The sequence below is a fragment of the Trichosurus vulpecula genome, chromosome 3 (genome assembly GCF_011100635.1).
Source record: "Trichosurus vulpecula isolate mTriVul1 chromosome 3, mTriVul1.pri, whole genome shotgun sequence".
Taxonomy (NCBI): domain Eukaryota; kingdom Metazoa; phylum Chordata; class Mammalia; order Diprotodontia; family Phalangeridae; genus Trichosurus; species Trichosurus vulpecula.
Genome location: NC_050575.1, coordinates 426,940,463 through 427,012,551, shown reverse-complemented (window position 1 = coordinate 427,012,551; position 72,089 = coordinate 426,940,463). Strand labels below are relative to the sequence as shown.

At 39.8% G+C, this 72,089-nt stretch overlaps 2 pseudogenes; one reads left to right on the top strand and one right to left on the bottom strand.

The window, feature by feature from the left end:
• Positions 1-28,224: 28,224 nt before the first annotated feature.
• LOC118842810 lies at positions 28,225-28,877 on the bottom strand (annotated as a pseudogene).
• A 6,907-nt stretch (positions 28,878-35,784) lies between these two features.
• Positions 35,785-58,912, top strand: LOC118842809 (annotated as a pseudogene).
• Positions 58,913-72,089: the final 13,177 nt, after the last annotated feature.

Below are 72,089 nucleotides of genomic sequence, written 5' to 3'. Positions count from 1 at the left end.
GTGCATAGAAGATATACACGAAATAAATATGAGGAAAATATTTTTGGAGGTTGGAGCATCAGCAGCTTGGGACATCAGGAAAGGTTTCATCTAGAAACTCTAATGAGCAACATTATAAAGGAAACAAAGGATTCCATGAAATGCAAATGAGGTAGAAATATATTTCAAGTGTGGAACATGGTTAGTGCAAAAGCATGGAAGTGTGAGAAGGGAAGAAGAGAACCAGGAGGGTGAGCCATGTATAATAAGATGATTAGGTTGTGAGAGGAATTAAAAGCTAAACACTGGAGTTCATAGTTGATCTTAGAGGCAATAGGGAGCCATTGGAGTTGTTGAGAATGGAAGGAGCATAGTCAGGCCTTTTGTCATCTTTGTGAGATATGGAGAAGAGAGGGGAGAAATGTAAGGTATATATGCATGTATGTGTGTGTATTTATGTATATGTATATCCACATATATGCACATACACATATATATATATATACACGCTTTTAAATATATGTTCATATATATATTTATACACACATAATTTGATATTCAGTGGTATCAATGCAAAAGTTGTAATAAGTGAATACAATGAAAATATATCAGAAAATATAGATGAGAAACAAAGAATGGGAAGGAAAAAAGACTTTTAGAGTATATATGCTCCTCAAATATAAATATTATTAATGCTTTCTTTGAGAGAATAACCAGAAGTTACTGGACAAGGACATCTATGAATAACATAAAAAGGTTAATCAGTTTTTGTGACAGGCAATGATTCGTGACTTAATGTGGGAATAATTCTTGAATCAGCAGTCTGAAGATGGATATTTATATCATATATTTGTTAAAGCAAAGATAAAAATTTAAAACAATCTTAAAAGAAATAATAAAAGTTATGAAAATATATAATTTCAACTGAAAAAACCCTACAACTAGACGTTTTAAGGCAGCTTATTATCAAAGGAAAATTATGTATGTATTTCTATATGTATATATATATGTGTGTGTGTACATATGTATGTATATATGTGTATATATGTATGCATACATATATATATATATATATACACACAGACACACATACCTATATATAGGCAAGGCAACAAGCATTTATTAAGTACTTGTAATGGAGATACAAACACAAGCAAACAAGAAAGACAAAGAGACAATATTCTAGTAGAGGAAAACAATACACAAAAGGGAACAAAAATGGAGTTGTACCCAACATGGGACATGACATCAAAGTTTGGAAATCAGAACTAGAGCCAGAAAGGGAATGAAGGGTGGGTGGTCTGGGCAGCTCCCTAAAATGGGGGCACTGGAAGGAACTGACCAATGGAAAGAGGGATGTTCTAGGGTTAGAAGGCCTCAGGGATAATGGAAATTCCAGGGTAAGGAGGCCCCAGGTGTTGAGAGAAGTTCCTGGGTGAGATTGCAGTTGAGGCATCTGGGCAAAGAGCCCAGGAAGTCAAACGCAGAGCCAGGATAGAAAAGAAAGGCTATAGTAACCAATTACAGTGTATCTATAAGAAAGTTTAGCCAGTATAAATACACTTCCGAAACAAGGAGGTGAAAAGAGACTAAAGATTACCTTTGTCAACAAACACTTGACATACTAGCTCAGAGGGGTGATATGAAATCCAAGGGCAAAACTAATTTCAAAGACATATGAACACATTTGTAAAATTATACAAAGAAGCATGGTGGAAGATTATGAACAATGTCATCTCATAAAACAGATAGAAGCAATCCAGAGTGAAACTAAAGAAACCTTGGAGAAATATTGAAATTAATAAAGTTATTCCAAGAATATTTAAAGATGAAAATGAAGGATAATAAACAAAAGAAAGACAGAAAAGATCTATGACTATTTTTTAAAAGCAAGCTCTATTCATGTCAAAAGAAACAGAGATAATACAGTTGGATTTTAACATTACAACTGTAGGTAGTTTTTTTAGCAAAAGCAGTAACAACACTAAAACCTGAGATGAGAAAATAAACTAAATTAGGTCAATTGTACATAAAGGATATTTTAGCTGGTGGCAACACAGTTGTGAAGCTATTGAGGGGTAGATTCATAAGGTTTCTGATGGAGAGGAATATGCTAAAGAAAAAAAAATCAGATGTATATGATGTACATGTATATGTATATATCCAGATGATTCTATAGTATATGTATACACACATATTATCATATAGCACATATACAGCAGTATACATGTATGTACACATATATACATATACATACAAAGGATATAATCTCAATCTCATATATCTTCTTTCCTTATTTATATCAAATAAAATAAAATATGTAAAGCATTGTATAAACTTTGAAACATTATATAAGTTATATTAATATTATTGACATATAAATTTTAGTAAGACTAATATGCAAAGAGGGAATTCTTACTGATGACATTATTAGGAAATAGGAATATTTTCATAAATTACATTATATGATAAACACGGCATATAATAGCATGTCATTTAATTCTTGTTGCTTTGTCTTGATTTGATTTGATTCACAGCCATACAACACAGGTAGCAAGCACATTGATAATTGTAAATGGCCTTCTCTTCCTGGGTGATGTTTGAGATTACTAAATGAACTTCTTAGTTTTCCAAAGATGTTCCAGTCTTCTCTCCTCCTTTGATTAATTCTGATACCAACTCATTATCCAAGTACTACAGCATGTCACCTGTATCTATGTCTATATCTATCATCTATATGGATAGATGGATATAGATAGATGTATATGAATATATACACACGCATACACACATATACATACATACATACATACATACATACATACATACATACTCTTGAATGATGTTGAAGGGTGTGTGGGAAAGACCATTTCCCAAGACAGCACTTCATTTTAGTGAATCAAAAGCTTTTTTAAATAGTCAACAATACGCACAGTTGGAACTTGTACATATTTCAGTGTGTCGTGTAATGGTGAAGAGCTTTCATATAGAATAAGAATGATACTGCATGAATGAAGAGAGAAGAAAAACCTAGAAGTGCTGTAGTTGAAGAGACACTGACAGCCATTCTAATAATGAAAATTAATTAAAAGTGGAATGAGTTGCCTTATCATGTAGCAGGTTATCCCTCACCAAAGTCTTCAAACAGAGCATGGATGGCCATTGTTGGGATGTTGCAGAGGACATTCCTTATCAAGAATGATTTGAGCTAGGTGACATCTAAGAGCTTTCCTATCTCTGAGGATCTGGGAGTTGGCAATATTCCAGTGTGTCATGTTTGCTTCCTTCAATGAAGATGGGCAAGTCTTCTTTGAATTAGCATATTTAGAGAGTGGGCAGACCACATTTGAAGTATCCTGCTGAGTTCTTACTACCACTGTAAAAAAAAGTAATAATCTGGGAAACAGAAGATGGAGATCAGGATGGAAATGGGCCTTGAGTCAATGTCATATGAAAATCAAAAGACGCTTAAGAAACTAGGGAGGTTCAGTCTGCAGAAAAGCAGGCTAGGGGGCAGGGTAGAAAGGAACCTGATGGCTGTCTTGAAAAAAGGGGAATAGAATTTTGTGTTGAAAGACTCGCATGTGGAAGATGGATTAAATGTGTCCTGTTTGGCCTTAGAGGGCAGATCCAAGAAGTATGAGTAGAAATTGGGAAGTCCTGAAATAAGGAAATGCCTTTAAAAAAAAAAGTATGAAGAACCATCCCAGAATGAGATGGGTGCCATTGTAATGATTATCACTAGCATTCGTAGGAGCACTTTGAAGATTTACAAACTGCTTTACATTGTGACCTTATTTGATGCTTACAACAATATTGGAGGTAGGTGCCATTATCTCCATTTTACAGATTAGGAAGCCAAGGCCGAAAGCGTCAGTCCCTCACCCAGAGAGGAGAGATGCTTAAGCCTTCCTGATTCTAGGGCCAGTACTTTATCCCCTACACCACCAAGAAAGGAGATGGATTCCCACTAATCAGAGGTCTTTTAGCAAAGGCTATACAATCACATCAGATAACTGAGAGTGAGCATTGCTGTCAAGTATGACTCAGACTGGATGGCTTGCTGAGGTGCCTTCCAGTTCTCAAGTTCTGTGATTCTGAAGGTTGCGTTGCCATTTTTCTCGTACCTCTCTGTAGCCATCAGGAAAATCACATTTCCAAGCCTTTACGCCCTCAGAGAAAACATGTGAAGCAATTCGTGTGCTTTGGCAGAGCCCAGCCCGTCTCTGTCTTTCCTGTTTCTCTCTTTTCCATTTTCTATCAATAGGGACCTGGTTAAAAATTGGAGATTTGCTTTTCATATGCTCAATGCTTCTTCAGAAAGTCAGTGCCTTCCTCCCACCACCAGCAAGACCTTATCTTTTTTCCACTGATTTTTATTGTATTTTATCTTTGTTTGTTTGTATCACATTTATTTACAAATGTCTCTTTTGCCATACAAGCTATTCCTCAGAAAATGATTTTTAAAAGAAAATAAAGAGAAAAAAATCAGTCTGCTTCTGATACATGAAACATTACAATGTACCACTTCTCCAATAAAGGGCCAAGGTATCAATATATGTCTTTCTGTCTTGTTTTGTTGTTCTTTCCTTTTATATTTTTGTGGTCACCTGCATATTGTTTTCTTGGTTCCACTTATTTCAGTTTGCCCCAGTTCACGTGTCTTCCCATCTTTTTCTAAATTCTTCGTATTTGTAATTTCTTACCGGGTAGCAATCTTTCATTATATTCATGCACTAAAATTTACTTAGCCATTCCCCAAATTGATGGCAACCTATTTTTTCCAGCTTGTTTTGCTACTAATTAAAGTGTTGCTATGTATATTTTGGCTAACAACCTTTTTGTAACCTTTTTTGTCTATGTTTGGCCCCCATGGGAAGTATGCTTTAAAATCTGAATTTGTATCCAAGAGTATGGAAAGCTGTCACTGCCAAGTATCATAATATCTGCCAAGAACTTCTACTTTTTATACATACAAATATATATTTCTCTTTTTTACGCAAATTTTAGAGAAAAAAATAAAATGAATTAGAGACACCAATTTATGGTGGCAAATTTTACCTCCTAAGTTTACCTGAGAATGCTTGAAGCTAGTGACTAGATTAGGGTTCTATGTGATTATATCTTATTCAAAAGAAAGAGAATAGGTAAAAAAAGGAAGATGATGTGGAATAGTATTATCTATTTAGAAAATATGGTCATGTGAGGAAAAGAGAGAACCAACAGGGAGAAGTTTTGTGGGTAACATTGGACCAATAATGGCCTCTTGCAGAAGGCGGGTCTTCAGCTGAGCCTTGAAGGAAACTGAGGAAACTAATAGATGGAGATGACGAGAAGGAAGGGCCTGTGACTGGGACATAGCATGTCCCATGTGAGAAACACCAAGCAGACCAAGCTGTTAAAACTTATGGACTTCTCAGAATAATTCTTAAATGCAGAACATAAAGCTACACAGGAGTAGTATAAAGAAAACATATATTGAAACACAATGTATACATAATACATTTCATATATACATACATACACACATACATACATGCATATAGCATGTGTGTGTGTGTGGGGGGGGTATCCCAGAGGTTTTTCTTGGACCCTAGGTTAAGAGTCTCTGAAGAAAAAGGAGAGAGAAGAGAGCTCAAGGCTGAGCCATGGAGAGATTTTGAGAACTTCTAGGAGATAAGGGAGTTAGGGAAATTGGTTGGAGCACTTGGGGCTCTTAGGCCTTGAGGAAAGAGATTCAAAAGAAACATCGTGGCTGAAATTATGGGCTTTTGAGGCTGCCACAAAGTGGAGATGCTAGAGTTATACTATTTGGTCTCTATCGGCCTCACTTATAGACAATGGAAGGAAAATGGCAAAGAATTAAACTTAGGCTTGATGTAAATTGAAACAAACAAACAACACCCTAACAATTAGAGAAAGCCCGCAGTTGAATGGGCTGTCTTGGAAGGTGGTAGGTTCCCTCATTGTAGACTGTAGACTTGTAGGCAGTGGCAAAAGGACCTCTAGTCTGATGTGTTGAGGGGGGCTCTTCTTTGCAGGGGGGGCATATTGTCTGGTATGGATGACTGCTAAGGACCTTTCCAACTCTGAACTTCTGTGGTTCTAGGACCATTGATTTGGCTTTCCTTGGTGTAACCTCTTTGGGCTGAGTTACTCCTAGTATAGGTTCCTTCTATACTGAGATTTGATGTTATGGCATTTATTTTCCCAGCTGTTGGCACAGCTTTGCGCCTGGAGCTTAACTTTCACTGTAAGACCCTTTTATGACTTCCTGCCATTTCAGGGGTTGTTGAGACAAGGCTGCCAAAGCAAACACAAGCGGAATCAGAGTGGGTCCCACTGGAGTTATTTCCAAACTGGAAGAAAACACCTGGCCTATGAACAAATTCCTGTTCAAAGGACACCATACACTTCAGAGCAGGTTTATAATTTTATGCTAAAGTTAACTTGATAGAGCAGATTAAAAGATTCTATACACTGTTTAGATTTGAGGATTCAGAGATTTAGAACTGGAAGGGTCCTTAGAAGTATGTACATTGAAATCCTCCATTTTACATATGAGGAAACTGAGGCTCAAGGGTGTTAGGTAACTCACACTAAATGGCATAGCTGGGATTTGAACCCACGTGTTCTGACTCCAAAACTATTCCACTATAAAATACTGCCTCTAACCCAAAAGCTGTTTACCAAGTGAGAACATCATTCATGATGAATATAATTATGTAAATATTCATTAAGCCTATATTAATCAATAAATACTCATTTATTAAAAGCCTGCTATATGACAGGGGATAAAAAGACAATAAAGGAAGCAGTTTCTGACCTAGAGAGATTTGTGTTCTATTGAGGGGAACAATAGCCACATCCTACAATTCTTCAATAATTCAAGCTGTCAAGATTTCATTGGCATGCATCCTTTCTCTTTCCATGGACATGGACCTCAATTTCTTTTTGCCCCAGTAGATGGTCTTAGAGAGTTGTCCATGGTAGAAACAGCCCTCACCCCATGGGCAAGCTGCTGACAAGCCTTTATGAAGGTGGTTAGGCTGGTCCTTGGAAAATAGGCACAGAGGTCATTTCAGGATCCATTTCTGAAAACTTTTTTAACCTGGCCCCAGAGTGAAGGACAAGGAAAAATGGGTGGAAATTCCAGGGGGAGCAGATTCAGATTTGATGTTAGAACCAAAAACAAACAACTTCCTCAATGCTGAACTTCATTTACTAGAGGAGTGATGTGCTAAGTCAGTTCTAACTGAACCAGGCCGTGGCAAAGTAAGATTTAGTTTTAAGTGTTGTTAGAGAGTTTTAGGGGGAACAAATGAGATCATTAAAGCTAATACTTTGAAAAACCTTGAAGAGTTATCTGAATGTCATCTACCATCATGATTATCAGCCCAAAATGGAACCCATTCATTCTCCTCCACTTCCCTAAACCACTTTTCCTTCAAACATCCCTATTTCTGATGAGGCACCAGTTTTCTTCTCATTTCTGTAAACTCAGAGGCTTCCTAAACTCTTTATCCTCCCTCATTACCCATAACTAATCAGCTGCCAAGTCTTATTAATTCTAGCTCTACAATAGTCTTCACATCCATGCCTTTCTCTGCACTCATGTCCTTTATTGCAGGTCAGTCCATTATCATCTCTTACCTTCATCATCACCTTAGATCTTCTTGCCCTTCTAACTGGTCTCCCTTCTCCTTGGCTCTTTCTTCTCCAATTCATCCTCCACATAGTGGCTGAAGTAATATCCCTAAAGCACAGGGATGACCAGACCACTTTTCTGCTCAAGAAATTCTTGTGCTCACTATTACCTCTAAAATAAAACAACACCCTCATCCTGACAGTTGTATGATATTGCAACATGGCTCCCACCTACATTGCCAGTCTTATTACAAAAATACTGCCCTTTGGGCATCCTCTGTTTCAGTCAAAAAGCCCTACTTGCTGCTCCCTACATATGATATTCCATTTCCTGCCATTGGACCTTTGCATACTGGAAGCCTTCCTGATCTCCACTGGTGGTTGCTCTCACCTTTTGGAAATTACTTTTTACATGCTTTGAATACATATAAGTATATATTTATATATATTTATATATATACACATATACATACACATATATGTGTGTGTATCTGTGTATTATGTATATGTGTATGTATATATGCATACATATATCGTGTGTGTGTATGAGAGAGAGAGAGGGAGAGGAAGAAGAAAGAAGATGAAGAAGAAGATGAAGAAGAAGACAAAGCCAGCCTTTCCCTTTCTTGGGAGTTTATTTATAGCTGGGCCATGGCTCCTATCTGCTTTCAACCTAACAGATGGGGGCTTGGTGAGCCTCCTATAAACCATGAGTGACTGAAGGATATAGTTGTACTATAGGGACAAAGAGTCTTTTAATTTGCTTAGAAACTGGAACTGAAGGTGAATGCAAGAGGTTTGAGTTGACAATCTACCACTCTTTTCCCTCTCAGCTTTTGAGTGAGGAGTATTGCTATGAGCTGGGATAGAAGGTGTGGAAGAGAAAAATAGACTGTCTTCCAATGGGCTGCCAGTATCTGAGTACATGATATGTATTTATTTTGTTCCTGTCTGTCTATCCATCTATCACTGATCTATCTATTATCGATCTATCTATCCATTTATTTTCCTTTTTTCTTGATCATAGATGAATTAATAACCAAACATGGAATAGATACAGTTACCATGTTATGAATATAAAAATGAATATTGAAAAAATTATCAGAGCTGCCCTCAGCAACCAGAGTTGTTAACAGACATGGTGGGAATTCGTAGTTGTGGTAGTTGACTCTGGTGATGAGCCAGCTGTGAGGAATGATCTGTTTGACTCATCCTAGCAGTGAATAGATCCATCAGCTGATATAACATGTCCAGTAAGGAACCAGCTCACGAGGAGGTCTCATTATATTGAGAATTGGGGGGGGGTAGGGTAGAGAGGAACAGATTTGCAATGAATACAATTGAGTGTATTCTATCTCCTCAGCTCTAGCCCTACATCATCAACTATCTCTTGTATATTTCCAAATAAATGTATGACAGTCATTTCAGACTCAACATATCCAACAATAGAACTCATTAGATTTCTTTTTATGACTTTCTATAATTCTGAACTTAACAAACACCAAACAAAATGAGCACTTTTAGATACACAAACAAAAAAAAGATTGCATAGAACATTGTGAAATGTTATTATGCACAACCTGCTTTTCTTTTAAAGTATATAATGAAATCAAAATGTAAATTTCACAACTGTCCCACTTTCCTGTGATTCCTTCTTGCTTCTCCACATATTTTTAAATGATTCAGTGATCCCTGGGTTCCTTTATTTCTACCTTCATCTCTCATACACACCGTTCTTCTTTCTTGTGACAATGCCACCAACCGTGGTGCAGATCCTCATTGCCTCACTCCTGGAATTTCCCAATAGCCTGAAGGTTGCTCTTGCTGCTCCAAGTCAGGCTCTCCCCATTCCAGTCCATCCTCTACTCAGCTGGCAAATCAATTTTCCCAAAGTACAGATCTGACCATGCCACCCCACACCATTCAATGAACTTCAGTGGTTCCTGTGTTGGTAAACAAAATGGGCTCTTAGCACTCAGTTCAACCAAGTGCTCTTAAAGAGTTTGGCCTTTGTTTCCTTGATTAGATTGAGAGTCCTTGGTGACCTCCTTGCCTCGGGGGAGGGCCTAGTTTACACATGGGTTTGAGCAGCATGTTTGGGACATCAGAGGCTTTTAGACCATGTGGGTTTAAGTAGCCTCTTTGTGATGATTCTAGGTCACGTGAGTGAGTGGCATGTGTGACTCACCCTTGACCCTGAAAAAGATATAAAACCAGGGGTTGGTTTTCTATTTTTTGGACCTCTTACCCACAGCCATGGTGGCGCACGTGGCTCTGGGCCAGCCCTTGTTATGAGCTCCCAGGCTGAACCTAGATGTTGGTAACTGTGAATTATATTTGGTCTGTCTTTTGGTGTTTGTAATGTGTTTGTATTTGCTTCGAAGTTCAGGGTGCTGGCTTCTTCCCCTGAACTAAGTGAATGGTATTTGTATGCTGAATTAAAGTAAGCTTGTTAGCCGTTGCTTTCCTTAGGAAAGCAGATCAAAAGAACCTGGGCTTGTTGTTGGGCTTGTGTTGGTCTTTCACCCCCACAACAGTTGCTAGCCGATTGTTGAAACAGCTTCCTATCACATCAAGGATTAAATAAAAAATAATACCCTTTGTTTGCCATTCAAAGCTCTTCACAACCTGAGCCCTCTAACCTTTCCAGTATTCTTACATTGTATCCTCTTTACTGTCTGCACATTCCATGATCCAGTGACATTGGCCTATTTGCTGTTTCTCACAGCAGGCACACCATCTCTAGATTCCAGGTATTGTCAACTGTTCCCATGCCCATCATGCTCTCTCTCTCTCTCTCTCTCTCTCTCTCTCTCTCTCTCATCTTCTCATCTTCATTTGTCTCCTGGCTTCCTTTAAGTCCCAGCTAAAATCCCATCTTCTATGAGACACCTTTCTTGATGTATGTTTCTAGTACTTTCGATTATCTCTAATTCATCCTGCCTATATCTTGTATGTACATAATTGGTATGTTGTCTTCCCATTAGACCGTGAACTCTTTGAGAGAAGGAAATGTCATTTGCCTTCTTTTTTATACCCAGCTTTTAGTCTGGTGTCTGGCACATAGTAGGTGCTTAATACATGCCAGTTAACTGACTAACTTTACTTTCTCTTTCTTTGTTTTTGTCTCTGTCTCTGTCTACAAGCCTCTCTGTCTCACTCTTGTTTCTCTCCCTCTCTCTCTGTTTCTGCCTCTCTGTCTTTGTATCTGTCTGTTTGTCTCTTTCTCTCTCTGTCTCTATCTGTTTCTCTGTCTCTCTGTGTCTCTGTCTCTGTGTCTCTGTCTCTATCTCTGTCTCTCTGTCTCTGTCTCTCCTCTCTCCATACCTAATCCTCCTCTCTGTTCTAATTCCTCTTCTTCCACACACACAAAAATGAAAAAAAAATTCCTAAGAAAAATTCGTTGTAAGCAAAACAAATTCCCACATTGGCCATGTCTGAAAAAAGTATGTTTTATTCTACACTTCAGTCTATTACATCTGTTAGAAAGTTCCATATGGTGAGGTCCAGCCAGTGACTCTCAACTCTAGCTTCTTGAGACATTTGGATGGTCAGTCTATGACTACCTGGGTCACAGGCAACATGAGAGAAAAGAGACTGCTCAGCTGGTGGATAGAGAATTTTTTCTTTGGGGTGGGGGAACTGGACTGGGCTAAAGAGAGCAAGGCATGTAGGAAATGCATGGAAGATAAATCACCTCCTGTTCTTGGGATGTTTTTTCTTTTGCCGAACAAATGCCTTAGAGAGTCCATCTGCTTGGGCTGGGAGGATTTTGTGGCTCTGTTGGATCCACTTTTATTTAGGAAACAGAAGGAGGGGTGTTTTTCTGGTGTAGATGCGCTTTCTCTTTTTCATATTAGAAACGGCCAAGTGTGCTGAACTTGAAAGCAGGGGACCTGGGTTGGAATCCTAGCTCTGCTAATGTGTGACCTTGGACAAGTCACTTAAAGGATTAGGTTGTGAGCTTCTAGAGAGCAGGGATGGTCTTTTGCCTTATTATATATCTTCAGGGCTTAGCAGGAGTGTCTGGCACACTTTTTATTTGCTTGACTTGATTTGACAGAACCTTTCTGGGCCTCAGTTTCCTCATCAGTAAAATGGGTTTAATAATAACATCTACCTCCCATGGTTGTTGTGAGAATCCAGTGAGATTATAATTGTAACGCACCCAGTGTTGTGCCTGACACACAAGAAGCCTGATAGCAGTGTTAACTGTCATTAGCTTTTACTAGGTGGAGAAAGTGAGAGTTCAATCCATCTCCCCTGATTCTAAATACAACACTTTCTGCCATATGGTAGTAGTAACCTCTCTAATTAGGAATTATTGCAATTGGCAATTGCTTTCTGTATAGTATGGTTCATTTGCCAATCAATTGTTAACTGCTGTGACATCTTTTAGAGGCATTCTTTATATTTTCGTTTTTCTTTTACCCTTCTTCATTTATGGTTTGTCTCCCCACCCCCACCCTGCCCCTTCACTCTATTATAAGGTCTTCAAGAGAGAAGATTCTGTCTTAAACTTCTCTGGAGCCCATCACTACACCTTGATGAGTCATCAAAGGAAGGAAGGAAGGAAGGAAGGAAGGAAGGAAGGAAGGAAGGAAGGAAGGAAGGAAGGAAAGAAGGAAGGAAGGAAGGAGGCAAACATTTATTAATCACTTATTACACACCAGGCACTATACTAAGTGCTGGGAATACAAATACAAGCCAAAAATGACAGTGTCTTCCTTCAAGAAGTTTACATTTCTTGTGTTTTTCAAGGCCAGATTTATAGATGAAGTTCACAGATTAGCACCAGTGCAAGGATGACCCCCATATCAAAATCTCTGAGAAACATAACCAGGGTAGAGCAACTAGGGCTTTATACCATGATGTTGATATCTGAGTGGTTCTTCATTTTGAAGAATTATACATTCTTCTTATACCAATCTTCCCTCTGACTTAAAGCCTTATGCTGTATTTGGAAGGGGGTGCAAAGACATAACAGAAAATATATTTGCCCTTCAAAAAGCTTATATTCTACTTGGGGGAAATCACACCTAAGGGGTCTTCTCCACTAAAGAGACATATTCCCCTTCCACCAGGTTCCCTGCTCCCCTTTTCTTGATATATGCACCAGCCCTCCCCCACAGTGCCTAGTTATGGTCCTGACATTATTGTATGAGATATTTTGGAGAGAATTGAGCAGGAGAAACTGGGAGAAGGGCCTTTCATTCTGATATAAAATCTTACATGACTCCAGCCTGTTTTCAGTTACTCTTGGTCTGGTATGTCCCTCTCCTTCTTAATAAAGTTCGGTAACTAACTCCTATGATGAAAGAAAAATGATCTGGCAAATGAGGCCCTTCAGAAACTGGCCTTCCCTCAAATAGACCTTTCAGTTTGATTTTATGTAATTTCCCTCCATAGGCACTATGGGATTCCTTCTATATGGTGCTCCATTTCTGACCACTGAAAATCCCATCACTCTCGTCATAATCATTCCTATCTTTTTTTTTTTTTTTAGTAAATTTTGAGATTGGATCTTCCAATCTTGCCAGGCTAGAAGTGCAGTGTCCACTTACGGGCCCCATCCCACTGCTGATTGGCCCAGAAGCTTTGTCTTGTTTGTTTCTGACCTAGGCTGGTTCATCCTCCCTTTGGCAGCCAGGCTCCACCCCTCCACACTCCACCATGAAACTGGACTTAGTGGGAACTCCTGATCTGCTTAGGCCCATGAGGCTCAGAACTTCCAAGACTGGGAGATCCACCAGTGTCCGTTTTCACAAGTAGCAGGGATTACAGTCATGTGCTACCATGGTTGGCTTTTGTATCTATTTTGATTTTAAAGTATTAAATTAATGAATGGATGAAAGACAGAAAGGATGAAAAGAAAGACAATATAAAAAAGAAAGTGAATGAATGAATGAAAAATTATTTATTAGGCATATACTATTTGAACAAGGACACTTCTCTGATCTGGTAGATTGTGGCACCATCCAAGGAGCATGCTCATTCTTGCTTCATTTGGAGACAAAAGAGTCCTGGATCAATGTAAAGGACTTCTTGTTGATGAAACCAATCCCTAGCAACATGCACAGAGATATGTGTGTCCATAAACAGGCTTTTTTCCCTTTAAAAGACACGTATGACCATAGGCTTCTGATTGTTGGCTATCACTGTTGAAGTTCATTGGCGACTGAGTAGTTAGAGCTGTTTTCTCTCTAGACTTAAAAGAGCAAACAATGTCTATTCCTGCTCTCTTTCCCTCTGTTTTAAGATGTTATTTAAGACTCTTTTGGACTTCATAATAGGAGAGGAGGGAGGTGACCTGTCTTTCCTTCTTTGTCAGCAGGAACTATGACAGCTACCCACACACACCAGTGTAACAACAATGCTGCTAGCAGCTGCTCTGGAGGTAAAAGCCCAACAACAAAAGCACACAGGAAGGCTGCTAGCACAGAATCTTTGATCCGCTTTTCTAAGGAAAGCAGCTTTAAGGGGTTAACAATCTTACTTTAATTAAACATACATATACAATTCACTTAGTTCAGGGGGAAAAGCCAGCACCTTGAACTTCAGAGAAAATACAAATAGAAATTACAAACAGAGACAATATAAACAGATCAACATTTCTGACTAATCAAATCACAATACCTAGTTACCAGAGAAGCACCAACATCTGGGTTTTCAAAGCTGGGGCGGGGTGCTTCAATGGCTTACTACCAACACTCTTTCAATGAGTGTGCCCCCAAAGGCAAAACAACAACCTGATACCTGTTCAGGGCCCTGAGGGCTCAGAGCCTACTTAGGAAGAAAGGTGTGGGGCCTGGGGCTTCACACCTAGTTAGTGAAAGGGTGTCAGCCTGCCTCTAATCAGGCCTCCCTTTGTTGGCCCCACCTGAGGCCTATTCAATGGGCAGGAAAGATCTTTCACTTACATATTGGCCTTACAACCAGTGTCCAAAGAGCAGCATTGAGATGAATGTCTCTAACCTTGACCATTTTCTCGTGAGTTAAAGAGATTGAGAGTTCCTGGGTTCTCACTAACAGGAGGAGGCATTTTCTGCAATGACACCCTTCTCAGAGAGAAGACTACCCACATGATGAGATACTTTCTCATTGGCTGACCAAAAGACCTGGACCTTAAACTTCTGTTAAGACAGTGAAGACTGAGGTTAAAATGAAGTCAGTTTATCAGTTACATAAATGTTCTAGGAGTCTTTACCACCTAGAAGCATCTAATAGAGGTAGCAGGTAACTTTTTTCTCTATCTATTTCTGTTTAAGTGCTTCTAAGAGTCCTTAAATATCCTTAAGTAAATAAATCCTTAATTATCATCCTTAAATATCATTCCTGCCTCCTGGGAGAAGATATTTAGGAGTAATGGGTTACTGCTTCCTTTTAAAAGCATTTGTCAATGATTACTTAACAGTCTTCTGCATTTTATATATTCCTTTTGTGTTAGATGAAATGAATAGCTGTCCCATACCTGATATTTACTATATTGTTTAATGAATAACCTTTCTAGGAAATGACCCTATCAAATTCTTTTGGGGTGTCCCTAGACATGAGGCAAACCTAAGAGATTTTCCCCAGAATTCTATGCTGGATTGGGAATAGGAGGCTTAATGAGTCTGGAAGTTCAAGAAAAAAAGCCTGATCTCTCCTTTCGGGACCATGTTCCATGAGGACTGAATCTTGTTGTGGTTTGTGTTGTCATTCAATTGTGTCCAGCTCTTTGTGACCCTGTGTACCATACTATCCCTGGGATTTTCATAGCAAAGATACTGGAAGTGGTTTGCCATTTCCTTCTCTGGTGCATTAAGGCAAACAAGATTAAGTGACTTGCCCAGGGTCACACAGTTGGGAACATCTGAGGCTGGGTTTGAACTCAGGTCTTCCTGACTTCAGGCCCAGTGCTCTATCTACTGAGTCATCTAACTGCTTGAACTAAGAGTTGGAGTCCTCCTCTTCCCCTGCCTTCATGCTGCAGATGGCATTTGGATACAGTTGTTTGTCTATTGTCTCCCCTTTTAGAATTCAAGCTTCCTGAGGGCAAGAGCTGTTTTTATTTTCTCCTTTTCCTTTATATCTCTGATACTTAGTACAGTGCTTACAGCATATTAAGATCTTAATAAATGCTTGTTGACTTGCTGACTTCCTGATATGTGTGGCCTTTTCCTGTTCAACTATAAACTGCTTGAGTGCGGGGACTAATTTTGCCTTTGTCTTTGTATCCCCTGGACCCAGCACAAAGCCTGCAATACAATAGGCATATAAAATGGAGTGTGAAAGTGTGTTGATTAGTTGGTTGATATATCTACACCCCTCTCCCCTCCCCTCCTTTCCCCTCCTCTCCCTTCCTCTCCTCTCTTGTCCTCTCCTTTCTTTCTTATTCTTTCTTTCTTTTCTTTTCTTTCTTTCTTTTTGAGTTTGGCTTAGTCTGTTTCAAGTCAGAGACTATAGGCTTATGTTTACGGGTTTGGCTACACCAAGCATTGTTGACAAAAGTGCTCTTCCAATTAAAGAACAGCCAAAACAAAATACAAGCTGTCAATATTATTGGGTGTCACATTTTCTGTTGGTCTGCTGAGTGAAGCTGGCCAGAAATGTTGACAGTGCCCATATGTTTTCAATCAAGTCTCTGTAAAACAAGGGAGTTTGGGAGATGATCTTTGACTTTGTGCCTAACACTAAATAGGAATTCACCAGCCATATAGCCTTGTGGAATTCTGAGTTATCTTTTAAAAATAATAATACTAACTCATTATATAGTGTTTTAAGACCAGTAAATTTAGCAGAAATAGAGACTTTGGTGGGAATCTCAGCCATCAGAATGGATGTCCCAATGACTTTTAAAGGAGATTTGTCTTGCTCTATTTAACTCCAGAGAACAGAAGGATGAGCAGCGGGGGGGGGGAGGGGGGGATGGGCAGGGGAAGTTACTAAGGAAGATTTATACTTGATGAAAGGCAAAGCTATCCAATAATTCCTCAAAGTGGAATGTCCTGTGACCTCAGGAGGTCATAGTTCTAGAGTTAATAGGGTGTCAAAAGACCAGCTAGTTCAACCCTCTCATTGTATGGATGAGGAAGCTAAAGTCCAGGAAGATAATGATAATAGCCAACATTTATATAGTGCTTACTGTGTGCCAGGTACTGTGCCAAGTGCTTTATGATTGTTATTGCATTTCATCCTAACATCCACCCTGGAGAGCAGATGCTACTATTATCTTGATTTGACAGATAAGGAAACTGAGGCCCACAAAGGTGAAGTGAATTGCGTAAAGTCACAAAGATAATAAGGATGACTATGATTCATAGCCACATCCTCTGACTCCAAAGCCAGTACCCCTCCTCCTATGTTGTACAGTTTCATCTGTTGGGTTTCCTCCAAGAGACTGAACGGCCATCTGTTGGGGATATTGTGAGGAGGATTCTTGTTCAGGTCGTATGGTGGATTGAATGGTCGACTTGGAGTTCAACCTTGTTCAAACCTTGCCTAAGACACCTGCTAGCAACGTGAGCCATCTGTAAATCACTCAGCCTTTTGGAATCTCAGTTTCCTTATCTGTAAAATGCAAATAATAATAATAAAAATAATAATTATAACTGACCTCAAAGAGTCGATATGAGGATCAAATGAGACACTATGCATAGAATACTTTTTTAAACCTTACATTATTATTTATTACTATTATTATTATACACTCATTATTATTTACTACTACTGCTCCTGCTGCTGCCACTGCTGCCACTACCATTCCTAATACTCCTACTACTTACTGATACTACATGTTGGTCTACATAGTTTTTGAGTTGCCCTTCAATACTGATCTACTGTGACTCTATGGCATATATATCCAGAGATAACTCTTGCTTCAAGATAGCATTTTATATGTCTAAGTAATGGCTAAGGCAAGAAGAATTCACAGTAGTCATCTATAGTGGCCAAATCAAATGATTGGGGGTGGGGGGGAGACACATCCAGATTTTTTTTAATAGACCAGTCAGTGTAACCCATAATATCAAAGATATGAGATACGTATTCAGGAAGTCCTCTCATTCCCGTCCACATAAGGCAACTTGGGGATTCAAGGCTACATCAAACGATTTGCAGCTGCAGAGACCAGCCACTCTAATCCATCAGCCCTCTCATTACCTTTTCTTGTTTATGTAAGTTTCTTGAACTTCTCCCCATCTCCCGTCAGTGGTAATGTTCCCTCTGTCTCCTTCTGTTGTCCCCAACCTGACACACTGGGCAGATATTAAAACCATTCATTTTCTAAATGCTATATGCATTGGTGCCTTAACCTTTAAAGAGGATAAGTCTGGTTGAAAAATAATACACTGAACGATTGAGTAGAGAAAATATTCTGAAGTTTAAAACAAACTCAGTGGAACTATTCATCTCTACATGCCAAACGGAAAAAATTCTTCAACACCAATAGGCTCAAACCGAAACACACTTATAAGAAGATGGGCAGTCCTGGGTGTCCTCCATCTAAGAGTTCTTCAATTTGACCATTGGGCAGAGAGAGAAATCATCCCTAATTCATTTTTCATGCTTAATTTTTTTTCCTTTTTCAGGTCTTAGATTCTGAACATTGAAAAAGCGATTTGTTTTTCATAATTCTGACCTCTACATGGCCAAATAATCAGTCAACAAACATTTATTAAGCACTTACTGTCAGACACTGGGTCAAGCACTGGGAATACAGGGGCAAAAGTGAAACAATCCCTGCCCTTGAGAAGCTTACATCATACTAGGGGAGAGAGGATTGTGTGTGTGTGTGTGTGTGTGTGTGTGTGTGTGTGTGTGTGTGTACCACCAACCTCAGAGATTGTAGATACCTTTACTATATCTTTAAGATACAGTAATAATATAATGTGGAACATTATAACTCGTTATGCCATGGAGGATCTTTGAGGAAATTAGAGTTTAACTGTCATACTGGTGAGACTCTTATCTGTCAGGCATAAAAAGAAAATGAAAATCAGAGAGTAGAAAATGGATACAATTTCCTTATTGAGATAAATGTTTTTACGTTTTAAATATATTACCAAGAGAATTATCCAAAAGCTTTGCTCTTGAGATTTTGAGATAACTGAATGGTAAGACTTTGCTTCCAGAATTGGGGAAGGGTGAATCAGCAGTTTTAAGGGCAGACTAATAAAGTACATAGAGGTAAGAAATGGGCTCTTGAATTAAGAAAACAGTGAATATCTTAGTTGTAGTGGATTGCAGAGGGTGTGAAAGGGAAAGGTATGACAAAAAGCTTGAAAAATTAGATAGACCAGCTTACAGAGGGTCTTAACTATTCAAAAGAGGAATTTTGTGTTTTGTCTAATAGGCAAAACCTTATTAGACCACTAAGGCTTTTTCATCAGGGAAGTGACATGATTACATTTGTGTTTTATGAATATTACTCTGGCAGCTACTTAAATGATAGATTAGATAGGGGAGAGACTGGAAACAGAGAGAAGAATGGTAGCTATTGCATTGGTCTAGAAAAGAAGTGATGAATTCTTGAATTAATATGGTAGATGTATGAGAGGAAAAAAGGGGATGAATGCTTGTTTCAACAATCCGGCTAGCAGCTTCTGTGGGGGTGTAAGATCCACCCACAGCCAGCACCCAGAAAGCTGCCAACAGCACAGGTTCTTTTGATCTGCTTAACTAAGGAAAGCAAGGTGAAGGGGTTGACAAGCTTACTTTAATTCAGCATACAAATATCATTCACTTAGTTCAGGGGAAGAGACCAGCACACTGAACTTCAGAGCAAATCACAAACAAATTACAAACATCAACAGATAGATCAAATACAGCTTCATAGTTAGCAACATTTAGGTTCAGCCCGGGAGCTCAGAACAAGGGCTGTCCCAGAGTCACGCGCACCACCAAGGCTGTGGATAAGAGCTCCAAAGAAGAGACATCCAACCCCTGGTTTTATATCTTTTTCGGGGTCAGGAATGAGTCACACATGCGACTCACCCACGTGACCTAGAATCCTCACAAGCAGGCAACTTAAACCCACAAGTGATCTAAAAGCCTCTGCTGTCCCAGACATGTAAACTAGGCCCTCCCTGGAGTTAGCCCCACCTTGGGTCCCACCTTAGTTGCCAATCCACACCCACATAGGTTTTACACCTAATAGGGGTTTGGGCCTGGGTCTTAGCACTTAGTAAGACTCAATGAAATAAACTGAATTACTCAGAGCAAACAAAAGCCAAATTCTTCAAGGGCCCTTGTTGAACTAAGTGCTAAGGAGCCCATTTTGCTTATCAACACAATGCTACAGATGTTAAGAGTGTTTAATTGAAAGGACAAGTGACAACTAATTGCATATGATGGTGAGGTAAAGAGAAGAGTCAAGAATGACTTAAAGGTTATGACTGTGAATTACTTGGATGATGGTACCCTCAACAAAACTAGGCAAGTTTGAGGGAGGGTCCTGTTTAGGGGAAAAGATAATTAACTCCTTTTCTCAATTTCAGTTTTCCCCATAACAAATTGCAGTAAACTTGGAAACTTTGCATTTTCACCAACAAGCTTCATCCAGTTCATTTAGTGTGGTTCTTTGGGCATTGGACAAAGAAGCACACTTTACTTCAATTCAACAAATACTTGTTACTACGACTTCACTAATTTGGGAGGTATGAAATTGTCACTGCAGTCACTGAAGTATGTATAACTTTTTCTGAAAGCTTGATGTTAAACCAAGGAATTTCTTTCTAGGTGAGGAAAAATTAGGGACACAATGCTCCTCTTGAAGATGAAGAAGAGTGAGGTTGCAAGAGAATTATTGGTCTAATCAAGAAATGCCCCTACTGGATTTAAAAGGGATACAGAGTGTCCTGGCAAAGTTGTAAAAGTGGATCCCATTGGATCGACCAACAATATGACATCACTATCATAGCTTGCATTAATATAGATCTATACATTACTTTACATTTTTCATAGTGCTTTTTAGTGCATTTCCTGGAATTGCAAAGCATATCAAGTCTTTACTACCTCCTGTCTCTCTTTTAGTATCTCTCGTTTTCATGTCAGCACTTCATCTCTGCTTCCTCAGGGAATTGGGACCTTTCTCTTCCCCCTTTACATACACCAAAGCTTGCTTTCTCCATCTGTTGGAAATGGTTGACATTACAATGTTATTGACTTAGAGGCCTTCATTTGACATGTCTTCCAGGGGCATTAGTATTTGAACAGGTTATGCACTGAAAATCTCTGGCATCCAAAGGCAGTGGAGTAAAGAAGATACCATTGGCCACGCAACTCTACATGCCCTCCTGTAAATGTCAATTTATGAGTTACCATTTGTCCTATTTCTGTAAATAGAACAATGTTGGAATTTTTCTCATATTTGTGATAATCTGGGATTAGTTTTCAGGAACACAGGGTTATGCAGTGGGCACTGGAATAACCTATAAACTTAGGGAGCAACACAGTATCCTGTAGAGGAGGGAAGGCTAGGATTCACACTCCATCCATCATGTAACCTGTAGAGGACGATGGTGAATGGCAAAAGCAGCTGAATCTAATTTTCTTGATGGGTGGAGATCAATTGTTCAGAGTGAAAATTTCAGCATGATTCATCAGGCCAGAACAATATTGGAAAAAGGCCGAAACCAAGCTGTGAGGCTGTTTCAGTTGTCAAAAGGCTTGGCAGGTGACTTGATTAATTTTTTTGAGTGTCCATGACTATTAGTGCTGGGCCACAGAGCAAATTAAACAGATCATTTAGTGGATTAGAAAATAGAGATCCATACATGAGAAAGTCACAGATATGTGCCAGAACTTTGAGAGAATTTTGGTTATTTTTTATCCACCCAAACTTGCAACTGTATTTACATTTACTTTCCTTTCATTAGAAAATTCTACTCTAGCCTTGCAGGATTCCATGTACTGTATTTTCTCTTCCTTTTCTGTACAAAACAAACAAATGAACAAACATTTTCCCTAGATGCTGGCAGCAATTCATACTAAAGTGTCAAGTACTGCTGGGGCTTACTTTGCATCCCTGGGTATTTCAATAGCCACTCAACAAATGTGTATTAAAAACCTAATGTGTATGTAACATGGAATGAAACCAAGTCTAGATAAAATACCGTTCCTATCCTCTTGGAACCAATATTATAGTGGGGTGATAAAATACAAACCAAGCTAACAATAATCAGTGCCATCCCTTTGAACAATCATACATGCATTAGAGTATTCAAAGCAAGGTGCTATGTGAGATGTAAAGGGCAAAGCCATTTTGGGAGTGGTGGGATGATCAGGGAAAGCTTTCTAAAGGAGGTAAGGATTAGTTTGGATTTTTAAAGAAATAGTTAGAAATTCAACATTTGAAGAATATAGAATAGAGTATAACAAATACTGGGAACAATATGATCAAAGACAGAGGTAAGATGTTGCATGTGTGCTTAGAGGCAAGAGAGATATCCGATTTTACTAGAGCATTGAATGTGGGGCAAGGGAATAACTAGAGAGGAAAGGTAGGATAGCTCGAGATTGTAGACTAAGTAGGTCAGTCACCAGAGAATTTATTAAGTGCTTAATGTATGCCAGTCATTGTGCTAAGTGCTGGAGATGCAAAGAAAGGCTAAAACAGCCCCATCTTCAAGGAACTCCCATCTAATGGGACAGGAATTGATCAGACAGGCCTGGACTCGTGCTTTCACTTGTACAGGGAACTCCCAGAAGAGGATTACCTCTACCAACTGATGTTGCCACCTTCTCTGAAACTGAAAGTCTTAGATTGCCTGTAGGATAGAGAAGTTAAATGATTGATCCAGGGTCATATAACTAGGATGCATCAGAGGGCAGGCTGGAACCAAATTCTTTATGACTTCTAGGTTAGCTCAGCATATCCAAAATCTGTGTATTTTTTTCCATTTTGTCAATTGTATTTTTAAAGGAATTGTTCAATTTTTTTTCTACCTCTCTTATTTGACTCTTAAAATCCTCCTTGAGCTCTTCCAAGAAGGCTTTTTGGGCTTGAGGCCAGTTCATGTTCCCATTTGAGATTTTGGATGTGGTTACATTGACAATGTTGGCCTCTCCTGAATTTGTGTTTTGATGTTTCCTGTCACCAAGATACATCTCTATGGTCACTGTTTTTCTTTGTTGATTTTTGCTAGTGTTGTTTGCCCTTTTTTGGCTTTTAAAGTTGATCTCTGCTTCTGAAAGACAGTGGGGCACTATCCCAGGCTTCTTGTGCTAAGGAGTAGGGGCCTCGTTACCGGTTTTGTGTGCTGGGTTCTCAGGTGCTGGCAGCTGGAGGCTGGTAGATTACCTAGTGCTGAGCTGGAGGTGGTGGTGGTGGCTAGTGTGTATCTGGTGTTGGTGCTTGCCTGCTCCACCACCCTGGGGCTTAGTATCTCCTACTGGTTTGCTGAGGTGGGACCTGCCACTGGCTTTCTGGGATGCCTCCCATCCTGTACTGGTCTCTTTCAGCCACATCAAGAGCATCCTTTCCCTTAATCCTCCTAGTCTCCCAAGCTAAAAGACTGCTAAACCTCATTTTTCTGCTGGCTCCACTATTTCAAGATATTTTCTGGGGCAATATTCTCTGGGTTTTTTAAGGTCAATAAGGGAGGGTGAGAGTGACTTACTGTTTACTCTGCCATCTTGGCTCCCTGAAGTTGAAACAGGTCCATATCTAAGATCTAGGCAGAGAAGCTGGAAGGTAATCCATCTGAAGGATGAAGGCATTAGCTGCTGGGATTGGGGGGGGTGAATGGGTGGTATCCTATAGAAGATGGGATTGAACATTAGGCAAAAGAGTTTGAACTTTATCTAGGAGGCAACAGGGAAGAACTTTGTGCAGAGGAAGGATATACATATATTCAGTAGTATTTGTTTCAACTTTCCTTTGATCTTTGTAAAAATAATTTAGCTGAAAACCCACCTGGTTCTCTGAGAAACAACCATGACTTTATTTTCATAGCTCTCCTTTTATTAGGGAAGTTAGAATTCCCAAAGCATTCAGACAAGCATGCTGATGGGAGTTATAAATCAGGGACTGTATAGTTAAGCCAAACAGCTTGCTTCTTCACTCCATCTTCAGAGTAGAGCCTGGGAGGCGAAGATTTATGGTGTCAAGATCAGAAACCTTCTTGGGCTTCATTTATGGGAGTGCCTAGAACTCATTTTTCACTTCTAGACAGGTAATGGTTGCTTTGTGGAGAGGGATGCTCAGCCAGGCAGCCTAAAGGCAAATGCTTCTCCAGTGTATTACATTTGAATGCTGATCATTGCAGATGTTGGGGGCAGGACCAGTAGTGCTCACCTTCAAGCTTCAGAGACTACAGGGGGGAGAAATTTGCTCATTTCATTGGAGATCTGGGAAAGATGTCAGAAAAGAAAGATAGGTTAGCTCTTGGCTCCATAGCAATGTTCCTTCAGTTAGTCCACTGAGAGGACACAGAGTCAATTTCTCTGATGACCTTGCGGTGTCATATTTTGCTTTCAGGTTGTCTTGGACTCCTCTTTATGGTCCTAGAAAATGGGATGAAAAAAAACCACTGGCTTCTGAGTCAGAGCACTTGGGTTCAAATCCTGACTCTATTCCTTTCTATGCTCACGACTTTATAACCCAGTGGTGTCTGCTTCTGACTCTCCAGAATTCTTTCTCCACCATGCTCTATCAGCCTCCTCAGTCCAGGAGATCCCTTCACTCTTCAGCCTTCTCACAATGGAAGATTCCTCTGCCCTCGAGGCCTCTTCCTCTGATTGTTTTCTTCTGGAACCGCGATTTTAAGAATTGCTCACTCCTTTTTTCTGCCTCAGGCCTCACTAGCTCCTGACTCTCAGGACTTCTATGTCTACCATATCCCCATGTGGGAACCTCTTTCATGCCCTTTTCAGCTTCCTTCTATGTGTTGTTTTCCTCCATTAGAGCAGGGGCTTGCTCTGTTTTTGCTTTTATTTTGTCCCCAGAGCTTTGCAAAGTACATGACACATAGTAAATGCTTAATAAGTGCTTGTTGACTTGGCCTTAATTATCTTGACTGTGTGATCTTGGGCATATCACATAATCTCTTTCAACCTCAGTTTCCTCAGCTCTAAAGCAGTTGGATTATATGACCCTTAAGGTGCCCTCTGGCTCTTGGACCTACAGTCCTTTCTGTGAAATCTTCTACTTTGTGTCTGTGAATTGGGGGTTGGGGTATGGAAATGTGCCACTTGGTTAGGAAAAAAAAAAGAGTAGGGCCTTGGAGATAGCTAAATCTTGTTCCCGATTCTACTTCTTACTTTGTGAATGACAATTGGAAAATCGTTTACTTTTCTAGTTAAGAAAGAAAAATAATACTACCCTTTACTCAGTCTTATTTCTTGGTTTCTTTGCAGGTTTTGATACTATTGGCAACCATCCTTCCCTAAAAATTCCCTCCCCTTCATTTCTCAGGACACCACTCCCTGTTGGTTGCCTTCCTTTTTGTCTGATGGCTTTTACTCATTGGTGGATCACCTTCCCTTTGTTATTCAAACTCTCTTCTGTTTCTTCTTTGCTTCTGTTTCTACAGTCTTGCCTACATGGAGCTCCTGCATTTTGCTTTATTTACTCATAACCTGAAAGGTTATTGTTCTTAAAACAATATTCCCAGTCCTCATTTCGGCCCCAGAATTGCACTTCTTATTCCCAGGAATTTTGGGGACATCTCCACTTGGATTTTTCCAATGGTATCACAAACATATGTGGCAATGGAGCTAATTGTATTCAATAATCCTCTGATTAGTGATATCAAGCAAGGAATAAAATAGGGATGTTGGAGTGCATGAACAGCGTTTGCCTTTGTCATGGAGGATGTCCTAGGAACAAAAGTCCAATTCAAAGTGGAGTTTCCTATAGATAGTGAGATTCTCCAGATGCCCTTGTTTGAAGACTTTGTTGTATTAATTGTATCAAACTTTAAAACGTTAAAGGAACTATAAGAAAATAATAAATAAGATCTTTGGTTATTCAAAATATGAAAAATGTTCAAAACACGGAAACTGGGCATAATGGCTTATACCTGAAACCCCTCCTAATGTGAGAGACTCAGGCTGATGGATCATTTGAACTCTGAAGTTCTGAACTACAGTAGGGCTAAAGTTGGTTGGGTGTCTGCGTTGAGTCTGGCACCAATATGATGGACCCCAGCAAGTGTTTTTTTGGGGAACCAGACTGCTTGAGGAGGAATGAATCAATCCAGATCATCAATAGAATAGGTCAAAGCTTCAGTAACAATCAGCAGTGTTATCAGTAGGAGAACTTTCATTGAGAGAGATGGGAAGATCCAGTCTCCAAAAACAACAATAATCCTCCTTCTCAATACACACGTACACACACACACACACACGCACACACACACACACACACACACACACATCCAGGTTTAAATATTTATACAGAAAAAATACCATGGATAAAAAAATGGTAGAGATGATTTCTGATACACTGTCAGTTATACTGGAAAGATCTTGGTTAATTACAGAGGCTCCAAAGGACTAGAGAATTCACATTGCTCAAATTAGGAAAAAAAAAGGAATACAGTAGAAACCACATAATATGGCACAGACAGCAAGATCAGCACTGATTACTGGAAAACTTCTAGAATGTGTTCTTAGAGGGTTATTTTAAAATATTTTATTTTTAATTTATGGACTAAAACAAGCATTTTGATAACATTTGATAACAATTAAAAGATGATGTATATGAAAATGAAAATATGTTAAGTACAACTTGCTATTCTTCTAAAATATATAATAAAGTTATCATGCAAACTCCTTTTTTTCCTTTTTTCCTTCCTTCCCTACCTTCCCTCCCTCCCTCCTACAGATGGCTACATTAAACACACGCACACACACACACACACACACACACACACACACACAGGTATGTGTAAAATCATTCTGTACATATCTCTTATTAGTTTTTTCTCTGGATACAGCATCTTTTGTCTTACATCCTCTGTAGTTAATTTGAGCATTTATAATAGTGAAAATGCCTTAGTCTCTCAAAGTTGTTAAAACAACTGTTTTAACTGCTACTGTATAAAACATTCTCTTGGTTCTGCTCATTTTGATCTTCATTATTTTGCATGAGTCTATCCATGTTTTTCTGAGATTATTGAGCTCATCATTTCTTTTAGCACAGTAGTATTGAAACAAAGCAGAACTGAAGTAGCTCAAAAGAAATGTCAAATGTGCAAATTTAGAGAAAGCACCACAAATGCTCATATGAACTATTTGTACCTAACCTATGGTAGATTCTTCTAAGATCATATTGGTCTGATCAGCCACAGTTAGACATGTTGTAACTTGACTCTAACAGTGATGTCATTTTGGTCCTCTTCAAGAACAAAGGACAAGAACCAACCAATGAATTTCATCACAATTATATGCCACTTGTTCAGCCATTCCCCAATCGCATCACTGCAATTTCCAGTTCTTTATCACCACAAAGAGAGCTGCTAGAAACATTTTAAAACATATAGATTCTTTTCCTTTTTCCATAATTGTCTTTGGAAATAGACCTAGTGATGTTGCTGGGTTAAAGGGTATAGGGAGTTTAGTAACTCTTTGGGCATAACTCCAGATTGCATTCCAAAATGGTTGGATCAGTTCACAATTCCACCAGTGATGAATTAGTGTCCCAATATTTTTAGTAATACTTAGTGAAAATCTAGAAAAGGAAGTAATGACCACAAATCTCTAGCATCAAGAATAATTGAAAGCAGATTGAGCCTATTTCCTTTAAAAAAAAACAGGATTACTAAACAAGCAGACCAGAGGAGACATTGTTTATCTCATTTAACAAATGAAATTCTATGCTATTCTTGAGGAAAAGGTGGAGATACAAGATAATAGGAAAGTTAGATGGACTGATAATTGGTTAAAAGGACAGATTAAAAGGGTAGAAAGGGTACCTTCCCAACTTTAAAAGAGTCAACAGACATTTATTAAGTGCCTACTACATGACAGGCACTGTGCCAAGCACTGGGAAGTATTCAGTGGAGTGCTTCAGGAAGCTGTGGTTGGCCCTGTAGTATTTAATTTCTTTTATCAGTGATGGGATAAAGACACATTTTGTGCTTATCAAATTGACAACTAATCCAAAAATAGAAAAGATATATAATACACTAAATGAAAGAACAGGAATACAAAGAGATCTTGGTGGGGTAGAACATCAAGAAAGTTCATTATAATGATATTTTAATTGGGGGAAAATTAATTTAAGAAGGGCAAAGTCTTGAATTTGAGTTAAAAAATGAGTGCCACAAGAGAGAGATGAATGGGAACAGCTGAATAGTAGTTTGGTAGAAATAGACCAGGGGTTTTCATGGACAACCAGCTCAACATGACTCACCAGTGTGGTGAAGCAGTGAAAAAAGCAAATTGATCTTGGGTTGCATGGAAAGATGGCTTCCTGAAAAAGGACATGAAAATTTCTAGTAAAATCACATCTAGAATAATGCATTCTGTTTTGGGTGCCATAGTTTTAGAAGGATGTTGATTAGCTAGAGAAGGTTTAGAGAAGGGTATCCAGAATAGAGAAAGTTCTTTTTTGTTTGTTTGTTTAAATTTTTATTTTTATTTTTATGTAGGGAAAAATCAAACATACATTTAACCTAATTTGGTTGCAAGTTCCTTAGCTTTTGTCTTTTCCAGCTTGGCAATATGAGCCAGGCCTCCCTTATCTTCAGGATTAACCTATGTGAAGGCAATGCTTGTGCAGGTCTTTCTGTGAACTAAGCGACCCAGTCTGGCTTTACCTTTGATAATACAGTAAGGAACCCACGTTTTTCAGCACAAAGCAGGTAGGAAGACCACTAGCTCAATGGGGTCCACGTCATGTGCAATCACTACCAACTGTGTTTTCTTGTTTTCTGCCAGGACATCTCCTTTGCCTGCAGCCTTTTGTTCAGCCCAAGCCAGAAGCCTTTGCTTCTTATCTTGCTTTGTCTCGGGTCTATACTTATGAGCCAGTTTCAGCAGTTGAGTAGCTGTCTGATGATCCAAAGCCTGGGTGAACTGGTTAATTGCTGGTGGAACTTTCAAATGCTTATAAAGGATAGACTTTGACACTGCAGACTGATGTGCCGAGGCCATTTGACAAATCAAGTAAGGTCCCTTTTAGGCGGGATGTCCTGACCAATGCCAAAGTTCTTGGGCCACTTTGCAAACAAAGGATTGACCACTTTCTTGGCCTCCTGCTTCTTTACTACAGGAGGGACCGGACCCACCTTCTTCCCCTTGGCCTTCTTCCCTTTTGGCATCTTGGCTGGCTGAATGAGAAAGGAAGAGAGGAGACTTCAAAAGTTCTTGGATCTTTGAAAGCACCCCAGGCCCTGAATTTTCCCATACATTTCAGCAGACCAGATCACTGGCACCACTGTCCAAGGTAACTGGTCCACCCCAGCCCACCTAGATTACTTAATTTACTTGACATTCTTTTCACTGTCTTCTTTTCCCACTCCAGAATACTTAATAATCCTTTCACTATTGCACCTGACCCACCCCAGAATACTTTATTCCTTTCACTGCTGTATCTGGCCCACCCCAGACTACTTACCACTCCTTAACCCCATCCATTTATTTTCACTGTACTTTTTGTATACAAGTATTAATCTTACCGGCATCAAGTTGCAGATTCATTAGGAATCTAGCTGATTCTATTTGTGTTATAATAAACCTTGCTACTTTGACTGAAAGAAGGCTTGAGTGCTTGAATTCTTTCTAGCAGACTTGCCCTGTACCCTTACATTTCAGGGTTCCCAGTACCCCAAACTGCACCATATGTTTCATGAGTATTTAAAAGGGGAACTGAGAATATTCATTCCAGAGAAGAGATGATAAGGAAGGGATTTGATGGTCATAGTCAAATATGTGAAGTACTATCACATGGAGGAATAAGGAGACATGATCTGCTTAGTCCCAAAAGATTGAACTATTAATGGGAGAAAGTCGTAAAAAGACAAATGCAGGATTCATGTAAGGGGAAACAAGGATGGACCACCTTGAAAGGCAATAAGCTTCCCAGTACTGGAGGTCTTCAAGCAGAGTCTGGAAAACTATTAGTCAAGTGTTATATAGTATGGCTTTTTTTTTCAGATACCGTTTGGACTAGATGGCTGGTTAATTCTTTCCCTTGTCTAATATTCTCTGATTCTATGAAATTAATGAACAAAGCTTAAATTTCATTAATCTTTCTCCTTTCCCATGAATCTATGTTTTCCAGTTCACTTAATGTTTCAATGGCCTAAGCAATTTATATGTAGAATTTGCCATCAGAAGAGATGAGTGGGCACAGTTGAATAGTAGTTTGGTAAAAATACACCAGGGGTTTTCATGATCAACCAGCTCAATATGACTCATCAGTGTGGTGAAGCAGTGAAAAAAGTGAATTGATCTTGGGTTGCACAGAAAGATGGCTTCCTGAATAAGGACATGAAAATTTATAGTAAAATCACATCTAGAATAATGCATTCTGGTTTGGGTGCCATGGTTTTAGAAGGATGTTGATTAGCTAGAGAAGGTTTAGAGAAGGGTTACCTTAGGAGCTTACACTGGGCACAGTCCTCTCTAGACTAATTATTTTGCTACACATTCTCCCTCCTAGAACAGGAATCAAAGAACCACTGAATCTTAGAGCCGCAGAATATATCTAGTACAACTTATTTCTTGATAATAATACCATAGAGGTCATCCTTTAAACATGGATTATTGGCCACTATTTGAAGACCTACAGAGAGAAGGAACTCCAAGCCAGCTAATATGACTTGAGGAAAGTTCTCTTTAAGCTTAAGATTGTTTTTCTTCCTTTTTAAGCTTCCATAGAACTTTAAGCTTCCAGAACTCCTTGTTCTGCCATCAAGAGACAAGCAGAAATATTCTAATAAAAAGCAAAGAGAAGATATATTAGAACTCTTCTGTTTGTCTCCTGACTCAATTTTCCCAGTATGACATTTCTTGTTGGATGAAAAATATCCCACTTAGGTGACTTGAAGTCTGGCTCAATTAAATTGGCTATCTGTATAACTTTTGCCTGGAATCGACATGAAATGAGGAAAGCATTATTCCCTTACTGTGTAACTATGACCCTGATTCTCCTTTTGTGGAAAATTTCTATAATCATGTTAGGTGCCTAGTATAAACATAACTAAGTAGATCATTTAGGTTAACATGAACTACATCTGAGTTACTATAGTGAATTACAAGCATAAAATTTGAGCTTTTTGTTCTGGAATTTTAGTCCTTTCTATATTTCAAACAACAAATATTTAGCCTTCCTGCCTGTCTGTTACTATGTATATATTTCTATGTAAGTTAACAACCTTTAATTGCTCACAATGGTATGGGGATAATTAGGCAAATGATGCAAAGACTTGTGAAACCAGAATATAATTCTTTGAGGTTAATATCATAAATGTCCCAATTCTGTTAATGAAAAGAATAGAAGCACAATTAGTTAGTTATCTCAAGAGAAAAATGGCTTGTGGTCTATCTTATAAATGTCAGATACACTTTTATTTTATTCATCTGAACATGACTAGAAGTTGAAAATGTTTTATTAAAAATGACTTGATATGTACTCTTGAAATTGATCACTCAATGTATTTACATATACCATCCTGGAACTTTTCGTTATAGTTAATCTTTTCGTAATAGTTAAACTTTTAAATGAATCATTTTTGTTTTAGAGCTCATCTTTTTATAAAACAGTGTTATGTTATTAATTCCTTAGCAGAATCTTATCCTTCTAATGGGGGAATGAATGATGCCAAGTATAAAAATCAGGTTCTAATTTTTGGTTTGTATCTGAGTTTCTTGGATATATCAACATGACAATTGGCCAACCTAAAATTATAAATTCTCTGGTCAAAAAGGTTCCAAATTTGATTTTTCTAGTAATGGAGACATAAAGTTTGAGCTGACTTTCACTATCTGACCTGGTTTTTGGCAAAGTAAATTTAAAATCGTGTTAAGATCTGAAGTGACCTGAACCAGAGATGCCAGTCAGCTGGAAACTGCTCTGAGATCACACCCAAACCAAAGGGTTGAATCAGGTGTTTCCAGAAAGCCAAGTGGCTATATAAGATGAGACTTCTACAAAAGGAAAATTTTATTTTTTCATTTCTTTACTGTTTGCTTTTCTTTTTGCATCTTTTATCTATAAGGTCTACTCATCAAAAGTTATTGTCCCTTTTGATTTTGTCAAAGCACTAGTTGACCTTTCCCTTTTCCCCTCACATTTCTTTCCCTTATAAGCCCCATAGTTAGAAACCCTTGATGAAGTGTTTTTTATATAGTGATTCATTGAGGAGACAGCATCTCTCAATAGAATCAAATAGGAGAATGAGAGAAATTATTGTTAATAAACAATTATGGAGGAGATGCAGTCTTCTTCCCTGTCCTTTCAAAGCCCAGCCTTTTGACATTACTGATCTCTGCCAAAAATTTACCCCACCTAGACCATCTTATCTCGGTGAATTCCTGACTAAGGTTTGGGAGGGGTTAAATTCTTTGATTGTCCTGAAGACTGGGGGCAATTTAGAAGCAAATGACATAAATCAAAGTTATCCCCTCCCCAAGCCCTGCACCAGAATAGGTCCACCTGCCATCATGATATTCATTCTTTCATAAATTGCTAACCAATTAGAGTTTATTGCCACCCTTAGTAACACCCACTCTTCCAAAGGCATATAAACTGTCAACTCACCACCATAAAACCCTTTGGCATTACATTCACTGACCTCTTTTATTAATAAAATGCTAACATTATTTTTTCATGTTAACATATAGTTTTCTTTATTTTTAAAATATTCTGGGGGCAGCTAGGTGGCGCAGTGAGTAGAGCACCAGCCCTGGAATCAGGAGGACCTGAGTTCAAATCTGGACTCAGACACTTGACACACTTACTAGATGTGTGACCTTGGGCAAGTCACTTGACCCCAATTGCCCTGCCTCCCCCCCCTCCAAAAAAACCAAACAAAAAAAACCCATAAAAATAAAAAAATTATGAATTTATTTTTTATTTTTAGTTTACAACACTCAGTTCCACAAGTTTTTAAGTTCCAAATTTTCTCTCCCTCCCTCTCCTCCCTCCTTCCCTCCAAGACAGCATGTAATCCAACATAGGTTCTACATATATCTTCACATTGAACTTATTTACATAATAGTCCAGTTGTAAAGAAGAATTATAACCAATGAAATGAATGATGAGAAAGAAGAAATGAAACCAAAAAAGAAGGGAAAAAAAAAAGAGAGAGCAAATAGTTTGCCTCAATCTGCATTTGGACTCCATAATTGTATCTCTGAATGTGCATAGCTTTTTCCATCATGAATCTTTTGGAGCTCTCTTTGAACCTTGCATTGATGAGAGGAGCCAAGTCTATCAAAGTTAGTCCTTACCTTACAGATAACTGTGTGTCTGTAGTCATGTATAATGTTCTCCTGGTTCTGCTCCCCTCACTCAGTGTCAGTTCATATAAACCTTTCTAGGTTATAATGAAGTCCATCTGCTCCTCATGTCTTATAACAGAAAAATTTTCCATTACATTCATATACTACAATTTGTTTAGCCATTCCCCAATTGATGGGCATCTTCTTGATTTCCAATTCTTTGCCACGACAAAAAGAGCTGCTATAAATATTTTTGTACATACTTGTCCATTTCCCACTTGTGAGATCTTTTTGGGATATAGACCTAAAAGTGGTATAACTGGGTCAAAGAGTATGCGCATTTTTATAGCCCTTTCAGCATAGTTCCAAATTGCTCTCCAGAATGGCTGGATCACTTCTCGACTTCACCAATAATGTAGCAATGTCCCAATTTTCCCACATTCTCTCCAACATTTATCATTTTCCTGTTTTGTCATGTTAGCCAATCTGACAGGAGAGATGTCGTACCTAAGAGTTGTTTTCATTTGCATTTCTCTAATCAATAGTGATTTAGAATATTTTTTCATATGACTATAGATATCTTTAATTTCTTCCTCTGAAAGCTGCCTGTTCATATCTTTTGACCATTTTCAATTGGGGAATGATTTGTATTCCTATAAATTTGGTTCAGTTCCCCATATATTTTAGATATGAGGCCTTTATTAGAGACACTGGTTGTAAAGATTCTTTCCCAATTTTCTGCTTCCCTCCTAATCTTTTTTGCATTGGCTTTTTTTATACAAAAAACATTTTAATTTAACATAATCAAAATTATCCATTTTGCATGTTGTAATGCTCTCTATCTCTTACTGGGCCATGAATTCTTCTCTTTCCTATAAATCTGAGAGGTAAACTATTCCTTTCTCTCCCAAATTTCTTATAGTATCAGCCTTTATTCCTAAATCATAAACCCATCTTGACTTCATTGTGGTATGCGGTGTAAGATATTGGTTTATGCCCAGTTTCTGCCATACTATTTTCCAGTTTTCCCAGCAGTTTTTATGAAATAGTGAATTCTTAACCCAGAAGCTAGATTGTTTGGGTTTATCAAAGAGTAGTTTGCTATAGTCATTGACTACTGTGTCTTGTGTACCTAACCTAGTCCATTGATATACCACCCTGTTTCTTAGCCAGTACCAACTAGTTTTGATGACTTTTGCTTTATAGTACAGTTTAATATGTGGTTAGGCTAGACCACCTTCCCTAGCATTTCTTTTTATTAATTCCCTTGATATTCTGGACCTTTTGTTCTTCCAGATGAATTTTGTTATTATTTTACCAGGCTCTGAAAAATAATTTTTTGGTAGTTCGATTGGTATGACACTGAATAAGCAAATTAATTTAGGTAAAATTGTCATTTTTATTATATTAGCTCAGCCTAACCATAAGCAATTGATGTTTTTCCATTTATTTAGATCTGACTTCATTTATGTGAAAAGTGTTTTGTAATTGTGTTCATATAGGTCCTGGGTTTAACGCTATCATTATTAATAAAATGAATAATTACACAGAAATTACGTCTCTCTAACTTTTTAAACATCACACCATCAAATGCTTGAATATAGATAATTCCTTTCCCTCCACCTTCACATGCTCAAATGAAGTAAGTCATGTTTGTGAGTTAGGGAGGTTTCTACCCCAAGAATGTGAAAAACTCCACCAATGGAATAGGCAGATGAGGTCAGTTTTTTCCAATATCCATGAAGGTGGCTGAAGCAGGTGCTATGGAGCACTTAGAGTTTGGTTAGATATCAAACATGCCAAGCTCATCCACTGCATCCCAGGCTATCTCTTGTCATCTTGACTTTTGTCTTGCCACTGGACTTTGATGACTCTGGAAGAAAGGGTAAGGTTGATGACTTTGTGCAACTCTGTCTCACTTAAATCAAATTCATGTGCAAATTAAGACATCACCTGTGATGTCATAGATCCTAGTAGAAAACGAAGGATGAACAACAATAGGCAATCTGTCCCCTTCCACCAGTCTTTTCTCTTCATAGGCTAAACATTCTTAGTTTCTTCAAATGATCCACATTTGTGTGTTAGTAAGCAAAATGGACTCCTTAGCACTTAGTTCAACCAAGTGCCCTGGAAGAGTTTGGCTTTTGTTTGCTTTGAGTAATTCAGTGTATTTCATTGAGTCTTACTAAGTGCTAAGACCCAGGCCCAAACCCCTATTAGGTGTAAAACCTATATGGGTGTGGATTGGCAACTAAGGTGGGGCTATCTCCAGGGAGAGCCTAGTTTACATGTCTGGGACAGCAGAGGCTTTTAGATCACATGGGTTTAAGTTGCCTGTTTGTGAGGATTCTAGGTCATGTGGGTGAGTCGCATGTGTGACTCACCCCTGACCTGAAAAGATATAAAACCAGGGGTTGGATGTCTCTTCTTTGGAGCTCTCATCCACAGCTGGTGGTGCGTGTGACTCTGGGCTAACCTTTGTTCTGAGCTCCCGGGCTGAACCTAGATGTTGGTAACTATGAATCTGTATTTGGTCTGTCTGTTGATGTTTGTAATTTGTTTGTAATTTGATCTGAAGTTCAGTGTGCTGGTCTCTTCCCCTGAACTAAGTGAATGATATTGTATGCTGAATTAAAGTAAGCTTGTCAACCCCTTCACCTTGCTTTCCTTAGTTAAGCAGATCAAAAGAACCTGTGCTGTTGGCAGCTTTCTGGGTGCTGGCTGTGGGTGGATCTTACACCCCCACAACAGCTGCTAGCTGGATTGTTGAAACAATATGGCATGGATCTGAGCAGCTTTGTCATTTTGATTGGGCCCCTTCTGGATGCTTTCAAGCTTATTGATGTCCTTCCTGAAACGTGTTGCTGTCAAATGAATTTTATACAGTCAGGAAAAAGGAATGATGATGCTGATGCTGATAGTAAAGAAGATTTTGTCAAAGAAACATTTAATGTCAAATGTGATGAATATTTAGAAAGCTTTAAAGTATGCAAAATGCTTAACATAGAATATATATTACAGATGTTATTATCCCATTTTTCCTAATGAGGACATTGAGGCTTAAGGATGATAGTAACTTGACTTTGACCATATTTACATAAATACTCTAGTTGGTTGGGTTTAGTATGAAAAAAGAAGGGAAAACAAACAGGTATGGGCATGTTTAAGGGGGAAACCAAGCAACTCTATAAACTAAGGGGTTACATAAGCTTATGTGGCATTTCAGTTAGTTAATTACAGACTCCTTTTACTATTTGAAATTCTGCTGCCCATTCCAAAGGGATCTGGCATTCTTTTCTTTGTCCTGTGATGTTGCTACAAACAATTCAAGTGGGTCAGGATTTACCCTGGAAGTCATTTCACTTTAGAAATATGCATTCACTGCTTGGAATTGAATATTTCAATTAAAAAAAAATCTCTGGTAACTGTTGGTCATCGATTTCTATGTAGTTTTACAAGTTCCTTTCAAGGTGTTGGCCATCTCATGTATCAGGCAGAAAAAATGCTCTCTGACATGGAATCACCTAGGAAAGGTAGGGTTTTTCCTACTTTTTTGAAGAAGTAAGCAATTATGGGTTTGGAACACTGCATATATGATCAGATGTTCTCTATACATGTTGATTAAGTTTTTTAAACTTTCTGTTTTTCTCTTTATCATTAAGAATGGAACCCTGAAAAGGAGGACAGGAAACTATTCTGAAATATGGGTAATATCATTAAGGAAAGTTATCAACAAAATTATTATTTTTAAACAGGAAGGGCAGTAAGTAATGACAGCCACAGAAACTTAGAATCTCTGACAGTTTCCAGAAGTAAATGAAGTCATGGAAGCTGCTACTCTAGTTTAGTAAGTGAATCTGGTCCTCCTTCAATTATCTTATATTTTGTTACATTGTCATGTTGAATTGAAACCAATAAAAATCACCCAAAGAGCAGTGGAGATGCACGTGATAGACACCAGCATGAGGCACGACATTACAATCAAGCAAGGCATTGTAAAGGACTATTATAAAGAGGGCATCAGAGATATGTGTGTTTGAATCTGACAATGGGCTAGTCATGCAAAGAAGGTGAGGGTTGTCCAATGGACAGCCATGTGGTCCATTGGTATTTTTACTGTGTCAAGTGAATTCAAGAAAGATCTATTGAATGTTGCCTGGACGTTGTGTAGCAAATGCATAGGAAGACCTAGATAAGACTTCTATAGGATGGGCAAGGATGGGTAAATCCTGCTACTCAGCAAGCAATGTATTAGTAGCTGTAGAGGCAAAGGTAAAATTGAGATTCCATGACCTCAAGAAGACCCCAGTGAGTCAAATGATGGCTGATGAATTGTTTAAGGGAATACCCACATCAAAATTAGAGGTCCAGTGGAGAAGAAGAATAAATATATCCTCACAGTCGAAGGTAAACTTCTTGGAGGCAGGTATTTATTTTTGTACACCCAGTATTTAGTGTAATAAACATATCTGAAGAGGCCCTAAGGACCACCTCTATTTCTCCTTCTGCTGCATCTCTGCCCTCATTTCACTTTCTCCTTTGGCTTTCTTCTTTTGTTTAGTGACCCTGGATCTCCCTTGCTTTCCAATTCAGCTTTGCAAGTCTTCGGTGGCACTGTCATTTTTCTCTATGCTTCCTGTCAGTCTTCTTTCTTGCAAGCAATGTTTATCTCTTCTAAAACTCCTGAGCATGAGTCAGTCCCCTTCTGGATCCAAGATGGTAATATTCCAAATCATCAAGAGGTAGCTAGGGTTAGCTAGGTGACATAATTGATCTAGTGCTGAGCCGGGAGTCAGGAATACCTGAGTTCAGATCTGACCTCAGACTAGTCACACTAGCTGTGTGACCCTGGGCAAGCCATTTAACCTTGTCTGCTTTATTTCCTTATCTATAAAACAAGCAGGAAAAGAAAATGGCAAACCACTATGGTATCGCTGCCAAGAAAACCCCAAAAGGGGTCAGGAAGAGTTGAACATGATGAAAACAACTAAACAGCAGCAACAAAAATCACTGTCGGGTCTTTCTATCCTTGTGATCTCACAAATCCCAGAATTCTGGGAAGTTCTCGATTTCCTATTTTACTAGCAAAGTGTTGGGCATATCAGGGGTCTTTAGTAATTTTTTGATGACCTGAAAACAACAAAGAAATTCTGTTCCATGAAAGGACACAGGAAAAAGAAAAAGAAGAAATGGAATAGCTGCCTGTTCATTTGGACTGAGAACCTTTCAGAAGATGGATTAAATCACAGAGCACTTCCTTTATTCCTATGTGGCATAATTTCTTTTTTTTTTTTTGTTCCACAGCCTGTTTGGGGTGACTGGGGTTTAGTCCCACACAGGTCCTAGGTCTTCAAATTAAATCTTTCATGGTGAGCTTTGTCCTGAAGTGTCCAAGTCTTTGGAAAGTTGGGATGCTTCTTTTGGTTCCCACAAGGGGTAGGGTATCTTGAAATTTCAGTGATTGCATTGGGGTTTTATCATCATCAATAATTCAGCAATGAAACCTCCCTTCTGGAAACAACTTCAAATTGGCATGAATGCTTGACCAACCTTTGTAATGATCCCATGACTGTTAGCCAGTGAGCTCCCCGATCCTTACCTGAAGTTAAGGAGTTGTGCTCTTGGGAGCATTTTCTAATGTTCCTGCAAGCATGATGGCTCTTTATCAACTTGGAAGGAAATTTTCCGAGGAGTCCCCAGGGATGTGATCTCAGTCCTGCTCTGTTTAGTATTTTTATTCGTGACTTAGGTAAGGGCAGAAATGGCATGATTATTACATTTGCAGATAATGAGAAGCAGGGAAGTCAGTCAGTCATTCAACAAGCCCTTACCACATGCTAGACACTAGGCTAAGCAATGGGCATACAAATGGAAGAAGAATGAAATACGAGATAAATACTCACTGGGTGACAAAATTGTCATCCAAAGAGATCTGTACAATCTAGAATGTTGAGTTGAATAAAACAAAATGACATTAAATAGGGATAAATATAAAATCTTCATTATCAGGGTGGTATAGTAGAGAAAAACTGCCCTTGAAGTCAGGCAGACCTGGATTCAGGTCCTGCCTCTCACAGATAATAGTCATGTGACTTAGGAATTCATTTCCTTTTACCAGTCCCAGGGATCTAAGATGTTTAAGTTACACCTAAATTGCTTATCTGCATTGGTGGAAGCACTTTCATGCTAAAAGTTCATCGTATCATTGTAGGTCATATTAAGAGAGGAAATGTGACCATGACCATGGAGGAGATTGTACACTGCATCATGATGGTCAGCCAGCTTCAGGAGCACTGTGTTCAGTTCCCAGACTCACAGTTTAGGAAGGGCAAGATAGAGGACATGCAAGGGAAAGTAACTAAGACAATGAAAGGCCTTGAGATTATGATATGCAAGGAACTATAAGAAAGAACTGAGGATGCTTAGCCTAGAGAAGAGAAGGGGATATTATTAACACTTCCATGTGAATTTGGAGGAATGTCCAAGGTGACACCAAGCCAATACTTAATTACCCTGAGTGCACAGTCCTGAATCCACCTAATTGTCTATAATCAAAATAAATTTTTGCATCTTTACTACACAAATAGCTTGAGAGATTTTGTTAAGCACCTAGATGTCTCAGTGTGGTGGTGCATGCCTATAATCCCAATTCATGGGAAGCTGAGTCTGGTGGATCTCTTGAGCTCTGGAGTTCTGAGCTGCAGTGGGATATAGGGATAATGTGCTTGTACTAAATCTGGGAATAGGGGATCATCATGTTGTTAAAGGAAGGGTGAACCAGCCTAAGTTGGAAAAAGAGAAGAAAGCTCCTATGACAATCAGTGGTGGCATCAATAACATGAGTATCTCCTGTGTATTTATATATGAATTATATAAGATAATACGAGGAGAGAGGGAGCACACACCCTTGGGGATCAGGGAAGACACAATCAAGAGGGTGTCATTGGAGTAGGACTTCAACAGGTGATAAAGGGGAAAATGTGCATTAGCTTAAGGCAACCATTCAAGGAAGGACATGGAGGGGGAAATTATAGGGTATAGTTGAGAGACAGAGACTCTGGTTGACTCTGTGCCCTCATAGGTGTCCCACTAAGTCAATATAATTTCTATTTCAGTCATGATTTCATTAAATAGTCAGCAAGCAGGCTGCTAATAGATGGTTTTGAATGTTAACAAAGTATTACCTTACTTAGAACTGGATAATATTCTACTTCCATTGGAGACATGAAAATAAGGGAGTGAAGGCTAATCACAAGTAAAGAAGGTAGAAAATCCTGAGTTACCTACTTGCCCTTAAGCCATATTTGAACATCCTTTCACCCCTACTCACAAATCAGAGACATCCATGGCCACTCCCATATCTATTTCCAAACCCTTAAGCCCAGGCTTTTCTTCACATTTACCATTGAGGCTGCTTGAAGCAACTTAGCTGTTTGACAGAGGGATCATAGAATTATAGATTGAGAGATGAGAGGAAATTTTGAATGTAAATTCAAAGAGAATTTCAAAGATGGAAAGGGGCCTTAGAGCATAAAGCATAGACTGTTAGATTTGAGAGGAGCATTAGAACATAATAATACAGAAGCTTAAGCTGGAGTGGGGTTTTAGAACTTAGAACGTCAAGTTGGAGAGGGATGTTAGGATATAGAATTTAAAAGCTGGGAGGAGACTTATAAAGTAGAATATAGAAAGTAAGAGTTACAGGGAACCTTAGGACGTAGCATATCAGAGATGGCATCAACATAGAACACAGAATGATAGAACTGGAAAGGGTCCTTAGAACACAATACATAGAAGGTTAGAGCTAGAAGGGACTTAGAACGTGGAATATTATATATTGGTGTGATCTTGCAATATAGAAAGCCAGATCTAGAAGGGACCTAAGAATATAGAACTTTAGAGATGGGAATGATCTTAGAATATAGAACATAGAATGTTAGAGATATGAGGGAACTTGGAACAGAGAATACAGAATAGTAAAATTGAGAAGGGCTATAGAACATTGGATGTCAGTACTGGAGTTACTTTAAAATATAGAATAGTAAAATCTTGAACATTTTTGTTGAGTGACCTTAGAGATATTATAAGTAAATTCTCTGGTTTGATAGGGAAACTGAGGGTATGAGAGAAGAAATAACTAAATTAAATGACTTGTCTGTAATCATTCAGGCAATGAAAGAGCCCAGTTTCGAAACTAGGCTTATGACTTCAAATGTCACACGATTTGGAATAGAACAGGAACGCCATCACCTCACTCTCCCCAGGAGCATATATCTCTTTTGCTTTTCTATACTCAAATATTGGAAGCCTCAGTTAGGCCAAACAATATCATCACCTCCACAAGTATGAAAAAAAAAGATTGAAATGGGTCTATCTCCAATTTGGTGTTATTGCTGCCAGTGACATATTGAAAGCAATCATTAACTGCAGATGATAGATAAACTGAATAGCCCAGGAAGCCTGCCAGGACATCTCCAAGGCGGGACTGACAAATTGCCAAAGGCAGTGTTGGGTAGGGTGACATCCTGTTATTAAAACAGCAATTTGACTAAAAAGCATTGACTGCAGATCTTGGCTTAATATCTAGCTCATCAAGGGAATACAGAGCTTGTGTGTACCGTACCTGAGGACCTATTTAGGTTTCTGGAATTTATGGATGTCATTACCCTTCTAAATGTACCCCCTTTGCTCTGATGCCTGGACAATGGGGATAATAGGGTTCCTACCCAGATGGAAGATAGCTTATAATAAGAATACATATTTCTAGACATCATATATATTGCTAATATATATATGTGTGTATATATGTATATGCATATATACGTATACACACGTATATACATACATACACACGTATTTATAATTTATTTAAGTATTTGCAAAATTCTGATTTTTGACTGCTTAGAGGAAAGGTCAAAATTGATAATAAATTTGGATAATTGAGTGGGAAACTCCCAGAGATGCTTTATTGCTACAATCCGTGGAACATCACCACCTCAAAATAATAAAACTTGAAGGTGCTCTGCAAACAATGGGAAAAACACATGGAGGGTCTAAGTAAGCAATAGCATATCACCAATAATGACTTGTACTCAAGAAGTGGAATGAAGCATCCAGAAGGGCATAGATAACTGGGGAGGGAGCAGGGCTGGAGATGCTAATTCAATTAAAATTTACCAACAAGCATTTACTGAGCATCTACTTTATGCCAGACGCTATGCAAAACACTGGAGACACAAGAGTGTTCCTGAATATGGCAAGTCTATATAGTGCTCAGTGGATACAACATGTGTATACCTGAAGAATTACATTGTTATTTTTTTTTTGATCTGGACCCACACAGTCATTGTTATAGGGATCTACAGGTAAGGAACACCCTCTACCCATCTATATTGGCAATTGTGCTTTAGAGCTAGGATCTAAATCCAAGTCCATCAATCATCCAAGTTATCTGTTCATATTATCCTTCACCCTATATTTGAACTATCTTATGTGATCCTCATTACAGCCCCATGGGATAAATTGAGATAATTAATTCCAGTTTTACAAATAAGTGAACTGAGGTTCAGAAAGATTAATGGGTTTTCTGAAGGTCACTGGACAAGGGTTAGAAGAGGGTTTTGAACCCAAATCATACTGGCTCCAAGTCCAGTTTTCTATTCACTATGCTATGTTACTGTCAACAATTAGATCTCACCATCTCCTACTTATGGCTAAGGTCTCTTCAATTAACGTGTTGCATTTCCCTAGTAAACTATGCTTTTGCCTCTTCCCCCCAAAGCAGAATGTACCTGTCCTTCAAGATACACTGTCAATTGCTTTATACAAACAATGTTTTGAAAAAAAAGGACAATGAAAACAAGGTCAGATGAAACTGAGGACAAATAGAAAAGCTTGTCATCAATAAATCATTACTACTTAGGCTTTTCTCAAAGTCCAGAGCTTAGGCTGGATAATCTGAGAGGAAGATGGAACTCACCTTTTCCCTGATCTCAGCAAAGTGGAAGGTGAAGTAGGAGTCCACATGATGGGAAAACATGCTGAAAAAGCTCCTTAGATTTTTACCTACAGAATTCTGGAAATAGTCAAAATCGAAAGTGTCCTGCTTAATTATGTAGCTCTATTACCCAGACTTCCCAAACGGCAATAAATTGAACCTAAAATTATCCAGAAAGCTAGGCAATCAATAAAAGAACAGCCATTTTCAAATGTGAATTCCCCAGCAACAAGATCAGTTAATATTGACTTTTGTTTTATGCAGAACAAAACAAAACAAACAAACCCCTTCCCCCCACCCACAAAAATGAAAATAATGACCTAAGACTTTTTCTTTTGGTGGTAGACAATTGATACTCCCAAAGTATCAGCCTGACCATGCCACACTACTTCTCAATATTCTTCAGTTGCTCCCATTTTTTCTAGCAGAAAATATAGACTGCCTTCTCTAGCATTTAAATTTCACCACCATTCCAGACTGATTCCAAATTATTCCCCATTGAGCACTCTTGTAATCCATGGCTGTCTTGCACAACATTCATGCCCCCTTAGCATGGGCTGCCCATCATGTCTGGAATGCTTGCCTTCCTCACCTCCATGTCTAAGGACCCGCAGCCCCATTCAAGTCAACATTCCAGCGTAACCTCTTATATGGCCCTCTTTTCACCGCAAAGTCTCCTTGCTGGATCTCGCCATTCCTTTGCATACATGTTGTATGTATTGTGTATATTTTGCTTCATCTCATCAGAATATAAACTCTTTGAGGAAAGACAGTGTTTTGTTTTTGTCTTTTTATCCCATCATATAGTATGGGAAATATCGTTGTCTGTGTTGCCTCACCCGTTAGACCATGAACTCCTCAAGGGCAAGTATTTTTTTTGCCTTTCTTTGTAGCTCTAGAGCTTAGTACAATGCCTGGAACACAGTAAGCACAAACAAATGTTCATTGACTGATTGACTGACATGACATCTGCCACATTGAAGTAGCTAGGTGTTGCAGTGAATATAGTGCTAGACTTGGCATTGGGAAAATAGGAGTTCAAATCCTGCCTGCAGACATCAAGTAGCTCTCTGACCCTTTGCAAGTCACTTAACTTCCTTCTGCCTCTGTTTCTTCATTTCCAAAATGCCAATAATAATAGCACCTAATTTCTTGGGTTGTTTGGAAGGCGACATGAAATGATATTTATAAAGAGCTTTGTAAACCTTCAAATGGTATAGTTCAGTTATGTCCAACTTTTCACACTCCTATTTGGGGTTTTCTTTGCAAAAATATTAGAGTAATTTGTCCTTTCCTTCTCCTGCTCATATTATAATTGGGGAACCTGATGCAAAAGGGGTTAAGGTGCCCAAGGTCACCTAGCTAGTGTTTGAGGATAAATTTGAACTGTTTGCTGTGCTACCTAGCTGCCTGTGCAAACATCAACTTAAAGTCTAGGTTGGGATGGTATAAGATATAGCACTAGTTAGAAGTGCTGCTGGAATTTGACTGTTGGAGAATAATTCAATAAAGAGGTTGGTGCTAGATCAAGATGCAAGATATAGGAGTAGGAGGAGTAGAATTTTGGGATGACTCAAATTCTCTTTCTTAGCCTTTCTTTTTTTAACATCACCTCGACTTTTCCGTGCATCCCTCACCCTCCAAATTTCAGCCTTTTATGGCAATTGCTCACATTCTGCAATCTTGCCCTGCCCTGATGTGATGATAGGGTGCCTTGGGCTGAACGTTCCATGTCCCCTCTTGACTTAGTTGTGCCTCAAAGAGTGAAATCCCTCTTGGGGATTTCCAGGCTTTCTGCGTCGCTAACCCCATCTTGTTTCTCCCTCACATTTTGTGATCGATCTCCTGGGTAATGACCTGACCTTGAACTGGAAGCAGCTATGGAAAAAGTGATGGCTTTGGATCAGTGGGCCTGAGTTTAAATCAGTTAAACTCCATTCAGATTCAATGTCAAGTGCTTGCTACATGCCAACCACTCTGCTGGCCAATGACAATACAAAGACTAAAATAAAACTGTCCCAATGACCCAAAAGTTACATTCGAGTGGGGAGGGAGAGGAGAAAGGGCAACATAAGCATGCACACATGAATACAAAGAAGTCAAGATAGTATAAAAATAAATTATTAAAATTTATAAAAGGGAATTTCAGGGTACAGAGAAGGTGCTAAGAAAGAGAGAGGTCAGCAAAGGCCTGTGGGAGGAATTGACCTTTGATCCAAATGATCAACAGAGACAAGGGTTTGAAGAGATCATGGTATGGAGGGAAAGCATTCCAGGCTTGGGAGGCCCAGCCTGGGCAAGAGTAAGGAGGTGGGAGACACCATGTCCCATAGAGCCAATGGCCAGAGGGCCAGTTTGTCTGGAATATAGACTATATGAAAAGAAACAGAATGGAGTAAGCAGCAAAAGAGTTTTTGGAGCCATATTGCGAAGGACTTTAAATGTCAGAGGGAAGAGGGCATGTTTAATCATAGAGACAATCTTTTATCTGTTACCCTGTTAATTGAGCAAGTCATTTCACTTTCACAGACCTTGGGGTCTATCTCTGTAAAATAATAAAAAAAATAGTTGAACCTGAAAATTTCTAAGTCTCAATATTGCTGCACATCTAGGTAGGGCAATGGATAAACTACAGCTTGGAAAACCTGAGTTCTGAATCCGCCTCTAAAACTTACTAGCTGTCTGACCTCAGACAAATCACTTACCTTCTCTTAGTCTGTTTCCTCCTCTGTGAAATGGACATGATGACATCAGCTACCTCCCAGAGTGGTTATGAAGAGCACATGAGATGATATATGTGAAGTGCGCTGTCTGATTGCTGTTATTAATTCTATGGTCCTTTTGGCCGGTAGTCCCTGGAAATGCTCTTGTCACATCTCACATGGAAGGAAAATATTATCAAAGAACTGAAGGCCTTAGAGCTTTCTCATTCAGGGTGTGTGTGTGTGTGTGTGTGACTGAGGTGTCAGAAAGCAATTACCATCTAGATCTGGGGCTGCAGAGGCATGGCCCAGGTGTCTGAATCCAATCAATTATGAGGAAATATCATTTACTCCCCTTCAATATTTCTCACTGGAGCCCTGACAGCTGAGGTCTGAGTGAGAATACTGGCTACGGCCTCCTCAGCTCAGCCACTGGCTCCAATCATTCCAGAGTGGATGCATTCCCCAGTCACAACAGTTGGATAAACAACTGGCCAGCCAGTCTGGTGAATGGCAGGCCACTTAGGAGAAGTGTGGAGCCAGCCAATTAAGATCTCAGCTGCTGAACATTAGATCTGACAGACTATTTATAACTGGGATAATAACTGCCTGATCTGATCCCTACAGTTTCAGAAAATTCTCTCAGGCTTTAAGATTAGGGGGTGGGTGGGTGATGAACATAGTCTTGCAAATATATTAAGGAGCTTTGGGCATATTTCGACATTGATGAACTTATCCAGTGCTCAGCATTCCGGGGAGGCCGACCTAATCCTTTATTCAGTTTGTTATATTAAAATAATGTGTAGTTAAATGTGTGTGGGTGTGTTTGTAGAGGTGGGGGAGGTGGATTGAAACTCTAGAGAGGCAATTATTTTCCTGTCCAGAGAGCTGTTCCTTCATGAAATCTCCAAAGTTTATTAAAGGAATCTATTAGAGAATCTTGGAAATGAAGGGAAAGCAAATCCTATGGATAAATTAAAAGTAGAGATGGCTAGGAAGAGGCAAAAATGAGTCAGAAAACCAATTGGCCAATTAAAAAGGAAAGTCCTGTTAGGCAAATAGCAGAGTCTCTCACCACCGAGACATTTTATCACAATGCCTCACCCATGGGAGGCACTTGATAAATACTTATTGAACTGAACTGAAAAATCATGACTCTTTCATAAATATCTAGCAGTTAATTTGGGATAAGAAGAGAAAAAAATCTAAATTATTAATTCAAAAGCATTTAGTTATTCTACAGGTGAAGAAACTGAGAAGTTAAGTAAGGTATCCCAAATAACAGAACTAATTCAGGACAGATTGAGGAGGAACAACAGCAACGCTTTAAGGTTTACAAAATGAATTACCTTCTTTGATCCTCACAATAACTTTGGATTTGGAGGGATGGGGGTGGGGGATATTTGTATGTTATAGTTGTTATCAATTTTTCTTTGTAGATGGGGAAACGACCAAGAGACATTAAGTGATTTAACTTTAGCACACATGAAGTAAGCGTTATGGGAAGGATTTAAATCCAGGTCTTCCTGTATCCAACTCCAGAGTGGCTACCTGCCCAGTTTCCTGTTCCACTCTGTGTCATTGACTCAGACATAAATGTCCGCCAACTTACGTAACATTTCTACTGAATGTCCTTTCTAGTTCCAAATCTCTGTTCTTGTGATCCTAAGATAAATCAATCAATAACCATAAGAGCTAACATTTATATAGCCCTTGAAAGTTTGTAATGCTCTCTATAAATATTATGTCACCTAATCCTCACAACAACTCTCAGGAATGTGCTATGATCATCCTCATTTACAAAGGAAGAAACGGAGGATGATCTTGGTTAAGGGACTTGTCGGCAGACACATTCTTAGTGTCTGAAATAGAATTTGAACTCAGGTCTCAGCATTTTATTAAACACCTATTATGTGTCAGACATAGTGCTAGATGGAGAACATAAGAAGACAAAAATGAAATAGCCCCTACTATCAAGGAGATTACAACCTATTTGAAGAGACAATAATACATGCATATATATGTGTGTTTATATATGTTCACACAATTTCATATAAACTTACATATGTGTGTATGTATATACACACAAAATTATATGTATGTATATATATGTATACACACACATATATGTATATGTTTATGCACACATAATTTTAGGGGAGTCACTAACAGCTGGGAGGTGATCAGAAAATGTATCATGCAGAAAAGGACATTTAAACTGAACCATTAAGAAAACATATATGTGGCAGCTAGGTGGCACCATATTGCACAGAGCACTGCAGCTGAAGTCAGGAAGACTTATCTTCCTGAGTTCAAATTCAGACTCAGACACTTTCTGGTTGTGTGACCCTGGGCAAATCACTTCACCCCATTTGCCTCAGTTTCCTCATCTGTAAATGAGCTGGAGAAGGAAATGGCAAACCCCTCCAGTATCTTTGCCAAGAAAACTCTAAATGAAGTCACAAAAAGTCAGATTCAACTGAAAGGGGTAAACAACAATTAAGGAAAGTAGGGATTATAAGTGGTAGAGGTAAAGAGAAAATGCATCACCAGCATGGGGGACAGCCTGGAAAAAGGCAAGGAGGTGGGAGATGTAACATCATGTCTTGGGAAATGTAAAAACATCCATTTCCCTGGACCAGAAGAGTACTTGAAATGCAAACAAGCCATACTTACTGGGAGTTGTCAGTCTGATAGGAATATTTCCATACAAAAATGTAGGGTTCAGGAAAGGCTGTACTAAGTGTAAAGAAGAGCAGGCCAAAGGGTCAGAGATTATTGAAGGAATGAAAGAATCTTCTCCATTTCATAGTGGCCTAGACATAAAGGGTAGGAGAGCCAGGGGACTAAATTCAGGGCAGGTGACCTAGAAAAGACAGCAGCTGAGGGGGTCCCTGAATGAAGGAAGGAAGTTCATAGGGCAGAGATCAAGCTTATTCCTTCCAAGCATATAGGATGTTTGGAGCAGAATCACAGAAAGGGGAGAGGACAGGATGAAAAAGGAGCACCACGAGCCTCAGTGAATACAGAGGCTAGTATGAAAAGAAAAAAGTGAGAAATATGGTAGCTAAGTGGCACAATGGATGGAGTACTGAATCAGGAGTCAGGAAGATTGGAGCTTTGATCCGGCCATAGACGCTTGTGTGCTACTGAAGAAGTCGTTTAACTTTTTTCTGCCTCAATTTCCTTATCTATAAAATGGGGATGATAATCACATTTACCTCCCAGGATTGTTTTAAGGATAAAATATATAATATTTGTAGAGAGTCTTGCAAACCTTACAAGTCTATATAAATACTAGCTGTTGTTACTATAAAGATGGCTATGGGGTAGCTAGGTGGCACAGTGAGTAGAGCACAGGCCCTGTAGTCAGGAAGACCTGAGTTCAAATCCAGCCTCAGACACTTGACACACTTACTAGCTGTGTGACCGTGGGCAAGTCACTTAACCCCAATCGCCTTGCCTTTCCCCTTCCAAAAAAAATAAAAAAAGATGGCTATGGAATCATAGCCTGGGAGGCCTTCGATGCCAATTTCAAGAACTTTCTGTTTGTTCTGTAAGCAGCGAGCTCTTGAGTGACATGTTTTAAATGATTCATTAGGTGGATTTCTTGGGCAGTGATATGAGGAATGGTTGAGAAGGAGGTAGAGTAGAAGCAGGAAAACCTTTATTATTCTAAGAAGAAGTGAAGACAAGCTAGGATAGCTGACATGGGGAAGAAAGGAAAAAGATGTTTGAAAAATATTGTGCATGGGGAACAAAGCAGGGGAGGGCAACGTCTTGGTTGAGCCCACTGTCCCATATTCATTCTTTGATGTCACTGATCTCGCCAGCATGCATTTGATTTATTCAATGAAGAAGCTTTTATTAAGCACTTACTATGGATCATTCACTGTGTTCTGCATAGGGGAAACCTAGAGAAAAGGAAAACTGTCTCTGACCGTAAGGACCTTCCATTCTAATGGGAAAGGCAACATAAAGAGGATACATACAAAGCAGAGAGGAGGTAATTTAGAGTGAAAGGCACTAAAAACTGAGGGTACCAGAAAAGGCACTAGGGCTTCACTCTCTTGGCATTTGCTGCCCTTCCTGGTTTCAGCTTCTGGGAATAAGATGCTTCTCCCACATTAAGCTCATCACCTCTAACCTTATACTGTTAATTTAAGTCTTGTTTGACTCTACCCTCCTCAGCCTCCTCTCCCCCCTGATTGAAGGGCCAATTACCAAACTCCTCCAAATGATTTCCTTTACAGAAGGCAGAAACTGGACTTTTCAGTCCACTACACTATGTTCTTCTCCCTGGTTTCAACAGAGTTGAACAAGATTCCATCCCTCACCCACCCCTATCCCATCAGCACCTCTCTTTCACCTTGTGTTGGATATTCCCTGATCTTCCTCCCCCCCCATGCCCCACCCCGTCACCTTTCCTGACTTCTTCTGTGTGGCCTCTTTTCATTAGATTTTAAGTGCTTTGAGGGCAGGGCCTGTTTTTATTAATTGTATCATTATCACTTGGCACAGAGCCTAGCACCCAGTAGACACTTAATAGGTATTGATTGGATTGGATTGGAAAGGCTTCCCACAGAAAGGAACATTAAATATAAATCTTGAAAGAAGAATTAAAGAAGAAAAGTATTGAAGGACATTAGCACTTGGAAAAGGAAGAGATGAGGAGAGAGAATATTCCAGGCAGGAGGATTTCCTGAATAACAGAGATTATTTCAGAGAATGGTGAAAATGCCAAAGCAAACCAACAAACCTGATGAGACAGAAACTCCGTTAAGTTCTCAAGCTTCCTAGATCCCTCAGCAGGGACATTTGCGCTTCCTCTCCACTGTATACTGCCAAATATCCTTTCTACCTAACCACAAATGACAAAATAAGTTTATTCCAGGAATCTTGCTCACTCAGCAGTCATTGCTGTACTTCCTCGGGGCTCATATAGTAATACCCTGGCCACCAAAGTTCATGGCTGGGTCTCTGGGAAAACATCATACAGGATGTGCAAACTCAAAGCACTTCCATAGAAAATCGAAGGCTGCCTCGTCCAAAAGGTACTACAGGGATGGTCTCCATTTATTTAAAATGTATCATTGCTGTTTTTCCTAAAACTTACCTCTTTTGTGAGAGTCAGACCCAAACACTTTAGCTTCCAGATAAAGGTGACTGATTTGTTCAAGGCACACGGCTCCCAATTGTCAGACATCTTGGCTCACTCCTTCATGTAGCTCCATTTCCATCTTGCCACTGGACGTAGGTGGCTCCAGAGGAGAGACTAGGGCTGGTGACTTTACACAGCTCTCCCTCACTTCAATCCAATTCGCTTGCATGCTATGGCATCACCTTCCCCATGTTATGGTCCTCTTCGAGAACAAAGGACAGACAACAACAACCTGGCCAAAAGTCCAAAATGGGTGTAGCCAGTGAGAAGTGATATGACATCTGGAATGATCCTGGTCTAGTTTTCTTCTCCACAGTGCCAAGTGCAGCAGGAGACCTTCCCTCCCTTCTAGGATGAGCATCTTTCTTTTAAGGCAGGTTGAGTTTCTGGTAATCTTTTTTGACTGCTGGATCACATTGCTGTCACCTTTGAGCTAACAGTTCACTGAAAGCCCCAGATGTTTTTCAGAGGGAAAAGGAAAAGAAAAAACAAAAAAGACACCTCAGAACTATTATTACTGGAATAGAATGAAATAAAAGCTATCACTTGTATAGCAAAACAGTTTACATTTGTTAGCTCATTTGATTCTTGCAACAACTCTGAAAAGTAAGTGCTATTATAATTTCCATGTTACAGATGAGGAAACTGAGTCTGAGAGAAATGAAGTGACCTTCCCAGGGTCACAAAGTTACTGAGTCTGATGCAGGATTTGAACTCACATCTTCCTACCTCCAAATCCAACACTCCATCTCCTGGATCACCTTCATGCTACAATGACAATTGGGGCACATTGAGCTGTTAATAAGAAGACATTGGCATAGCTAAGTTAGGGAAGCGTATTCAACAGTGGTACAAAGAGAGAGTATCCAACTGGTGCAGTTGAACACATCTCGACCACCTTGCTGATTTTGGACACTTAAGCAAGAAGAAAGTCACATCAACAGTCAGAGCCCTTATCTCCTGAGCCAAGTGACGCTCAAGGACAATTTCAACATTTTTGAAGGAAAAGAAGTAGCCAAGTCTGTATGGCAGGCACATTGGTACAGATCTCCAATAGTGGCCTCTATGTATTTAGTTGGTCTAGTTGAACTGCTGCATAATGCATCCTGCAGAATCACTCTTTTAAACTAGCTCTTTTCCATATGGGGATGTTCAAACGCCTCTTACACAATACATTTTTGGGAGTAGGAACTCAAGTTTCAATGAGCACAGGAACCTAGGCACCTAGGGGCCTTCAGTGGTAAGTAGGACCAAAAAAGACAAGTCAAGTCAAAAAGCATTTATTAAGCACCTACTATGTGTCAGGCACTGTTCTAAGCACTGGTGATGCAAAAAAAATGTTGAAAGTTCACTACTTGCTCTTATGGAGCCCACAATTTAAAGGAAGAGTCAACATGAAAACAGCTTATGTATTACTAAGATCATATATATGCATGTATATGGATATATAGACGTATACATACATGTACACATACATACACATATACACACACATATATGCATATATACTTACACACATGCTTATATATGTATATATCATTTGGAGATAATCTCAAGACAAAGGCATCACAATTAAGGAAGACTGGGAGAGAGTTCTTGAAGATGGGACTTTAACTACAACTTGAAGGAAGCTAAGGAAGCCAGGAGTCTGAGATTTCTACCTATGGGGGAGAGTCAGTGAAAATGTCCAGGATTGGAAAACATAGTGTCTTGTTGAAGAGGCAGCAAGGAGGCTGCTGTTACTGGATCACAAATTCCATGGTGGTAGTGGTGGGTGGTGGGAAGGTGTAAGAAAACTGGAAAGATAGGAAGGAACCAGGTTATAAAGGGCTTTAAAAGCCAAGCAATAGACAAAAGAGGTAGTATAGCATGATGAGTATTGCTCAACCCTAAACATTTTCTATCAGGAAGACATAGGTTCAAATCCTGCCTCTGAAACTATGCAACTCTGGATGGTGGTGATGATGATGATGGTGATACAAAGATGATGATGATGGTGATGATGATGATGATATTTCTATGGCACTTTAAGGTTTTCATGATGCTTTACAACTATCTTATTTTATTCTTACTTGTCACCTTCATATGTATATTCTTATACTTGTATTTATATTCTTGCTGGTTAGTCAATCAGCAAACATTTATTACATACTTACAAATGCCAGGCACTGTGCTAAACTCTGGGGAGTCAAAGAAAATTAAAAAAAAATACAATCAAAGATCTTAAGGAGTTCCCATTGCAATGGGGAACATGGCATGTAAGTAATTCAGTATGTATTAGATAGAGATATAAAGTCTGAGAGGGGAAGGCATGAGTATCTGGGCAGGAAGAGGGAGCTCTTGAAGAAGGCAGTATTTGATCTGGCTCATAAAGAAAGCTGGGGAAGCTGGGAGGTGAAGGTGAGGGATTATGGGAGAAAGCCAGTGCCAAGACAGAGACATGGGAGATAGAGCATTGTGTTTGAAGAACCACAACTAGGTCAGTCTTGTAGGATTCTCATTCACATAGGGGAGACCCCATACCTTAGTCAAATGAACTAAAATTTATTATTGTGCCTACTGTGCGTGAGATACTCTGCTACATGCTGGGAATACAAATGAAGTCAAAAACAGTCCCTATTCTCAAGGAGCTCACATTGTAACTGGGGAGATCATATACAAAGAAGCCAGATAAAAGATCAATGGGAGGTAAGCTCAGGGGGAAGCCACAGCCTTCAATGGCACGATAAGCTGAGTCAAGTGTTTTCAGGAGAGCAATAAATACAGTATACCTTGAGCTTTTTTTTTTTTTTCTAACTTTTCTTAACTAGTTATGAGACCCTCTTGTTGAAATCAGGTCCATGATATTGCTTATCTCTGCCCTGTGCTTTTGTAAAGGAAAGTCCCCAGTAAAAATGTACATTAATCTCATGACTGTTTCACTGAAATGAGAAAGGGGTGAAAAACAGAATTGGCATCATTCTTGTCTCTGGCACACAAGGGCTGTAGGGAACCCAGCAATCACTTCGTTTCTCACTGCCCTCTTCCTTTGGCATAATAATTGCCAGTCTGTAGTGGCAGAGGGAGTTTCTTTACCAGAAGCTTCCAATACAGGTGAAGTCACTTGTCCGGAATAATAATGATAAAAAAGATAGCTACTGCAGTCAGTGACTGCTAATGCCCAAACCGTTTATTAAAAAAATACAAAAACCTGGACAGACTTCTATTAAATACTGAAGCGCAAAGTGAGCAGAACCAGGAGAACGTTGTATGCAGTAACAACAACACTGTTCGAAGAACGGCCTTGGGTGAGGAAGTCATTTCGACTATTATAAATACCCAAATGAACTACAAAGGACACCTGAAGGAAGAGGAAGAGAAGTGTGTATAGAATGGTGAGATTTTACATACATACATATATATATGTACACATACACACATATGTATATATGTTGTACATATGTATAAAAAATATACAAGTATAAAAAGTATACATATGTATAAAAAGTATACAAGGGTTATATAGGTATAGAATGGTTTTATGTATATACACACATCTGTGTGCATACATACACATACATACATATGTACACACATATACACACATATACACATATACATGCACACATATATACAAAAACATGCACAATGCAACATGCATACACACTTACACATATACGTATATAAATATATATGATAGTATACATACATGTGTACATTCACATATATAAACACACATATACATATATGCACACATATACACATACACGCCACGCATATATTTGTTCCTAATGGTAGTTATCACTAGACCAGGGTGGGGAGGGAAGAAAAAAATTATATGATAATTTTATTATATATTTAAAAGCAACAGCAAAGTGTGCGCAGTAGATTTGCAATTTCATGTACAATCATGTTTTTATCTATTCTACTGTTATGAAAATATTTGTTTTATTTCCTAAGTTCACTATAAAATCAATAAGATTTTTTTTAAACACAGCTTAAAAACTTTGGGCATTCTCTTTTTCAGTTTCTTTTCCCCCAAATCCTGTTAAATGCTAGATAGTACACTGGATAGAGGACTGGGCTTGGAGACAGGAAGACCTGAGTTCAAATCCAGCCTTAGATACTTACTGGCTGTGTGACCTTGGGCAAGTCACTTTGCTTTTGTTTGCTTCAATTTCCTTACCTGTAAAATAGGCATAATAATAGAACCCACCTCCCAGGGTTGTTGGGAGGACCAAAGGAGATAACAATCGCAGAACACTTAACACAGTCCCAGGCACATACATTATTGTCCTTTAGTCACTTTTAGTCATATTCAGCTCTTAGTGACCCCATTTGAGGTTTTCTTGGCAAAGATACTAAAGTGGTTCATCATTTCCTTCTCCCGTTCCTTTTACAGATGAGGAACTGAAGCAAATGGGATTAAGTGACTTGCCCAGTACATGTATGAGTCCAGATTTGAACTCACAAAGATAAGTCTTCTTGACTTCAGGCCTGGCACTCTACCAATGTGCCACTTAGCACCTTGGTGCTATATAAGTGTTAGCGATGATGATGAAGATGATGATGATGATGGTGGTGGTGGTGGTGATGATGATGATGATGTGCCAATGAACATTCATCAGATAGTACACTGCTCCTAAGGGGGCAGCCTCCAAACATGAGGGACAACTTCAGTCACCTATGAGAAAAGATCTCCATAAAAGTGCTGGTAGATTGGGCCCACTAGGCTTTTGATGTCCTGGTTTCATCAACCAAGGCTCTGAGGCTAATCTGCCCTTGCTGGGTGTCATGCCAAGTTTTCTTCCATCTCATTTTCTCTTGAATATTTTTTGGCTATTTTGAATTCAGGGTGAGTATCAGCAAGCAGGCCACCATGAACATAATTGAAGCTTTTGGAGCCACATCTGTTTCTGAGGATGAAATAGAGAGACTTTATGAAGAATCATTGGATTCCAAGATCTCATAATGGGAAGGACTTTGGCTGTGGGACCTTCTAAGCTTATTGCACCTATACAAAAATTCCTTTCATATACTATCCTTTGAGTAGTCATAAGCCTTTAATTATGTGAACCCCAGAATAACAGAATTTCAGAAACTTCAAGGTTATTTAAACAATGATCACTGGAGCTTTGGACAGAGGATATGGGTTCAAGTCTTGCCTCTGTCACTACCTGTATGATCTTGGACAAGTTATTAAACTTTCTTGGTCTCAGTTTTCTCAATAATAAAATGAGAGAGTTTGGCTACATTGCCTTGAAGTCAATTACAGTTCTTAATCTGTTAGTCTCTTTAAAAAGTATACTTACTACAACATACCTGACAAGTGGTTATCCGCTCATTGCTTGAAGACCATCAACAAGTGGGAACCCATTATGGGTTACCACTGATCTCTTGTTTGCTAAATCCAATTCTCCATCCTCATTCTCCTTGACCTCTCTACAGCCTTTGACAGTGTTGGTCATATTGTCCCCATTACTACTCTTCTTTCTAGATTTTCGAGAAATTCCTCTCTCCTGGTTCTCCTCCTACCTATCTGAGAGCTCCTTCTCTGTGTCCTTTGTAGGATCCTCTTCTAGATCAGGCTTTCTAATCATAGAGAGTTCTGTCCTGGGCCCTTTTCTCTTCTCCCTCTCTACAAAGCAAGCTATAGCACGCAGATGTTTGCCTTACTGGTAGGAGGAAAGGGAACAAGTCAGTGATCTTCTCTCTACTACGGCCATTCAGGTTTCTTTGCCTCTGTCTATTCTTCCTCTGATGGTCTTCAAACATGTGTGGCTGTGACCTACTGGAGCTGACATGGTCAAACACAGTCAGGGAAGAGAGGAATCATTACATCTTCAGTCAATTTGACAAGCCATCCAAGGAATCATGAGAGAAATGAGAAGTTGTAACAGCTGCCTGGTCTCCCTTACAATATCCTAGATTAGGGGTCATTAACCTCTCAAACTAAAATTTCAAAGAAAAGGATACATTTGCACTTATTTTTCTTTTGTATTCTTTAAGTACATTTCACACACTTTCTCTGTCTTTCTTTTGGTTTTACTATCATATACCATGGATGGATAGAATCTTCCCTTAGTTTTATTCTGGGCAGGGAGATAAATGGTATATGGAGGGATAAAGGGTGTAAGTGATGCAGCATTCTTTCAGTGACAGGGCCATGTGGTCTGAAGGCCTACTCCAACACTGTTCCCTTAGAGACACTAGGAAAAATCATCAGAGCCAGTAATGTACGTACCTAGGGGGAAATGTGCTTGTGAATGAGAAAATGAGACAGAGCAAGGAGGGAGAAGGAGTGTGTGCCAAGTACCTAGTATGATGGGTTGGATATAACTCTCCTCAAGCCTGTGAAAGAGGGATTAGACTTGTTCTTTTTGGTCTCAGAGGGCAAAAGGGAGCAATGGGTGAAAGTTTCAGAAGGAAACTTGGTTTTCTGTGAAAAAGCAACTGCTATAAAAAAAACCTAGTATTCAATTCAGTATGAATTCAATAGTCGTTTATTTAGCACCTCCTGTGTACAATGTACTATGCTAATCCCCTGGGAGTACTGAGACAAAAATAGGAAATAGCCCCTGTCCCCAAGGAGCTTCCATTTCATTAAAGGATACAACACATGGATAGACAAGTTGATATAAAATCATGTGAAGAATTATCATGTGAACAAGAGTTCAGGCTTAGGCATTTGCAGAAGACTTTCACAATTGGTCGAGTGTGAGAGGCAGAGGTGATGAGAACTTGGGAGAGGAGAGTTCTGCTTTTGGGTCTTCTGGCTTTGAGGGAGGCCATAGGCTCTTGTGAGGGAGAAGTCCCGGGAGTGAATGAAAGAAGAGTTGACAGCTAGAGGAGCACAGCCTCTTTCATTTCCCTATTTTCAGCTTACCACACTAGAGATTCTGGGTACTTACTCCCCACCCACCCCTCCTTATCTTGGGTGAGGTCAAAAACTTTTTGTATCTTGGTTAGGCTGAGAAAGTTTCCTTTATGAAGTTTCCATGACTTAAATCTTTAAAGAAAATGACAGATTCTGGTGCTCTGGTGGTGGCTTCTGGGGTGGCGGCAGTGGGGGTCCAGGTAGAGGCTGAAGCCAAGCTCAGGCTCTGCTGGGGGTTCTGTCCCATGCACAGTTCGAAGAGCTTCTGCGCCTCCGGCCAGGTCCCTTGTTGCCATCCATTTCGGGACACCCTGGGCTCCCCAGTGCACATAGATGAATGATGTCATGAAGGAATTAGCCAAAGAGCACCCACAGGTGGCATTTGTGAAGTTGAAAGCAGAAGCTGTTCCTGAAGTGTCGGAGAAATATGAAATTAGTTCTGTCTCGACCTTTCTGTTTTTGAAGAATGCGCAGAAAATGGATTGGTTAGACGGTGCCCACACACCTTGGCTGACCAGGTAAGTGGAGTGCCACCTCTTCAGCCATGTTCCTCCCAGAGCCGCTACCGAATCCACTAAGGGAGACCTTAACCTTCAGATGAAGAAGCTGACGAATGCCGCTACGTGCATGCTCTTCATGAAAGGGTCTCCACTAGAGCCCTGCTGTGATTTCAGCAAGCAGATGGTGGAAATTCTTAACAAGCATAATATTCTATTTAGCAGTTTTGGTATCTTTTTGGTTGAAGACCTGAGCCAAGGACTTAAAACATACTCCAGTTGGCCTACTTATCCTCAATTATAGGTGTCTGGAGAGCTGATTAGGAGGTCTCAATATTGCCAAGGAACTGGAAGCATCTGATGAGCTTGATACAATTTGCCCCAAGCCCCCGAACTAGAAGAAAGGCTCAAAGTACTGACAAATAAAGCTTCTGTGATGTTGTTTATGAAAGGAAACAAACAGTAAAATGTAGATTCAGCAGACAAATTCTAGAAATTCTTGATGGCGCTGGTACTGATTTTGAGACGTTTGATATCTTGGAAAACTAAGAAGTGCGGCAAAGACTAAAAGCTTACTCCAACTGGCTGACATATCCCCAATTCTACGTGAAAGGTGAGCTTGTTGGAGGATCGGATATAGGTAAGGAACTCAAAGAAAATGACGAATTGTTGCCTATACTGAGAGGAGAAACTTAAGGAGCCATAAAGGCTGCAAAGTGCTGCCTAAAGCATTTCCTGAGCTAGGAACAATTCATGAGTCAGTCCTGGGGAGTGGGGGAGGAGCCCAGAGCTTCTTCACCTTTTGTCACCTGTGTCTGGTCTTTCTGCCCAAGGTCATGCTCCAATGTACATGGTCACATTCGTCCCTTCCTGCCCTTCCCTCACAATGGATATTCTCAGCATCCCAAAATTCAATTAAAACATAATGCATAAAAAACAAAATTACAGATTCTCATTGTTAAAGATGTCAAGGAAGGACATTGTAGAAATAGAGGACAGCCTGTGCAAAGGCATGGAGGTGGGAGATAGGTTGCTGAGGTCAAGTACAGCAGGGAGGCCAATGTGACTGGAATTGACATCAATTAATCAATGAAGTATTTAAGAACCATGTGAAAAACCTTTTCCAAACTTCTCCTTTAATGACATGTTCTAATGGAAGTAGAGCAATCCTGAAGGCTCTGTTGGAGGTACACAAAGCCAGAAGGATTTTCCTGATTTGAGAGGCTTCAAGTTTGCTTTGCTGCACATGGCATCTATTGTCCCACAGTGGATGGTGCATGGCTACATATGGATAGATTTGTTGACCACAGATGTCCTTGAAACAGTATAAAATAATAGGTCACTTTCAGTCTTATGCATTCCCCTTCTACTTGAGTCAGGACAACAGAAAAGATGGAGAGGATTGAAGAATTGTATACTTTTTAGACTAAAATAGACATTGACAATATTCCCTTGATTTATCTATACAACAACGTTAGAAAAGGAACCTGTGAGACGGGGACATTATATCCTTGGTGAATCAACACTGATTTGCTACCTGAGACTGCCCCCTCTCAAGTTATCATACCTTTTTGTTGTTGGGTCATTTTTCAGTTATGTCTAACTCTTTGGGACCCCATTTGAGATTTTCTTGGCAACGATATTGGAGTGTTTTGGCATTTCCTTCTCTAGCACACTTTATTGATGAGGAAGTGAGGCAGACTTAAGTGACTTGTCCAAGGTCACACAGTTAGTAAGTGTGTGAGGCCAAACTTGAACTCAGGCCCAGTACTCTATCCATTGTGCCACCCAGCTGGACTTAAATGCTTTTAGGAAAAGGGAAATGTCCCTTTCTGGGGGCTTTTTAGAGAGATGAAGAACAATTCTCAACTTGGAAGATATTCTTCCCATCAACAGCCTGTTCTTTGGTGTTCCAGGGGTTGAGGAGAGGCAGACATAGTAAAAGCAGATATGACGGGGGTAGGGTAGGGAGCATTGTATAAGACATAAAAAACCTCTTAGTTTAGAGATGTCTCTTCAAGGTAAGGCGACTGGGAGACCTGGAATCTACATGACTGTGTTGTCATGAGATTTGTAATTTTCACATTAATTGATATGATATGTGTAATGATTTATACTAACTGTTTAGATTCGTTGGAGCTTCCCTACTTTCCAGTGGACTCTGACTTGGAAGCTGAGATTGCCGCTGACATGCTGCACCTGAAAGCGATCAATCAGATCCTCTGACGTGCTAACGATCCCTGTGCCTGTAACTGACAAGTGAACTGAACCAGGTCCCTCACTTCTGTTCCTGGCCAAGCTAGCCCTGGTTCTGCGCCCTGCTGAATAATCACAAGGTTTAATGACCCTAACGACTTGGAAACTGCTCACATAAGACCCAAGAAAGCCTGTGTTGGGGTCCAGCTGTTTGTGGTTTTCATGCTTAAAAACCTTAACCCTCCCATAATTTGTAAGAGTGATCCCAACTCAAAGGGTCATCACTTTCTTCCTCTTACCTCTACAGTATAATAGGAACTCTTCTCACTGGCTTTAAAAGCCCACCACAATCTGCCCCCAGCCTTTCTTCCTAGACTCACTGCCTCTTACTCCCTGTTCTGTGAAATCTGGCCTCCTATCTGCTCCTCACTTGTCATATTCCATCTCTTGTCTCCATGATTCTGTACTGGTCATTTCAAAAGCCTAGAATTAACTTCCTTCTTATTCCCACCTCATATCCTGCCTCTCTTCCTCCACGCTTGGGTGCTATTTTTGGTATGAAGCTTTTCCTGATGCCCCCAACTGCTTATGCCTCCCCTCCCAAACCTATCTTGCTTCTAATTACTTTGTATGTAAATGTAGTATTTATATTTATACTGGGTATATTTGGATATATACTTGTCTCACCCAAAAAATGTAAGGTCCTTATAAGTAGGAATTATTTCATCCTTTGTCTTAATATAGCCAAGGCCTCAGTCATCCAGGCAGCTCAGTGGACAGAGTTCTGGGCCTGGAGTCAGGAAGATATGAGTTCAAATCCGACCCCAGACAGTTACTGGGCAAGTCACTTAAGTCACTTAACTTCTGTTTGCCTTAATCTCCTGGAGATGGAAATGGCAAATCACTCCAGTATCTTCAAAACATGATGGCCAGAATTGCCATGGTGTGGTCTACAGGATCAGGAATAGATGGACCCAACAAAATCAAGGCCTAGCACAATACCTGGAATATAGTAGATGGTTGGTAAATGCTTGTTAATTGATTTATTCCTCTTGAGAAGCCCTGGGATACTTTGTCATCCTGCCCAAGGTGATCCTCTTTGATGAAATATCAGATTAGTAATCCACAAAGGAAGGATGGAAATGGATGACAAATGTCCATTGGCACACTGGAATATGCATTTGGTTGGGTTATCCATTGAGTTCCTAGTTGATCCATGAGTAAAGGGTCACAAATCTACAAGTTGAAAGGCTCTCAGAGGTAGAGTCCAACCTCTTCATTTTCCAGGTGAGGAAACTATGCCCCAGAGATGTTAAGTAACTTGCTCATTGTCACACAGCAGCGTGGGTCAGAGACAGGATGGGAATCCTGATTTTCCGAATTTGAGGCCAGCTCCCAATCCACCATGCTACACTGAAGCCAGGAAAGAATGTCACAAAGAAAGTTACTTACCTGTATATAGGGTTTTCAAGTTTATAAAGCATTTAATGTATGTGAGCATTACCTACATTTTGTGAACCTTACAGAGCCTGCTCTTCAACTCCTCCTGTGTGCATCATACCCAAGGGAGGCAGGGCATTCTATTCCTCTGCCCCCAGCTGATGGAATTAATACTATCAGGCCAGATTAGACTACTCAGATTTTTCATTTTAGAGCTGGACAGTTCAGGGACCTGCTGACAAAGCCAGACTTCTCTGCCCCAGGATGAGAAATCGGCCTAAGACAGCCCTTTGCAATGTTAGTAGCATTGGTAACCTCCTTAGTGTCCTCAGCAATCCCTTCTGGCCCTGGGGAGGTGACCCTGGGCTTCAGGGATCCATGCCAACAGAGCACAAGGTCTGTCTGATATCTCAGATGGAGTTTCAAAGTCATCATGTGCAGGCCACTGGCTTCCGGCCACACTTGGCCAGGAGATCGTGAACCAGCCAAGTTTGAAGAGGCGTGTTAACAGAAAATCAGCCATCAGCCTATGGTATTTGGGTGGCTGGGGGAGTGGAGCAGGTCAGCAACTCATAAGGATCTAAAGTGGACTAATATGGGGGAACTGAATTCGACTCCATCAAGGTAGTGAAACATGTTTGCAGAAGTCCAGCAACAGTATGACAGTGACCCTTGATGTGAAAATTATTACCACCATTTTGCAGAAAGGAAGCAGGCTGCGAGGAGTTAAATTTTGCCTGTGATCACACAGTAAGTGTCTAAGGCTAAGCCTGGGAGTTCTTGACTTTAAGCCTTTGTTTAATTTGTGGTTAGCTCTCCCTCGCAGAGATACCCTAACTGAGGCCTAGCTTTTCCCCTTCTGCAGATGGATAAACTGAGACCAGCTGGTTTTCCCGAGCTCATATAATATAAACATGGCTATATAGATAAGCCAGGAATGAAGGTAATACAGAGAAAAAAAAGACATGAGGTAGCTCCGAAAATCCCCTTTAGGCTGCAGCACCCCATGTTACTGAGTGGACTTAAGTGCCATTCCAGGCCTCTCTCACAAAGACATCTGTAGCTGAGCAGCTAAGAAATCCTCCTCCCTCTGTATTCAGGAGGGAGCAAGGTGGCAGTGTCTGCTTGGAGTCCTGAAGATGTGAGTTCAAATCCTGCCTCAGATATTACTGTGTGATCTTGGGTGAGTTATATTACCTTGCTGTGCCTTTCTTTCCTCATCTGTAAAGTGGGAGTATGGTCTTCTAAAGTCATATCCAGCTTCAAATCTATGATTCCTAAGAATCCCTGTAACAAGGCAGGTGCAATGTTGTCTCCCTTCTCCCTCCAGAGCAACTCTAACATCCTTCCTTTTGTCTGTATCCCCACAGTCCTTCCCCTCATTCAGGTTCTCAACACTTCCTCCCTGAGGTGTCTGCATCCTCGCTCTTCACCCTCCAATCTACAGCCCATATGGGCAACAAAGGGACTCTTCTCAAACCCAGATTTGACCCTGTCAGCCCCTCCTCAACAGCTTTCACTGGCTCTAGAATAAAATATAGAATCCTTAGTTGGATGCGTCAAATCCTCACAATCTGGCTCCCACCTACCCTGCAGCATGAGTCCAGATTTCTCCTCTTAGGGTACTCTCTGTTCTAGTCAAGCTTGGATTTTTCATGGGATCCGGCACCTAGAATTTGAAGGGAATGGATCATTCAGTCCAAATACGACATTTCACAGGTGAAGAAATTGAGGCCCATAGAGATTAAGCAATTTTCTCAGGTCACACAGCTAATAGATACCAGAGGTATCACCTGCATACAGTACTTGAAGAATGTTCTTTTCCATTGTACCCTGCTGTCTTTAGTGAACGTCATTTGAACCCCATTGGCTCCTCTTCCCCTTTGTTACCCATGCTTCCTCTGGCTCAAGGATAGTGAGTAGCATGTTATACAGGCAGAAGCCTCCAAAGAGTTTGAAACCATGATTCTTCTGCCAAAATTTTTGCCATTGACCTTGAAAACTAATATGTGTTTGGAGGGAGAATTAAGTCACATGACTTTATTCCTCTGCACTTTGCTCATCAACTCATTCTTTTAGTAAGAGTAGTTATGCGTTCAACCAGGTCTCAGTCCATTTTTATGAGAAATCATTTTTTTAAAATCTTGTTTTATAAATAACTTTGCCAAGAATAAACACTTAAAATTCCAGTCCAGTTTTAACTGATTCAAGAAAGATCTTGTGATTTCTAACTCTCACAATACTGTAGTGGGATTAGAGGTAGAAGAGTCCTTAGAGGCCATCTAGCCATACCCATCCCCCTCCTTTTTCAGAAGGGGAAACTGAGGACTAGAGAGGTTCATAGCATTCTAGAGCTCAAACAGAAACAAACCTTGTCACTTGTTGTTGGTCAGTTGTTTCTGTCATGTCTGACTCAGGGACCCCATTTGGTTTTTTGTTTGTTTGTTTTTGGCAAAGATACAGGAGTGGTTGGCCATTCCCTACTCTAGCTCATTTTATAGATGAGGAAACTGAGGCAAACAGAGATAAGTGACTTGCCTGGTGTCTGAGGCCAGATTTGAACTCAGGTCATTGTGACTCGAGGCTCTGTGCTCTATCCACTGCCAGTACCTAGCTGCCCTAGTAGGTCTTCTCCAGTAAGGTTATCTTCCTTCTCTGTATCTCTCTTATCTATTTTTTTTACATATTGATTCCCTCATTAAGCTGCCTAAAAGCAGAGGCCTTTCTTGTGTTTCCACCCTTTTTGTGTTCTAGGAGCTTAGTCCAGTTCTTGGATATTAAAAGTGCTTAATAAATGTATGTTAATTGACTGACCAATTGGTCTAATGCTCTTGTTTTACAAAGGAGGAAACTAAGATACTGAAACAACTATGAGACCATTGATCTCATAGGAGGGGCTGCAAAACACCATCTAATCCACTTATTTATAACTTTTTTTTTGCCCTAGACCCCTTGACCTGACATATGTTGAAACCTAGGAACTCCTCATATCAAATACAAAGATTGCAAAGGACAGGAATTATCTTGAAATTAACTTATCCAAACTTTCTTTTTTTTAAGTTCATGGCCTTCAGCTTAAGCCTGACTCCTTTAATCCAATCTTCTCATTTTTCAGAGGCAGAATCTGGTGACAAGCAAGGTTAAGTGATTTGTTAATGGTGATGCCTAGAACCAGAATTCGAATCCATTTCCTGAGACTCTAAATTCTGACTGATGGGGTTTAGACTGCGGAAGCCACCTTGAATTACCCTTGAATCTTCCCACTAGATGAGGCATTTGCCTGATGCCATAAGCCTTTCATTATAGCTAGGCCCAAATCTCTAGGCTACTCTAAACCTAGCCTAGCCCTCCATTCCCACCCTTGATCCTATCAAAGTGTCTATGCCCAAATCTGTTACCCTTAAACTAGCCTAGTCCTACATTGTCTGTCATCTCCAGGTGGCCTTCAGCTACTTCCTACTCTTAATCCCATTGTCTTGGTTCCTGGAGTCTGACTTCACCCCAGTTCCACCAAGCTCCTCTTTAGACTTCTCCTTAAGACCCTCCCTAAACCCCTCCTTCCATCACCCAGGACCACCCTAGATCCCTCCCATGGCCTTTCTGTATGTAGGTTTCATCTTGCCTCCATGAAGGTGCTCAAATTCAACCTACCTCAGATTGAATCTGGCCTGCTTGTGAAAATAAGCATCACAAAGGGTGAGACTTCTTAAGACTACCCATTATGGCGAATCTTAAAAAAACTTTACTTTTCTGTGTCTGTGAGAAGGCCTGAGTTGAATTCATTCGAGCAGCACCCAGCCTGTTGGTATTTTGGGGTCTTTAGAGGCTACTTTGATAGCCTAGTTTCCAGGCTCTGCAATCCAAATGAGAATATTTGGGTGGTGAGAAAATGCAAATCTGCACATGGAATGTTTATTGACTGATGAGTGACATCGGAGTCAGGAAGGCTTGAGTTTAAATCCTCGTCCTGACACCTGTGAGCTGTGGCACCATGGGCAAGAGATAATATCTCTGAATCTCTGTTTCCTCCTAGGGAAAATACTAATAATGTCAGTTTTACCTGCCATAGCAGGTGTCTGTGAAGGGCAAATGAGATAATATAGATGAAGTTCCTTGTGAACTTTAAAACATTAAATAAATGTCAATTATTATTCTGAGCACAGAGGACATAAACCTATGATGAAGAAGCCTAGAGCCAGATAATCAGGTTTGAATCTTGTATCTGAACCTTACTAGTATTGAGAATTATTGACTCAGTGGCCTATTGTTCCCAAGCTTTTCTGGTCAATCAGCATTGGGGGAGGTGATGCCAAGTCTGCAGCTTTTGGGATTACCTGCTCTTTGTCAGTACCCCTACCTGGAAATTGTCATGTACTTGCTGCCTTGAGGAGGAGCTGAGGGCCCAACTCCTTTTTTTTTATTATTATAATTATTTATTTTTTTTTATTTTTAGTTTATGACACTCGGTCCTACATAATTTTGAGTTCCAGATTTTCTTCCCTCCCTCCCCCATCCCTCCCCAAGACGGCATGGAATCCCATATAACTTCCACGTATAACTTCGCATTGAATTAATTCACATACTAGTCAACTTATGGAGAAGAATTATGACCGATGAAATGAATCATGAGAAAGAAGAAACAGGACCAAAAAAAAAAAACCAACCCAAAAACAAAAACAAAAGAGAAAAAGAAAAAAAAGAGGGGGAGGGAAATGCGATCATGAAGTGTGCCTCAATCTGCATTCATACTTCATAGTTCTTTCTCTGGACGTAGATAGCATTCTCCATCGTGAGTCTTTTGGAGTTGTCTTTGTACCTTGTGTTGCTGAGATGAGCAAAGTCCATCAGGGTTGGTCCTCACAGAATCCATGTATCTGTGGTTGTGTATAATGTTCTCCTGGCTCTGCTCCGCTCACTCAGCATTGTCGTGTAGGTTTTTCCAGGCTGTTACGAAGTCCGTATCATCCCCATTTCTTATAGCACAATAGTATTCCATTACCTTCATATACCACAGCTTGTTCAGCCATTCCCCAATTGATGGGTATCCTTTGATTTCCAATTCTTAGCTACCAGAAAAAGAGCTGCTGTAAATCTTTTTGTACATATGGGTCCTTTTCCTGCTTGTGTGATTTCTTTGGGATACAACCCTAGAAGTGGTATTGCTGGGTCAAAGGGTATGAACATATCTATAGCCCTTTGGGCATAGTTCCAAACTGCTCTCCAAAATGGCTGGATCAGCTCACAACTCCACCAGCAATGTAACAATGTTCCAATTTCCTCACATCCTCTCCAGCATTTATCATTTTCCTGTTTTGTTATTTTAGCCAATCTGACAGGAGAGATGTGGTATCTGAGAGTTGTTTTGATTTGCATTTCTCTAATCAGTAGTGATCCAGAGCATTTTTTCATATGCCTATAGATAGCTTTAATTCCTTCCTCTGAAAACTGCCTGTTCATATCCTTTGACCATTTCTCAATTGGGGAATGGCTTGTATTCCTATATATTTGGCTCAGTTCCCTGTATATTTTAGAAATGAGGCCTTCATCAGAGACACTAGTTGCAAAGATTTTCTCCCAATTTTCTGCTTCCCTCCTAATTCTTGTTGCATTGGCTTTTTTTGTACAAAAACATTTCAATTTGACATAATCAAAATTATCCATTTTGCATTTTGTAATGCTCTCTATCTCTTGTTGGGTCATGAATTCTTTACTTTTCCATAAATCTGATAAGTAAACTATTCCTTGCTTTCCCAAGTTACTTATAGTATCAGCTTTTATTCCTAAATCATGAACGCATTTTGACTTCATTTTGGTATATGGTGTAAGATATTGGTCTATGCCCAGTTTTTGCCCTACCATTTTCCAATTTTCCCAACAGTTTTTGTGAAATAGTGAATTATTAGCCCAGAAGCTGGCCTCTTTGGGTTTATCAAAGAGTAGATTGCTAAACTTGTTGATTTCTCCTACTTGTGTACTTATCCTATTCCACTGATCCACACCCCTGTTTCTTAACCAGTACCAGGCAGTTTTGATGACTGCTGCTGTGTAGTACAGTTTAATATCTGGTGTGACTAAGCCACCTTCTCTAGCATGTCTTTTCATTAATACCCTAGATACTCTAGACCTCTTGTTCTTCCAGATGAATTTTATTATTTTATCCAACTCTGTAAAATAATTTTTTGGTAGTTCAATTGGTATGGCACTGAATAGATGGATTCATTTAGGTAAAATTGTCATTTTTATTATATTAGCTTGGCCTAACCATGAGCAACTGATATTTTTCCATTTATTTAAATCTGACTTCATTTGCATGAAAAGTGTTTCATAATTATGTTCATATAGGCCCTGGGTTTGTCTTGGCAGATAGACTCCCAAATATTTTATGGTGTCTACAGTAACTTTGAATGGAATCTCTCTTTCTATCTCTTGCTGTTGGGGCCCAACTCCTTTTGCTGGCCTTGACAAATATGAATTGTCTTTATCTCATTACAAATTATCTGTAAAAGCTGGCCCAACTTTGAAGCCATTGCTCATCTCTGGTGATTGGCCTGCCAACATGTTGCTCCCTTGACATACTTATAATAAACTCCTTTTAATGCTCTTTGTCCTGAGTTTTGCCTCCTTAATCAGGGTGAAAGCTTAAACAAAGAATTTTCCTTTCAACACTAGCTAAAATTCCATGTTTGGTTCTATAAGTCCTACTTTGGGGAAGAGCATCGATAAGCTGTGCCATGATCAGAGGAGAATTACCAGGATGTACTTTCCAGCTCTGGAGAAAAAAAAAGGAACACAAAATGAAATAGTGATCCCAATGCAAAGGCAACTTTGAGCTCAAAGGCATCATTAACATTTATGTGCGATGAGGCACATTCCTTGGATATAGATCTAGAGGGAAAGTAGGTACATGGGCTTGGGGTGGAGGTGAAAGATTACCTTTATATATTAAGAAAATCCAAGAACTGATGTAGGGGAAGGTGATTTAGGGAATTTGGGTGAAGATTGATGGAGACAGAAACAGAAACATTATTTTCCAAAAATTATCTTAAAAACACAACACATCTTTTCCCCAAGCCACTCTCCTCCTAACTTCCCTGTTGGTAACACTACTCTGTGTGCAATTTCCTGTAGGAGTCAACCTTCTCTCTTTACTCCCCCACCTACATCTAATAAGTCACTAAATCTTGTCAATCTACTTGCTCAACATCTCTGGCATCTTTCTCCCTCTCTTGAATCCCACCACAAATATATTAGTTGGGCCATTTATTCCCTCTTACCTGGACTATGACAGTAGCCTCCTAATTAGTCTCCCTGCATCCACCTCCCTTTACCAATCTATCCTCAATATACCTGCCAAATGGACATTCTTCAAGGTCTGGCTGGATCACTCCACTGCTCAGGAAGCTTCAGTGCTTCCCCATCACCATTAGCATAAAGTCCGAGTGCCTTTGCTTGGAATTTAGGTCTTTCAGACTCTGGCTCTTAGGCTTGTGCATCATTCCCCTTTCAGTCTTTCTGTGTATGCTGTAGTCACATTTGCCAACTTGCTGCTCCTCTAATATTACATTCTCTCTTTGCCCTTCCTACCTCACATAGGCCATTCCTCATGCCTGGTATGAGCTCCCTTTTAACCTCTGCCTCTTGGAACCCTTGGCCTCTTTCAAGGGTTCACTCAAATGCCACTTCCTCCAAGAAGGCTTTTGTCATTCCTCTAGTTATTAGTCAGTCAGTCAACAAATACTTATTAGGTAACCAATCTCCACCAGGAACTATGCTAAGCACTGGAGAAACAAAGAAAGGCAAAAGGCATTCCCAGTGCTCAGGATACTCACTCTAATTATTAAGGTCAATGAAAAGCTGCTTTGTTTCTCTGGAACAGACAGGGTTAATATATTGCCAGGCAAGTCTCTGCAGGTGACATGAGCATGGTGATATTGGTCCAGAGCCAGGGGTGGGGACTGTATGGTCCTCAGGCCACATGTGGCCCTCTAGGTCCTCAGGTATGGCCCTTTGACTGATCCAAACTTGTGAAGTGGATTTAGATTCAGTCAAAGGGCTGCACTTGAGGACTTAGAGGGTCACTTGTGGCCTGAAGGCCACAGGGTCCCGACCCTTGGTCCAGGCAGATGCTTGCGTGTGTCAGTACAACTTTAAAAGTCTTTAAATGCTCACTGGATTCCTTACAAAGAGTTGTAAGACCTTCAAATTGTGAGCAATGATTGCAAAAAGCAAAGTGGAAAAAGCTTCCAGACAATGAGTGCTATGGCCAACTGGGAGGGGCTCCTTCTGGAGGTCATGGCTTTCCCCTTCTTGGAGGTGTTCAAGTGAAGGCTTCTTGGGTGGCAAGTTGTAGAGGGGTTATTATTCAGCTATGGCTCAAGCCAGCTGGCCTCTGTGGTCCATTGCAGGGTCTATGAGAAGGACTTGAAGAAGACTGAACCCTGCCATTTCATGGTTGCTAGCACTGTGACTTTACATTCACTGCCCCAAGAATACCTACCCTTCCTTGAGTATTGCTTTTCAATTGAGAAGAAACACACATATCAGAACTTACTGTGTGCAGCATTCTGTGCTCAGTGCTTGGGGAAATACAGCATTTAGATGAGGAATAGTTCCAGTCTTCAAAGAGCTTTTAGTCTAGGAGGTGAATAAACATAGATACAGCAAGACATAGAGGACAGAGTCCTAGAATTGGAGTGAGGAAAGTTTAGCTCAAATCTTGCCATTGACTCTTACTAGCTTTTTGACCCTGTGACCTCCCTGATCCTGTCTTCTCCCTGATGGGGCAACAGCACCTGGACCCCTAAAAGGCCCTTAACTTTCACACACTGGCATTTTGCCTGAGGCATGTGGCCCATCCCAGTTCACCTAGATACTCAGTAATCCTTTTAACTGCCCTTTCATTGTGGTTCTCAGACCACTTAACTCCTTTCCCTGGCCTACCCCAGGCTACTTACCACTGCTGAATCCCATCAAGATCTTTTCACTGACCCTTTTCCCCTTTTTCTGTATAAAAGTATCATTTGCATTCCCCATCAAATAACAGATTTACTAGGAATTTTGCTGGCCATACTTGTGTTATAATAAATGTCACTATTTTGACTGAAAGAAGGCTTGAGTGGTCAAATTATTTCCAACCAAACCCCCTGTACCCTTGCATTTCAAGGTTCCCAGCACCCCAAACCACAACATCTCTTATAACACTGAGGTTGGACATAATGGCTTCTGAGGTCCCTTCTACCTGTAAATCATCTTATGATCCTACAAAATGAACTGACAACTACAATATGCATAGTCAACTGATAAGGTCTTGATGTCATTTTATCAGTGGAAATGATACTGAAGAAGATGAATTCCAATTCGCTTTGTTCATGTACCCTGAAGACCATGGACAACTTCAACTGAATTTTCACTGAATCCTCCTATACATGCTGTCTATCACATTTGAATGTGAGCTCCTGGAGCTCACTGTATGGCTTTTCTTTCATATCCATTGTGCTCAGCACAGTGTCTGGCACAAGTTAGTGTTTTCTCTTTCATTCCTTCACTCATTCATTCAGCGACATGTAGAATAAATTAATATGAAGTTGAAAGAATGGATCATCTAGGAGGAATAGGAATTCATTAGGAATGAAAGAAGGTGTATTAGGAGGGCAGAGTTTATAATCTCAAAGAGGATCATAAACATGTCTGAAAGGTTCGGAACCGCCGGATATAAGAAACTCTCAAAGTAGAAGGTAGAAGAATCAAAACATATATTTAGGCTCCACAGTAACCAACCCATGAACCAGCAACCCCATTTTGATATATTGATCAAAAGCTTCCAGGCCCAATAAGTACGCTTTGAAAGAGTAACCAGGAGGCTACAGAGAAGCATGATTGCGTAAAGCAAAATCATGCTTCCCCCTCTATGGTAAAAAGATTACCCACTGGCCTGAAGTCTTTGTTCAGCTTCCTCCCGTAGGTCAGCTCTGCTACTGGCAGCTCCTGCTTCGGCTGTGGCTGTGGCTGTGGCTGTGGCTGTGGCTGTGGCTGTGGCTATAGTTGTAGCAGCCTCTGGCTCCAACGGGAGCTGCTTTTAACCATCCAGCTTCTGCGGGGGTGTAAGGTACGCCGGGGAAAGCACAGGTTCTTTCAATCTGCTTAAGCAAGGTGAAGGGGTTGACTGGGAAAGCACAGGTTCTTTCCACCAGCTTAAGCAAGGGAAGCAAGGTGAAGGGGCCGACAAGCTTACTCCAGT